Consider the following 54,793-nt stretch of genomic DNA (forward strand, 5'->3'; position numbering starts at 1 on the left):
TGCCTCTGGGGGCTGGGGAATCACAGCGGCTGCTGTGGCTGCAGAGACCGGTAACTTGTACCTGCTGCCTCCTGCATCGTGTTGGCTGCATTCGCAGCACCCAACTGACCACCCCAGGGTGCAAGCTTGTGTTTAGAGGTCCTGGACTGCCCAGACGACCAGCCCTCCCTCTTCCAAGGAAAGCGGAGCAAGACGTTGGCACCAGATCGGCTGCAGGAGTTGCCCAAAGGAGGAGGCCTGCCAGGCACCATCCCGCCCCTTCAGGGACTCCAGGTTTCTGAAGAATTTACTCCCGAGCCTCTTCTTCTCCTGAAGATGTAATTCCATAATTTTGGATGCACCAGGAGGGTGCAAATGGAGCCAGCCTTGGAGAGCCTCACCAGGGAGAGCTGCTGGAGGGCCGCCCCCCCAGGCCCCCAGGCCGTGAGGTCTCCCCTTGGGTTGACCTCTGGGGGCCCTGGCTCCCCGCTTCTCTTGCACAGGCAGCTCCTTCAGACCTCTCCCTGCCCCCACCGTGTGCTCAGGGCTCTGCTGTTTGTTGACTTTGGCTGGAGGAGTCAATGACCGATGGGGCTTGGCAGTGGGCGGGTGTGTGTGTGTGTGTGTGTGTGTGTGTGCACTGGAGGGGGGGCTGTTTGCCTTTCATTAGGAAACTCCTAACAGCCCACCAGGGATGACGCACGTCCCCAAAGGAGACTGGAGGGGGTGGGGGCGGAGTTCTCCCTTGGTAGCCTCAGCTGCTCCCAGACATCTCGGTGGCTGTCAGGGCCTGGCCTTGGACTGTGGGCAGCTGAGCGGGGGCGGGGGGGGCTCCACCCCACTGCTTCCAGGGCTCTTCAGGGCTGGGGTGATTCTGCTGTGGCCCCTTTAAGTCTGTGTGTCACTAACCCCTCTTGTATTTTTTAGCTCTACTTCTCCCCCCCCCCAATTTGCAGATGGTGTCTTGGCTGCCCCAGAAGGGAGAGGCCAAGAAGGCTTTGGTCAGAGAACATGGGGTTGGACTAGATCAGGCATCCCCAAACTCAGCCCTCCAGATGTTTTGGGACTACAATTCCCATCATCCCTGACCATTGGTCCTGATGGGAGTTGTGGTTCCTAAACATCTGGAGGACCAAGTTTGGGGATGCCTGGACTAGATGTTCCTTGGGGGTTCCTTCCAACTCTACCCAAAGTCTCTGCCACTCAGTATGAAGGATACACAGCTCAATTGACCAAGGGCCTGCCTTTGTATAAAGGCAATTTCCTATTATGCCCCTGCCCTTCACCCCAAGAGCTCCAGGCAGTGGGAGGTCCTGGGGAGCCTCTGCAACAGCCCCCCCCCCCGGCTTCTCCTCAAGGAAGAACCACACAGCCTCTCCAGAGGTGAACTGCGGCTTCCCTTTGCTCAGTGCCTGGCAGAAGCCAGAGAAAACCGGCCTGGCCCACGAGGGCCTATTTTTACTTCTAAAAGGTTGCGCATCGATCGCTTCCTGATGGCAGCAGCAAAATGTCTCCTAGGTCAGGATTTCTGCTGGAAGGAAATGGAGAGATGGGCCGGCCTTCAACCTGGGCTTGTGAGAACAAATCTTGAGGCGTCCTCAGCAGGCTAAAATTATCCTCATGGGCTCAGAGAAGGCAGAATTAAAAGCAGGAGGAGACCGGAAACTCTGCAATTGTTTGTCAGATTGTGAAAAAGGCAGGACTGAGGCGACAACATGTGTGTGAAACACTACAATATGCAGGTTTAAATTTAGAAGTGTACGGTGCAATTATTATTGTACAATCTTGACGTTTTCTAAGCATGTTTAGAAAGGCAGTGATGAAAGGATGGGAGGCTACAGAGGAAGGGGGAAATTCATGGGCCAGAGGGCTTTCGAAGGCTGGGAGCCACAGCGGCTGATGCTCTGTCTCCACAACTGGAAGCAGCGATGCGCCTCAATCCCTGTTGCTGGAAACTGTGGGAGGGGAAAGTGCTGCTCTTGGGCTGGGGTGCTGCTTGTGTGTTTCCTGTAATGAGCATCTCGTCAGCCTCAGGGAGAGCAGGAGGCTGGGCGAGATCCAGCAGGCTCCTCTGATGTTCTGAGGCATCTGGGATAGCATGAGACTCTTAATCTCAGGGTTGTGGATTCAAGCCCCACATTGGGCAAAGGATTCCTGCATTGCAGGCGGTGGGACTAGATGACCCTCACGGCCCCTCCCAACTCTACCCTTTTAGCTGGCCTTGGCTCACACCTCACAGAACAACATCTGGCCTACTGGATCAAACCCAAGTGCCCCCCCCCAGGCCAGCAGCACTCACCCTGTTTGCCCAGTGGCTGGTCAGGGGCTTCAAGGAAGCCAACCAGCCCTTCCTGCTGTTGTCCCTCAGCAACTAGTATCTACAGGCAGGCTGCCTCTGCAAAAGGAGGTTCATGGCTGAGCTCACAGTCTCCTTCAGAAGCACAGATGGTGCATCTACCGTCTCCTAACTATATCCGAGGTGACCCTTCCTGAATCCCAAAAAGGTTTTCGACCTTCTAGGGGGACAGTGGACATGATTCTCACCGCTCAACAGCTTCAAGAAAAATGCAGAGAGCCCAACCAAGCCCTGTATACAGCTTTTATTGACCTAAGGCCTTTGACACTTAAAATCTTAATGCACTGTGGACTGTCCTTCTGAAAATTGGCTGCCCAGATAAATTTGTGAATATCCTTTGGCTCCTTCCTGATAATGTGACAGCAACAATCACAGATAACAATGGCTCTCAAAGTGAACCATTCACAGTGAGATCAGACGTTAAACAGACTGTGTTATCGTCTCAACTCTATTTATTATTTTGATCGCCATGATTATACACTTTGTCAAAGGGAAACTCCCCACCAGAGTAGAAATCATATATCGAACAGATGGAAAGCTCTTTAATCTGCACAGGCTGGAAGCAAAGAGTAAGGTTACCGTAACTTCCGTCACAGAGCCTCAGTATGCTGATGACAACGTAGTGTGCGCACGCTCAGATGACCTCCAAACCATCCTAAATATCTTCACAGAAGCTTACAGAAAGCATGGCCTATCACTCAACATCCAAAAAACCAAAGTGCTGCACCAAGTACAAAATAACCCCTTTGTAGCACCACAAATCCAACTCAATGATGTAACGTTGGAAAATGCCAATCATTTCTCCTACATGGGCAGTTATCTTTCCACAAGAGCCAGCATTGATGCCAAAATCCAGCATAGCCTGAGCTCTGCGAGTGTGGCTTTCTCCCGATTGATGTGCAGAGTGTTTGAGTGTTTGTGGACATTTGCATGGAAACCAAAATGCTTGTTTACAAAACTATTGTACTACTAACCTTACCGGATGCTTGTGAAATGTGGACCGCTTATAAACGCCATCTCCAACCCCTCGAAAGATTCCATCAGTGGTGTATCTGAAAATTTTTACACATGACTTGGGAAGACAGGTGAACTAATATCAATGTACTGGAAGAAGCAAAGATCACCAGTGTCGAAGCAATGATTCTTCAACATCAACTTCATTGGACTGGTCATGTTGTGTGGATGCCTGATTGTCGTCTTCCAAAGCAACTACTCTGTTCCAAACTTAAAAATGGAAAGCGTAATGCTGGTGGTCAACAAAAGAGGTTTAAAGGTGCTCTCAAGGTAAATATTTAAAAATGTAGTATAAACACCAACAATTGGGAAACACTGGCCTGCGAGTGCTCCAGTTGGAGAACAGCCTTGACCAAAGGTGTCCTGGGCTTTGAAGACACTCGAACTCAGGACGCAAGGGAGAAACGTGCTAAGAGGAAGGCGTGTTTGGCAAACCTTCACCGGGATCAACTCCTGCCTGGAAACCAATGTCCCCACTGTGGAAGGACGCGTGGATCCAGAACTGGCCTCCACAGTCACTGACAGACACAACAATAAGACCGTGCTCATGGAAGACAATCTTACTCGGCTACGAGGGATTGCCAAAGAAGATAGATTATAAATACTGTATTGATTTGTTAATCATATAATCTGTCTTTTGCTTTAATTGTGATGTTTAGTTTATGTTTTAGTTTTCCCTTTGTTTTATAGATTGCTAAGAGCGTGTTCATGGAAGACCATCTTACTTGGCTAGGAGGAGTCGCCAGAGAAGACGACAGCTAAAGAGGCCGGCGGCCCGACTCTGACCCACGCAGCTTTGAGCCGTGCTCCGGGGCAACCCTGAGTTGGAGGCGGAGGCGAATTATTATTAATAAAGGCAGGAAAGGGGGCTCTACGGGCTCCCCCCGCCCGGTTTGCATTCGCCCCCCTTGCAAGGCAGAGCAAAGCGGACCCGGCTCGCAGCGCCACCTGGCGCCCGCTTGGCGCGCCGCCCGCCCGCCTTCCCGGTGGGAACAAGCGGGGCATTCTCTGGCCGGGCTGCTCCCTTCCCGGACCCCCGACGAGACCCCGCCCGGCCCGCCGCGCGCCCGTGCCAGGCAGGGCCCAGGCCTGGGCACCACCAGCTAAAATTAGGCGGCGGGTGAGGCCAGGCGAGGGGAAGAGAGCCAGCCTTGTCCCTCCGGGGCCCCGACGGCTCCGCGCGCCTGCAGAGTGGGGGGGGGGCTGGCGGGGCTAAAGGAAGAGGGACCGAGGCGCGACTCTTGCCCTGCAGAGCGCGGACCCTCCAGACCTCCCGGCCAAAGGGAAGAAGCCAAAGGGAAGAGCGCTTGGTGCCGCGCGTCGACCTGCGGAACTCCTTGCCACCAGCTTAGGGGGTGTCTCTCGCTTCAAGAGCAGAAGGGGGGCACCTTCCTCGGTCTGCGGGCCACACCCGCCTCTGAGCAACTATCCGCAGGTGGGGGGTAAAGACCAAAGCGGGAGGAGAAAACAACAACAACAACAACAATTATTATTATTATTATTATTTATACCCCGCCCATCTGGCTGAGTTTCCTTAGCCACTCTGTGCCGCTCCCAATCTAGTGTTAAATCAATACAGCATTAAACATTCAAAACTTCCCTAAACAGGGCTGCCTTCAGATGTCTTTTAAAGATAAGATAGCTGCTTATTTCCTTGACATCTGGTGGGAGGGCGTTCCACAGGGCAGGCGCCACCACCGAGAAGGCCCTCTGTCTGGTTCCCTGTAACTTGGCTTCTCGCAGGGAGGGAACTGCCAGAAGGCCCTCGGCGCTGGACCTCAGTGTCTGGGCAGAACGATGGGGGTGGAGACGCTCCTTCAGGTATACAGGACCGAGGCCGTTTAGGGCTTTAAAGATCAGCACTAACACTTTGAATTGTGCTCGGAAACGTACTGGGAGCCAATGCAGATCTCTCAGGACTGGTGTTATGTGGTCCCGGTGGCCACTCCCAGTCCCCAGCCTGGCTGCCGCATTCTGGATTAATTGCAGTTTCTGGGTCACCTTCAAAGGCAGCCCCACGTAGGGCGCATGGGTTCTGAAGACACTCGAACTCAGGACACGAAGGAGAAACATGCTAAGAGGAAGGCACGCTTGGCAAACCCTCAGCGAGGAATGGGGGGGGGGGTCAGGAAATGGGCGTCGTGGCAAAGTCAGGCTGTTCAAGGGACTGCGCAGGAGCCCCGCTTCGCCTTCCCCCCTCGATGGATTCCGGGCACCTCGGAGCAAACAGGGGCCCATCGGCCTGCATGAAAAAGTTCTTTGGAGCAAGTTTCTAAACTGCTTTTAGTTGTGTTTTCTACAGGATTCGTCGCTGCTGCTGTGTCTGCGCCCTGCCCCCCCCGATTCAGCCAGTCACCCCTAAACTCCGACCCCCCTCCCTATCTTGTGGCTCCCCCACCGAGGGGAGATTTGGGACCCCACCCAGTGGGGTCAAGGCAGCGGAGGCCGTGGCCAGATACTGGGTGCATGTCTCCCTCAGGCCTCCTTTGCTTTTTGGGGGGCACCTGGTGATCCCCCAAAACAGAAATGCTGGGCCAGTTGGGCCTCTGGGCTGATCAAGAAAGACACAGCACATTTCATGGCACTGTAGAGTTGGAAAAGGCACCCCCTCCCTATTTTCTGGTAATTGAAGCAACTCTGGGGGCACCTGGTCCATTTGTTCCATAGGCTGCATCTTGGGCCACATCCTGTGCTGGTCCTGCGCAGAGCAGACCCATCGGGACTACTAGACATGGTAAAATGATGTCTATTCATTTCAGTGCATCTCCTCTGAGTAAAAGTTATCTGGACCCAACACCTTGGCTTTCCTTTCTGTGCTCCAAGGCTGAAATGTTTTGGTTCTTAAGAATACTCTGCCCCGGTGGCTCTTAAGTATAGCGGGCAATGGAGATGTTTTTAATATTGTTACAATGTTTAATTCATAGTGGCGGCTAAGTTTTAAAATCTAATTTTTAAATATACCGGTATATTAACCTGTTTGTAAGTTTGAACTATAGCACCTGCTCTGTTTGGGGCAATGAACAAACTGGAAAAATAATCCTTTGTTTATGATCAGATTAGGACAATGGCTTCCTGTCCCACTACCATTAACAAAGCAAAATGTGAGGTTTTATTGCTATTATTCATTTGACTTTCCCAACCACCTTTAAGGCAAAACTGCCTCTCAAAGCATTTTCCAAGCATACACAATGGAAATCCATAAAATCCAGTAATAAAATCAATGAATGTCTAAAATATCCATTTCCATCCAGGGTACTCAGACCAGAGCACCTTTCAAGGAAAAAATAAGCCATTTAGCTTATAAACTATGTCCAGCTGACAGATCTTGGCCCTCAAAGGCCATGACAAAAAAGCAAGGTTTTAAGAACCTTAAAATAAAACTCTCATTTATCTATTTATAATCTATCTATCTATCTCTCCATATATCTATTTATCTATCTATCATGGTGGTGTACAATGTATTAGGATAAAATGCCACAAAATAAACACTTAGGTTTTGGAGATGAGCCAGGGAGGCTCAGGACACTGTGGATGCTCCCCCCCCCCCCCGGACTGGGAAAGACCTTTCTTTGCCCAAGACCCTGCAGGGTGCCCCCCCCCAAGTCAGTGTAGGACGCAGATACTGAGCTGATGGCTCCTTTCACTCCCACCCACCTTCTAACACCATGTTGAGCCTGGGGAAGGAGGAGCAGGACTCCCTGGGCAAGCAGTGGTGTAGCGTAGGTTGCCAGCGCTCGGGGCCATGCAAAGCAGGGAGGGAGGGAGGGAAACTGTCAGAGTGCGCATGCGCATTCAATTTTGCACCCAGGGCAACCACCCCTGAACCCCACTATGCCACTGCAGGCAAGGCAGGTCTCCTCACCCCTGGTTAGACACACATGACGGATGGTGGCCTCGCCTTCTGGTCATGAAGCTGGCCTGAAGCAGCCTCTGCTGCCCTCCATCCACCCAAAGGGGTCCTTTGCCTCACGGACCTTTCTTGAGCCGGTGGCTGTGAGCAAAGAGTTGTGTTTGTATGTACACAGCCAGGTGGGGCGCGGGTGGCGCTGTGGGTTAAACCACAGAGCCTAGGGCTTGCAGATCAGAAGGTCGGTGGTTCAAATCCCCGCAATGACGGGGTGAGCTCCCGTTGCCCGATAACTGCTCCTGCCAACCTAGTAGTTCAAAAGCACATCAAAGTGCAAGTAGATAAATAGGTACCACTCCGGCGGGAAGGTAAACGGGGTCACCGTGCGCTGCTCTGGCTCGCCAGAAGCGGCTTAGTCCTGCTGGCCACATGACCCGGAAGTCGGTCACGACTGGACCTAATGGTCAGGGGTCCCTTTACCTTTACGTTTTACACAGCCAGGTGGCAACACACCTGTGAGTGGGACAGGGAGAGGGACCTACTCTGGTAACTGCAGGACAACAGCAGCTGAATGACTTGCTGTTCAGGATGGAGAAGTCCCTCAAATCTGCAGGCAAGGGTCTGGGGGCAACTGTGGCTGACAAATAACTGACAGCACATCTAGGGTCCCCTGGGCATTCCCACAGCACAGACCCAGACTGGCACCCTCCCCAGAAGGGAGTGACAGCTCTAGAAGGGCAAAAGGACCCACCCACTTGGGCCATCCCAGCCTGACTTGTTCCACAATGTTTGCAGAAAGTCTGCCCCCAGGTGGGGCTGATGCCTGGCTTTGTGCTCCTGATCTGACGCCTGCCCCCTTGGGTGCTGTGGCTCCTCAGGGAGGCCCAAGGCCGCCTCTCTGCTCGCCCTACTGACGGGGAGCTCACCTGATCTGAATTTCACTTGGTGGGCAAGCAGTGCCCCCAGCTGGCCAAAGGCAGAACGACACCTTTGCCCCACAGATGTGCCGTGTGGAGAGAGAAGCTCCAGGAGCAGAAAACCTTAATGGGGATGAGCCAAGACGATTCAGACCCACTTGGGACCATCTAATCCGGCTTCCCAGGGTGGTCACTCCGATGCCTGCAAAAGCCCAGAAGCAGGGCAAAAGTCCCCTGTGGCAAAGGCCTCCGGGAACTGGCATTCAGGATAGACTGCGCCTGCGCCTGGAGGTTTGTCGTGAGCTAACAGCCATCGGCAGCCTTCCTTCTCCTCCTCCTCCATGGAGATGTCCAGTCCCCTTTGCAAAGCCGTCTCGGTTCCTGGCCGTCACCCCCCCCCCCCGCCCGTCAGTTTCGCTGGCTAAGCCCCCTCCCCAGGCCATCTTTACAAGAGAGAAATGCAGGGGTCTCCTTTCTCCAAGTGGCAGGTCCCACTCCGTCGGTCTTTGCAATGGCAGCAGCTTTCCCTGCCTGCCCTGAATCCTTTCGGCCCCCCTCTTCTGTTTCTTTCCCAGCCCCACACTTTCCTTTTCAGATGTGGGGACCAGACCAGGACACCTTCGAGAAGGAATCAGACTTTGTGGTCCTGGGCTCTGTGTCTGGGCCGCTGCCACTCAGATGAGGGGGCCTATTTTCCTGTCTGCTCATTGGGGGGAATTGCAGGGGAAACCTCCATGGTGTGTTGGGAGGGGGGATGGCACATCTCCTGGCCAAGGGGCTTCTTGTGGCCCCCTGGGGACGGGATGAGATTGCCAAGGGGAGCCTGTAGGGGCAGGTGGGCAGCCGCAGGCAGACCACTCAAGGGGGTAAAAGGAAATATTTGCATGCCTGGAGAGGGGCAAGGAAAAGGCTGCTACTCGAGAGTAAGGTCCTTGGGGAGTCCAGGGAAGGTGGATGAGTTTTATTATTTTGCTCTTTTGCTTTGATATTTGAAGCCATGGGAGGGAGAGGAGAAAGACATCTTTTGCCTCCCGGCTGAGATGGAAGAACAAGCCTGGCTCACGGTAGCAGCATCTCCCTTGAACGTGTTATAAGAATTTAAGGTCTCAAACACATAAATTAAATGTTCATAAATGTACAAGGCAAACTCGTACATAAGTATGTAAACCACGTGTCTGAAATAGTACAGGAGAGCAATCCTGAAGCCATTTGGACTCTCCCAAATGGACCTCAAATATTTCTCTGCAAGGAGGTAGGAAATGGGAAAAGCTTACACCTCACTGTAAATACAGCCTGGCAAGTATCTGTTACACTGAGCACACTCTCAATATGCCTAAGAGGTTCAGGAAGTATTTACCACCTCGAAGGAATGGCCAGGCTACCCAGAAAATGCAACCAAGTGAGGCATTATCAGGTATCCTGGCAGACAGAAGAGAAGCAACACTCAAATTTCTGCTGGAGACTGCCTCCTTCTGTGATGTATGGATGATGTTTTGGGGGTGGTCTTGAGCGGGTGGCGCTGTGGGTTAAACCACAGAGCCTAGGACTTGCTGGTCGGTGGTTCGAATCCCCGTGACAGAGTGAGCTCCCGTTGTTCGGTCCCAGCTCCTGCCAACCTAGCAGTTCGAAAGCACGTCAAAGTGCAAGTATATCAATAGGTACCGCTCCGGCGGGAAGGTAAACGGTGTTTCCGTGCGCTGCTCTGATTCGCCAGAATAATATTTTTTTAATAATAATTAAAAGCAGCTTGGTCCTGCTGGCCACATGACCCGGAAGCTGTACGCCGGCTCCCTCGGCCAGTAAAGCGAGATGAGCGCCGCAACCCCAGAGTCGTTTACCTTGAGCTACAGGGGAGGCAATTTCAAAAATCTATATAAAGGCTTGCACACCAATGTTCTGGGTTCCTCCTCACTCCTACGTGTGGGGCGTGAAAGACCCTGTTGCAAGAGTTTAATAAAGATCAGGCTTACTAGCTGCTTTGCTTCTCAATATTCTCTGGTTGGCCTCTGTTATTTTCTCCTACCGATAGGGAACCCACTTAAGGACTCTATACTGGCTCTTGGGTACTCCATGATGGGAAAAGGAGCAGGTTTTCCTTAAACAATTGCAAGAGGGGATCTTTCCTATCCAGCATGCAATTCTTGCAATAAACGTTGCTTTCTGGTTCCCTAAGCTCAGAGACTCCGTGGGATCAGATCGGGGCAAAGGGTGCTCCTGAGGCATGGAAAAGTGTTAAGTCCCATTGCTGGGGGTTGGACTGAGGACCCTCCCAACTCCACAGCTCCATCATTATCTGATTCTGCACCCTTCTCTGGGGGGAAGAGCAGGAGCTGTGAGCCAGATGAAGCCCCAGCTGCCCTAGGGAGAAGGACCCGTCCCTAAAAGGGGGAAAAGCAGGAGCCCCCAGGACCCACACGAAGCAAAGACCACGCCGACCGGGTCCCAGGGCTGCTGTTGCGTTTATTCCAGGGTGGCTCCCTTGTGGCCCAGCTGAGGGGCTGGGGGCTCAGCCGGGGGGCCAGCCCATCTGACGCCCGCCCAGAACGTGGAGGTGGAGGTGGTAGACGGACTGGGCCCCCTGCTTCCCGTCGTTGATCACTGGAAGAGAAGAAAGGGCGGAAGAATGATTGGGGGGCTCTGATGCTGCAGGGAGAGCGCAGGGGAGAAGGGCCCCAGGGCCCCAAGGCAAGGGCCCCAGCCCAGGAGGAGGTAGAGGGGCCCACAATCTGGTTCCAGAGGGGCGACTGAGGGGGCAGGATAGCCAGGCCCTCTCTCTGCGCCTGGTCTACCTCGCAGGGCTGCTGTGCAGAGGACAGCATGCAGTGGCCGCCCAGGTGAAAGGAGGGTTGTTCCAGGGGGGTGGTGCCCCCCTCAAGAGGCATTCAGAGGGATTCCAGCCAGCCTCCAGGGCGGACCAAACCCCCTCGCTAGCCCAGGGCAGAGGGGCAGGATTACGCGGGGTGGGGGGCAGGGGCTTGGTGTTCTGGGCTGCTACTCACCCACCCGGTAGCCGTTCTCCAGGCCCTCAGCCTTCGCTGTCTTGCTGGCCACCAGCAGCAGGTGGCCCAGGAGCTGGGGACAGGGGAGGGGAAGGGGTCAAGGGGTGGCTCAGACCCCACAGGGCCAGGCAGGACCCCCACTCACCCTCTGCGTTGCAGGCAGATTCTTATTCTGATTATTTATTGATTTTTATTATATATATATATTTATACACACACACACACACACACACACACAGTGGTACCTTGGGCTAAGAACTTAATTCGTTCTGGAGGTCCGTTCTTAACCTGAAACTGTTCTTAATCTGAAGCACCACTTTAGCTAATGGGGCCTCCAGCTGCTGCCACACGATTTCTGTTCTCATCCTGAAGCAAAGTTCTTAACCCGAGGTACTATTTCTGGGTTAGCGGAGTCTGTAACCTGAAGCGTATGTAACCCGAGGTACTACTGTATATGCTTTGTTGGTTTTAAAAGAAAAAACATAGCACAACAAAGAAAAACACATCAAATACAGTGGTACCTCGGGTAAATAGAGTCCTCAAATAAGGAACGAAAGGGCTTTGGGTGCATTGGAGCGTTGATAATGTGCCCTTGGCAGGGCCAGAGTTAGGTTTGCTGAATATATGCTTGCTATATGGCAATTTATGGACCTAATGGGTATGCAAAGCCATAACAAAATATTTATTTTATCAAAATAATTGTTGAACTGAAACACAACTATATTAATAGTGAAATATAGAAATGAGCAAAGCAGTGACATTTTAGGGAGCAGGCTAGCAGGCGGGGGCCATAACTTACATCACAGGAGCCTGCACAACACAAAACACTGTTGCTGGATGTAGGTTTTATTTTATTTGTTTTTTTATCTTATATTTTGGAAATGGACATCCAGTTTTTTGCCCTTTAAATTTTTTGGGGGCCCCCAAGAGAGAGGGGCCCTAAGCTAGAGATTGTTTAGCTTATACGTAAATCCAGCACTGGCCCTTGGCGCCCGTGACGTTTGGCAGGAGCGTAAGGAAATAAATTGCAACGGCAGGTCCCTGCCCCAAGGAAATTACATGTGAAGTTTCCACAAATGGGAAAGAAAGGGCACAAGTGAGAGAAAAAGCACCTCACCCGGAACGCTTTTTACCGCTCCCTCTGGAATATGGCCATAATGGAGACTGTTACAAGTAATTTGAGATTCTACTGAGGACTAGAACCCTCAGGCTCCTTTTGGATGACCTGGAATTCCTCCTTAATGAAACCATCATTTCCAAGACAGATGCCCTCTCACTTCTATGCCATGGTTGAGGGTTTCTGGTCCCCCCCCCAATCTCTGAACCCCAGTTCCCTATTGATCCTCTCCCCCCTCCCCCCTTTGACCCACTCCCACCCCCCTCGGGGCGGAACCGGGGTGCCCTCAGTCTTGCCCTCGCTCACCTGGGCATCACTCTCTGCCACGCAGCTGATGCGGGGGATGGGGAGCCGGGGGATCACCAGGAAGTGCACCGGAGCCTGGGGGGCCACGTCTCGGAAGGCCACGCACTGCGGAGAAGGGAGGGGCAGAGTCAGGAGCCCCGTGGGGGGGGGAGGGAGGGGTGCCCACAACCCTCAAGCGCCTGGTGCCAGGCCTCCTTTGCCTGACCCCAGAGGGGCAGAGAAAGGTGCCCTGACATTAATGTATTTTTAATCTTTTGTTGGAAGCCACCCAGAGTGGCTGGGGAAACCCAGTCAGATGGGCTGGGTATAAATATATTATTAGTATTATTAGTATTAGTATAATAATTTATTATTTATATCCCACCCATCTGGCTGGGTACTAATTAGTATTAGTATTAGTATTTTTTGAATGTTCAGAGTGCGAAGCTGGGCAACTTGGAAAAAATGGTTCCACCAAACTGCTGGACTATGCTGAAATGGCAAAAGTGACCGGGAAACTCAAGATTCAAGAAGATAAAGACTTTAAAAAAGAATGGGCAAAAATTCATAACTTATTTAGGAGACCATTGTAAACAAATAAAACATGAGCTGGGCTTTAAAAATAACTTGTAAAAAGGTATCTACTAGAAACTTTACAAGTCTTCTTAAGTCAGTCCTGCTGGTGTTGTTAATTGCTTGCAATTGTCCTTCAAATATTGTATGAATTTACTCCACTCTTTTTGGAATGTTTTTACATACCATATTTTTCGCCCTATAGGACGCACTTTTTCCCCTCCAAAAATGAAGGGGAAATGTGTGTGCGTCCTATGGAGCGAATAAAGGCTTTCGCTGAAGCCTGGAGAGCGAGAGGGGTCAGTGCGCACCGACCCCTCTCGCTCTCCAGGCTTCAGGAAGACATCCGCAAGCCGGGGGAGCCTGGTGAGAGTGCCCGCCGTGCTCGCAAGGCTTGCGGGCAGCAATCCGCAGCCCCAAGCACGGGGCGCCCTCCGGAGCACGCCCCGTGCTTCGGGCAGATGTCCGCAAGCCTTGCGCGCCCGGCAGGAGGTCCCGCCGGGCGCGCAAGGCTTGCGGGCGGCAGCCTGTTCTGGGGGCTGGGGACGGGGGAAGCTCGGGCTTCCCCCGCCCCAGCCCCGCGGCTGGTGGGGGGGAAATAATGTTTTTTTAATTTCCCCCCAAAAAAACTAGGTGCGTCCTATGGGCCAGTGCGCCCTATAGGACGAAAAATACGGTAGTTATTTTAAACTATGGGAATTGATATGGACGAAATATAAACAGGAAAAAGTACAAATGCTATGATATAGAAAAGAATTAGGGTAACCATGAGGTGGGAGGGAGGGAGGTCGACAGCTCATTTGAGCAAATACGAATGTGAAAAAATAAGAAGGTATTTAATTAATACAAAATGGAAATTTAATAAATATTATATTAAAAATAAAATAACTTGTAAAGAAACGAAAGACATGGATCATTTAGAGAGATAAGAACTGCAGAGAATGTACTGATATGTAGTCTTAGAAAATGTATTTTAAGAACCCAGGCAGGGGACGGGGGAAGTCACGAGATTCAGAGAATCTCTTATATGGATATGGTAAAAGGTTTTTTTCCTTTTCATTATTTTAAAGTGGTTCTTGTAAAAACCAATTAAAAATATTTCAGAGAGAGAGAGAGAGAGAGAGAGAGAGAGAGAGAGAGAGAGAGAGAAAGAGGAAAAAATGGTTCTGGCACACCAGCCTGGCACAATCCCATATCCTGCCCCCCCCCCCGTACCCACCTGGTCGTCCTTGTAGATGATGTCGGCAGGGATGGAGCCATCCAGGATCTTGCTGAAGACGGTGGGGCCAGACCCCTCGGCCGCTCGCTGGGCCTTCTCCACCTCCCCACCGGGGGGCCCTTGGGTGGCCACAAACGCCCTCGGCTGCAGGCAGAAAGGGGGGCATCAGCTGCCATGGGCAATGGCCTTGCCAGTCTCCGGAGGGTGGGCAGCGCCAAGCCTTCCTGCTAAGGGCTATGAAGGCTGGAGGGGGGAGCCCTCTGAGCCCCTCCCAATCTGGCAGAGGGGGAGCACCCCACATTCTCAGTCTAGCCTCCCCCCCCCCACTCTGCACAGCACAGGATGGATCAAAATGATTTTTTTAAAATGGATTTTTAAAATTTAAATTGGATTTTTAAAATAAAATGCTTTTGAAGGAAAAATCTTTCCAAAGATTTTCTATTTAAATTACATTATAGTCCAAAGGCTATTCATCAGGAAATAAGGATTTGTTTTAAGTTTTTCATGTGTGCTGAAACTCAGTCTAAGGTTGTTGTTGTGTTTTTTTAAAAAAAATGCTGAACCACATCAGTTAACAAACATGGATAAATCTGCTATAATGTTATTGTTTTAGTTAAATAAATTGTTATTAAGGGAATTATTATTTTTGTCCTTCCGATAAAGTACAGCAGAAAAACTGTTCAAATCTAAACAGTTAACTTATTAAACCTCACAATAATTTCATAATTCTCTGTCTTTGTATTTCTAATAGTACAAACAAAACGGTAATTTTGGATATAACTGGAAAAACTACTCTGAAATTTTATTATTCAAAAAATGAAACCTTCATCGGGTTGTAAATATTAAGATTATACCAGCAAGAAGGAGTCTTTCTGTAAAAAAATGATGGAAATCAAGTCTTACCGACTAGTGATTTAAACCAAGTCAAGGATTTAAACCAAGTTACCGACTAGTGATTTAAATCGTGATTTAAACCGATTTGATTTAAATCATATCCACTCTGTCACAGTAGTTTTGTTGCCTTTTCTGAGCCTTTCCCAGCTCTAGGAGGTCCTTTGGGGGGGGGGACACCTGCTTTGCATGCAGAAGGGCCTGGGCTCACTCCCTGAAGACGCTCCTTCCAGACAGGGGCTGGATGAGACCCCCCTGCCAGAACCCTGCAGCCCAAACTGCTTTTCCACGTGGGGCAGCGGTGGCCTAGTGGTTAGAGCGCCGGACCAGGGTGCAAATCCCCCCATGGCCAGGAGGCTGACGGGGCGACTTTTTTTGGGGGGGCAGGTGCTTCCTTTCAGCCTAGCCCACCTCGCAGCATAGCTGTCAACTTTTCCCTTTTCTTGCGAGGAGTCCTATTCGGAATAAGGGAATTTCCCTTAAAAACAAGGGGAAAGAATGTAAGTTTTTTTTTATGCAACAGCAGCAGCAAGAATATTATTGGCACAAAAATGGAAGCAAGAAGAATTACTGACAAAAGAATAATGGAGGATGAAATTAATGGACTATGCAGAGCTAGATAAACTAACAGGAAGGATTCGAAATCTGCAGGACCAGAAATTCACAGAAGACTGGCGTAAATTTACAGACTGTTTGAAAAGTAACTGTGATGATCAGACCACGTTTGTAGGTTTGCAAGAAGTTTTGTGAGGAGAATTATTGGAAGTATTGCAAAAATGGATAAAGGGGAGGATGATGAGTTAAGGGAATTAAAGGCAATATGAACTTAAGAAATGCGTAAGAAGTGGTGAAAACGGTGGATCATCAGAGGTGCTGATGGAAGTCCAAAAAAAAAGATTGTATAGGTGATGAAATATTGTGGTTTGTACTATAATTTATATATTCAATTTAATACAAAATATTTAAAAAATAAAATAAAAAAGGGGAAAGTTGACAGCTCTGCCTGGCAGGGTTGCTGTGCGGACGAGAGGGGCGGGCTGGGAGCGAGCCCACCTCGCAGGACTCTTGTGAAGATGAACTGGGGAGGAAGAGGAAGAGGAAGAGGAAGAGGAAGAGGAAGAGGAAGAGGAGGAGGAAGAGGAAGAGGAAGAGGAAGAGGACCACCCAGGTCGCCTTGCACTCCTTGCAGGAGAGAGACGCAACAAATGAGCCTCGCGCGCCCCCGCTTCCCCGTGCGCGCGCCCGTCCGCGCCCCCTCCCGTCCGCCGCTGGAGGCGCTGCAGCCGCCCAGGTCTCCCTCGGGGGGGGGGGCGGAGAGAGAGAGAGAGAGAGAGAGAGAGAGAGAGAGAGAGAGAGAGAGAGAGAGAGAGAGAGTTAGAGACGCTTCCCGTCGAGAGTGAAAGGCAGACCACCCACGTCGCCCCCCAAGTGAGAGGGTCTCTCTCCCCGCCCCCCGGGTCTGGAGCAGCGGGGACCCCCGGCTGCCGGGACGGGGCGACCTTCGTGCCCCCCCCCGCCCGGGAGGAAAGGCCCAGGGGGCGCGGCGGGGGGAGGAGAGAGAGCCCCGACGGGGCGGGAGGAGGACCCAGGCGTCCGGCGCCCCCGTACCTGCTGCAGCCGACCAAGCAGCCCTCGTCGGAGCGCCCCCCGCGCCAGCGCCGCCGCCGCCGCCATGCCCGCTCTGCTGCCGCCGAGCCCCGCCCCTCGGACGCCTGGGTCCTCCCGCCCCGTCCTTAACCCTTCGCTGGCCCGAGACCTCTGCAGGAGGCGCAGAGTTCACCTGCGGGACTCCCTGCACAGGAGGCAGTCAGGGCAGAGCCGGATTGAGGCCCTCAGCTCCTGAAGCTAATGGGGCCCTTTCTGTGTCCAGCTGACCTTTGTCAACAACAAATTGTCTCTGTTTTTTGTGTTGAATAGATGCCATATGGTCATTTCTGGACCTAAAGTCATTTGCACATGCAGAATGGAGGCAGCCTATATATAGAAAGGAGCAAACTGGTGATATTTTGGGGATCAGGCTAGCAGGTGGGGCCCTTGACTTACATCACAGGAGCCTACACAACACAAAAGACTGCTGCTGTATGTCGGTTTTACTTGGTTTTTATCTTATATTTTGGAAATGTACATCCAGGTGTTATTTCCTTTTATTTTGGGGGTGGCCCCAAGAGAGTGGGGCCCTAAGCTAGAGCTTGTTAGGCTTATACGTAAATCTGGCACTGGAGGCACTGAGGGCCCTGGATGGCTTTTCGTGGAGGAGCTGGCTCTCGAGGGCTACCAGCCACTGCGGCTCTGCTGCCTCAGATAATAATAATAATAATAATAATAATAATAATAATAATAATAATAATAATAATTTATTTATACTTAGCAGTCATTTTCTCTCTCTGTTCTCTGTAAGATTTCAGAGTCAGTCTGCCTCAGTTGTGAGGAGTATGTAATCTCAGTCAAACTGTTTGGAACCATGTTGTTTATGAAGTTTATTTTAACTCAGTCAAGCTCTTTTATTCTTTCAAACTCTGCATTATTAACTCTGCGCGTCAATACCCAACCCATCTGGCAGGGTTTCCCCAGCCACTCTGGGAGGCTCCCAACAGAATATTCTTATTATTCATAATAAAGCAATAAAATATCAAACACTAAAAACTTCCCGTTTCTTTCAGAGGCAGAAATGCTTCCGAATTCCAGTTGCCGGAAACCTCAGGAGGGGAGAGGGTTGTTCCTGTTCTCTAATCCTCCTTGCAGGGCTCCCCCCTTGGGGCAACTGGCTGGCCAGAGCGAGAAGAGGAGGCTGGACTTATTGCCCCCCCGCGGTCCTGATCCAGCAAGCAGGCTCTTCCTACGTTCAGGAACCTCCAGCCCCAGAAGCAGTCTATCTGCAGATGAGGGCCACTGGGAAGGAGAGGGAAGGTGGGTCCCCTGGGGCCGGATCCGGCAGCTCTCCTTATGCGCTATCATTACACAGCCCAAGCCATGGGGAGGGGGGGTTGGTGGGGAAGAAATGAAGGTGGAAGCCGCCCCACCAAAACCCCCAGCCCTGGAAAGACCTGCTTTGAAGGGGGTGTCAAATCCTTTGCAGCACTCTGGGGCCCCCTAAGTGGACCAGCCCTCCCCCCCGGCCCCCATAAATGAAAGGTTTTTTTAAGGGGCAGAGCCAGGTGGAGGCAGCAGCCCTGTGAAGCAGAGAGCTGTACAGTTGGAAGGGACCCTGCGGGTCATCTAGTCCAACCCAGGCTGGAAAGGGCAGAGGAATTATTTATAATAATAAATAATAAAACTTTATTTATATCCTGCCCTCCCTGGCCAAAGCCGAGCTCAGAGCAGCTAACAACTGTAAAATAATACAACATTAAAAAATCATTTCATTATGAAATCAGTTGTATGCAACCAGGGCAGCAAGGACTTGGTTGGCCCAAAAATGGAAGCAACAGGAATTGCCAACGAAAGAGGAGTGGCAGACGAAGATGATGGAATGTGCAGAACTGGCGACGCTGACAGGAAAAATCTGAAACCAGCATGAGTTTGGGTGTAATCCTTGACGCCTCCCTTTCCATGGAGGCACAGGTTACAGCAACAGCCAAGGCGACATTTTTCCACCTTCGCCGCATCAAGCAGTTGGTCCCTTACCTTTCCCACCCCGACCTGGCCACAGTGATCCATGCGATGGTCATCTCCAGGCTTGACTACTGTAATTCGCTCTACGCGGGGCTGCCCTTGATGCTGTCCCAGAAACTCCAGTGGGTGCAGAATGCTGCAGCGAGGCTCCTCACGGGGTCTCTGCCATGGGAGCATATTCACCCAGTGCTTTTCCAGCTGCACTGGCTCCCGGTGGAGTACAGGGTCAGATTTAAGGTGCTGCTTTTGACCTTTCAAGCCCTTCACGGCCTAGGACCCTTGGACCTAGGGGACCGCCTCTCTTGGTATGCCCCATGGAGAGCCTCAAGGTCCATAAATAGCAACACCCTAGAGGTCCCGGGCCCTAAGGCTGTTAGATTAGCTTCAACCAGAGCCAGGGCCTTTTCAACTCTGGCTCCGGCCTGGTGGAACGCTCTGCCTCATGAGACCAGGGCCCTGCAGGATCTGATTTCTTTCCGCAGGGCCTGTAAGACAGAGTTGTTCCGCCTGGAATTTGGCTTGAAGCCAATTTGATTCCCTCCCTCCCTCTCTTTCTTTTTTTCTTTTCCTTCTCCTCCTGCGATGAGGCTACATTTTAATATTTTAATGTTCCATTATTTTAATGTTGTATTTTATTTTTGTTTTTAAGTTGTAATCATTCATCTTGTTTTATTATTGCTTGTAAGCCGCTCTGAGCCCGGCCTTGGCTGGGGAGGGCGGGGTATAAATAAAAAATTATTATTATTATTATGATCAAACTTTCCAAAAAAGCAGTTGCAAAGAATTAACAACACCAGCAGGACTGACTGAAGACTTGCAATGTTGATGATTCATACCTTTTTATATTTATTTGAAAACGTGATACTTGAAATGGATGAAATGTAAACAGGGAGAGGTACAAATGTGATGATATAGTGAAGAATTAAGCCAGGCTTCCTCAGCCTCAGCCCTCCAGATGTTTTGAGACTACAATTCCCATCATCCCTGACCACTGGTCCTGCTAGTGAGGGATCATGGGAGTTGTAGGCCAAAAACACCTGGAGGGCCAAGGTTGAGGAAGGCTGAATTAAGGCAGGAGGGGAGTTGACCAGCTCATATGAGCAAAAAATAATGTGAAAAATAAGGATATATTTACATATTATAAAATGGAAACTCAATAAAATATTATATACCATATATACTCAAGTATAACCAACTTTTTCAGCACATTTTTAATGCTGAAAAAGTCCCCCCTTGGCTTATACTCGAGTGAGGGTCCTTCAGGCTGCTCCTTCCTCCGCTGCTGCCACCAGCCTCTGCTGTGGTGAACCGGCTTATACTTGAGTCAATAGGTTTCCCCAGTTTTTTGTGGTAAAATTAGGTGCCTCGGCTTATATTTGGGTCGGCTTATACTTGAGTATATACGGTATATAAAAAAGGAAAGGGCAGAGGAGGCAGGTTGTGGGCCCAGCCCACTGGGGTGGGGAGACAGGAGGACCCTGCTGTGTGTGTGGCGGAAGCCCTACCCCACCCCAGGATGAGACTCCCGTGAGGAGGCGGGAAGCCACGGTGAGGTTTCTGTGTGTTGCACTGTGCAGTTGCTTGGAGTCACAAGACTCTGTTTTGCATTCCAGGGATTCCAGGCTGTTGGAAGTCTCACGGAAGACGGATGTGATGTTACTGTTTCCTGTTCCTTTGCTGTTCAGTTGGTTCTCTGCTTTCACAGAGAGAGCATGTATATTTCTTTTCTGTCTGCGTAGTTAGGAATAAATCTCTTTGCAATGTAGCTCATATTGTCTCGGCTCCTTCCCTGCGTGCTGGATACTCTGCATAATAGGGGGACGTGCTTGGAGCCTCATCAAAGGCTCAGGTCGTTAATCATCGTCGGAGGAGATTCCGAAGGCCTTGACCGGAGGAGGAGGAGCTCGGTCGTGGCGCAAGTCCGACAGCCACGAGGCCCAGCTGGGCAGAAAGTCAGCTTATTCCACTGACGGGGAGGAGCGGGGCTCAGAAGCCCATGCGGGGTCTCTTGCGGGGTCCCTGGGAGCCCTGGGAGGAGGGGAGGGGGCGCTGGCTCCCGCGGCTGGAGGCCTGGCTGGCCGGCAGCTCGGCCGGGGGCTCGTCAGGCTCGTCAAAGATGGCCAGGTAGTTGCGGAGGGTCTGGCGGCGCTCCTTGGGGATCCCGCGGGTGGAGAGGGTCTGGGACGAGAGCAGTTGCGAGGACGAGGGGGAGCCCTGGGAAGCGTCACGGGGGCCTTGGGAGTCGGGCGGGGGGCCCTGGGAAGCAGTTGGGGAGCAGGGAACGGAGACGCGAGACTCGGGTGCCAGGCTGGGGGCTTTCATGGTGGCAGAGGCCAGAGAGTAGAGGCTTTCTGAGTCAGTGGGGGCTTCGCTGGGGGTCTGGCTGCTGGCTGCCCACCAGGAGGAGTCGCTGGCGTCCGATTGGTAGCTGGTGGTGGAGGTGAAGCTCCCCGAGAGGCTGGGGGTTCCCCGCGCCCTCTTGCGCCTCCGCCGCTGCTCCCGCAGCACCCGCTGCTTCTGCGCCTTGGTGGCGCCCAGCTTCTCCTGCCACCAGTCGGCCCAGCCGCCGGCCCAGGAGGCGGCCAGGCGCTGGCCCAGCTCCCCCGGGGGGCCCTCCTGCTCCAGCCCTGGGGGCGAGGGGGCCCTGCCAGCCGGCTCCCGGGGGCACACGGCCCGCTTCTCCCGCATGGCCTGGCGCAGGCGCTGCCGGGCCTCCCCGTAGGAGGGGGCCTGATTCCCGGCCGGCTCCCGCAGCTCCCGGCAAGCGAAGAGGCGGCTCTGGCTGAGGATGGCCGGCAGCCGCGCCCGGCCCTGGGCTGCCTCGGGGAGACGCTTCCAGGCCTTCCGGAAGGCCCTGATCCAGCGCTGGTAAGCGGAGGGGGCAGCCACAGGGGGGGCGAGGGGTGCTGCGGGCGTGGCAGGCGGTGGAGGGGAGCCTTCGCAGGATCTGGCTCCTTCGTCAGGGCCTCGGGGGGCATCCTCCTCTTCCTCCTCCTGCGGGGCTTCGGGGGCCGGCTGTGGCCCCTCAGAGGCTCCTTCTTCCTCCTCGTCCTCCTCCTGGTGGAGCAAGGGCTGGTAGAAGAGATCGCCGGCCTCAGAGAGCTGGAAGACCAGCAGGGTCTGACTCTGGCCCTGCTGCCCCAGGGCGGCTGCGATGCCTGGGGGTGGAAGAGAACCGTCAGTGGGGGGCCGCACTGGGCGGAGGAAAGAGAGTGCAGCCAGAGAGTCCGGCCCCTCATTTCAAGGGGTCGGAAGAGCCCAGAAGTCACATATTCAGTCGCCAGATTTTGCGCTGCCATGATAGATATTTGATGAAGAATGGTCTATGCTACAATTCAATCCTAAACTGAAGGCCCATATTGTGGGATCCGCACTTCTGAAGCCCACCCCATACAGCTGTGTTGATCTTTTAATTTTCTTATAAATTTGTACTCACCTATTATCTATGCTTAAATAAGTTTTCTATGTATATGTTTAAATCTACGTTTGGTTGTTGCTCCCTTTTATTTCATAATTATTCGCTTAGATTCATACTGTTACTCTATTTATTTAGATGTTTTGCTTATGCTGGTCTATGACTGTAATAACACAATAAAGTCAAAGGGGTCAGGGCTGCGGAGCATCTTCTCTCACAAAAGAAGAGACAAAGAGTTTGGATTTGATATCCTGCTTTATCGCTACCCGAAGGAGTCTCCAAGCGGCCCTCAATCTCCTTTCCCTGTGAGGTGAGTGAGGCTGAGGGACTTCAGAGAAGTGTGACTGGCCCAAGGTCACCCAGCAGCTGCAGGTGGAGGAGCGGAGACGCGAACCCGGTTCCCCAGATTACGAGACTACCGCTCTTAACCACTACACCACACAAATGCATGTGTCCACACCACTCATAGAATCACAGCATCTTAAGACTGGGAAGGGTCCCCCAAGGGTCATCTAGTCCAACCCCCGGCAATGCAGGGATCTCAACCAAATCACCCCTGGCCTATGGGCATCTAGCTCTGCTTAAAGACCTCCAGGGAAGGAGAGTCCAGCATCCTTGGTGGGAGACAAACATTGCAAGCAATTAACAGCACTAGCAGGCTGGTAAGAAGACTTGTAATGTTCATGGTATGTGCCCTCTTCCTATTACTTAAAACCAGAGAACAGAAGGAGTAAGGGAGAAGGGAAAACTAATAAATGCTCGGATGTAAAGATATGAATTGGGAAACCATGAAGCGGGAGGGAGGGAAGTCGATGCTCAGATGAGCAATTTATAAAGTGGATGTCAAAAGTAGGTTTAAATGGGGAAAAATGGAAAAGCAATAAAAATGTTTTTTAAACAAACAAATAAACAGCTCCTACATTTCGAGAGCTAAATTACCCTAGTCCGACATTTCAAAGCCAAATGGTAGATTGCTAATTAAAAGTTATTCCCTGAGCTATACAGTGTTTTTTGGTTTCCCTAAGCCCTGCAAGCTTTTGACCCTGCTGGGGCCACCTCTCTCTTCTTGCTTGTGGACACCCTGAAAAGAATTCTCATCAGCTAATGAGACAGGATTCCCCCTTGCAAAAGCCACACTGGTTCTGCTTCAAGCAAGGCTTGTTCTTCCACATTCTTGCTAATTCTCTCCTCTTGGTCCCTGTCCCCCCCCCCCCCGCTTTCTGATGGATCAATGAAGTCCGCTCCTTTGGGTCGGATTTTGAAGGGTCTGCACACCTGCCCTTGCTCACCACTTGGGGGAGGGCGTGTGTCTAAGCTGCTTCCAGTCTGGCTCAAGCCCCCCCCCCCACGTACCTGCAGTGGGCAGGGCGAGACGCTGGCGCAGAGCCTCCTGCCGGATGGGCACTTGCACAGGGAAGTGGGGCAGGCTCTCGAGGATGGAAGGGACCTTCCGTGGGGGCCCCCAGAGCTGGCAAGGGGTGTCGGCGCCGCCTGCGGAAAGAGGTGGGTCAGTCCCCCAGCCCACAACCGCGTCCCCCAGCGCAGCCAGCCACCCCCAAGTATTCACACCACCAGAAAAGCTCTGGAGCAGCAAGATCAGGCCAAAGGGGGGGCACCCAATCCTGCATCACTGAAGTTGGGGGGCACCAGCAGACCTTGCCAGAGGGGGTTCTATAGTTTCGGTGCTGCGTGGCATCCTACTTGGGGGCGTAAGAGCATAAAGGCCTGGCCGCTGGATCAACTGGGATCCAGAAGCATTACTGACCACAGGAGCATCGCCAGGACACCCTGGCCAGTAACCGCCTCCCCTTGCCCCAAATTTTGTCTCCTCCTCTTTTAAAGCCGTCACCATCCTTCTGCTTCTTTCAACATCCCACTTCCTGGCAGGAGAGGCTTTTGGGCATCTCTGTTGTGCTAGCCGCCACAACCCCAAGGTCTCTGGTCAGTCGCCACCCGCTCAGACCCCAGTAAGTGCCTATGCCAATGGGGGGGGTACTCTGATCCACTCCCTGCACCCCCCAGCACCTGTCTCGCCCCCCCACCTGTGTACTGCAGCAGCAAGAGTTCTTGGTCGTGGTGGGAGCCGAGGAGGAGCTTGTGGCTGCGCTGCGGAGCGACGGCCGGGCTGAGGAGGCCGTAGATGGGCGGCCGCTGCATCATGTGCTCCCAGCTGAGGGCGGGCACCAGGGGGAAGCGTTCGTCCAGCACGTAGACCGAGAACTGCGGAAGGAGAGAGCAACTCTCACAGCACAGAGACTCCTTGAACTGGAGAGCTGGAAGGGACCCGAGGGTTTGAGGCTGAATCCTGACAAGACACAAGTGCCATTTTGGGGGGACAGGAGGCGGGGGGGGGTGTGGAGGACTCCCTGGTCCTGAATGAGGTAACTGTGCCCCTGAAGGACCAGGTGCGCAGCCTGGGAGTCATTCTGGACTCACAGCTCTCCATGGAGGTCAATTCTGTGTCCAGGGCAGCTGTCTACCAGCCTCATATGGTACGCAGGCTGAGACCTTACATGCCCGCAAACTGTCTGGCAAGAGTGGTGCATGCTCTGGTTATCTCCCGCTTGGACTACTGCCATGCGCTCTATGTGGGGCTCCCTTTGAAGGTGACCCGGAAACTACAACTAATCCAGAATGCGGCAGCTAGACTGGGGACTGGGAGCGGCCTCCAAGACCATATAACACCGGTCTTGAAAGACCTATACTGGCTCCCAGTACGTTTCCAAGTCAAATTCAAAGTGTAGGTGCTGACCTTTAAAGCCCTAATTGGCCTCAGCCCTGTATACCTGAATGAGCATCTCCACCCCCATCATTCTGCCCAGACACGGAGGTCCAGCTCTGAGAGCCTTCTGGCAGTTCCCTCCCTGCGAGAAGTGAGGTTACGGGGAACCAGGCAGAGGGCCTTCTCGGTGGTGGCACCCACCCTGTGGAACACCCTCCCACCAGGTGTCAAAGAGAAAAACAACTACCAGACTTTCAGAAGACATCTGAAGGCAGCCCTGTTTAGGGAAGCTTTTAATGTTTGATACATTACTGTATTTTAATATTTTGTTGGAAGCTCCCCAGAGTGGCTGGGGAAACCCAGCCAGATGGGCAGGGTATAAATAATAAATTATTATTACAGTATTTTTGTATTATTATTATTATTATTATTATTATTATTATTATCCTTCCAATAAAGTACAGCAAAAGGTTGTCCAAATATAAAGTTAACTTATTAATCCTCACAATAATTTCATAATTATCGGTCTATGTATTTCTAATAGTACAACCAAATCAGTAATTTTTGATATAACTGTAAAAACTACTCTGAAATTTTATTATTCCAAAAATGAAACCTTCTTCTGGTTGTAAATATTAAGATTATACCAGCAAAAAGGAGTCTTTTTGTAAAAAAATGATTTAAATCAAGTCTTACCAAGTAGTGAGTTAAACCAAATCTTACTGACTAGTGATTTAAATTGTGATTTAAATCAATTTGTTTTAAATCAAATCCACCCTGTTTGCCCCCATGATTTCCCCCTCAGGCATGATTTCCACACAAGTTCATGAACACCCCCCCCAGCTTGGGAAGTCTCCAGAGGACCCCTGTGCCCGTCTCTGGAGGATGAGGAAAGCCCTGGCACTCACCTGCGTGGCAACGAGGTGCTGGTAGGGCTCAGCCTGGCCCAGGTACTTGGAGAGGACCACGCGCTCCCCCCGCTGGCAGTCGGCCTCGCCCCCCACCTTGAAGAGCTCCACGCGATGTTGAGAGGGCACCTGGGGGAAACCGAGAGGAGCAGCCTGAGCCCCGGAGAGCAGGGTCCCCTGGCGCCACCCCTGGAGGCTCCTCTCGTCCCCCGAACCCGCCTTGGGTGGGGCAGCAGCAGGAAGTGCGGAGCCCCCTTGCAGCATCTCCTCTGCCCACCCCCACCCCGGACCACCTCCCCATCCCAGAGTCTCACCCTCTGGTCAATCCCCACCAGGCCGGTACGGTCGGCAAAGCTGAGCACCCGCGGGTGGGCAGTAAACTCGCTCCATCGCCAAGGGGAAGGGTCCCGGAAGAAGAGAGTCTCGCTGTCCTGGTGCAGCCGCTGGAGCCTGGCAAGAAGGAGAGGGCATGGAGGACTGGCGCTTGGCACAGCTCTTCTAGCGGGGGGCAGAGTCTGGCTCACCTGCACTCCATGCCAGCCTCAGGGTGCCAGCCCAACACAGCTCTGGGGGATATTCAGAGCCTGCTGGATCCGGCCAGTCCAGCAACCCGTTCTCAGAGGGGCCAGCTAGATGTTTGTGAGAAACCCACCAACAGGATCCTCTTTTAAAGCCATCCCGGCTGGTGGCCATCTCTGCCTCCTGTGGCAGGGAGTTTCACAGTCTAACGATGGGCTGCACGAATCCCGAATTTTATCGCTCTATAAGACGCACCTTTCCCCTCCTAAAAAGTAAGGGGAAATGTGTGTGCATCTTATGGAGCGAATGCAGGCTGCACGGCTATCCCAGAGGCCAGAACAGCGAGAGGGACAGCTGTGTAGCACTCCCTCTCACTGTTCTAGCTTCTGGCTTAGCCCCTCTGTCCCTTCCCCCACCTCCCGGAAAAGCCCCCAAGAGCCGTGCTCCCTTTAAAAAGCCGCACGGAGCATGTGTGACGGGCTGCCGTTCTCCCTCCTCGGGGAAAAGCCTGCAAGCGCCGCACACACGCTCTGCGTGGCTCTTTAAAGCGAGCGCTGAGCAGAGCCTGGGATGTATACAGGCTCTGCTCAGCACTCCCTTTAAAGAATATTTTTTTCTTGCATTCCCCCTCTAAAAACTAGGTGCATCTTATGGTCAGGTGCGTCTTATGGCACGGTAACTTCCTTTTATCCCTCCTGAATCTTCCAGGAAGGGGCAGGAGAAGGGGCTGGCTTCTGGGACTGGGCCCAGGGTGGCTGCTGGCATGGGCCTCACCCTGTTGCAGTGGGGGAAGGTCTCCCTTTCGAACGCCTCTGTGTTTGCAGATCAGAAGGGCACAACTGCATCCACCGGGGCATCTCATTACAGAGCCGGGTTCTTACAATACTCAAACCTGAAGCCCCAAATACGAAGGCTGAGTCGCGGACGAGTCTAGCACTTGACTCTCTTTCACTGGAGGTTTTTCAACAGGGGTCAAATGGCCAGCTGCCAGGACTTCTTTAGCTGAGATTCCTGCGTTGTGTGTGTGGGGGGCTGGACTAGATGACCCCTGGGGAACCTTCCAACTCCACAATTTTTTAAAAAACAGCCCTTTGTTTATTGGGAGAGAAAGTCACCCAAGGAATTTCAGCATGCTCTGTTTTGCCTGTTTCGAGGGGGCAGAAATCGGAAGAAAGCTTTTCCAAAGTAGCTTCTCATTCCCTTCCCTTTCCTCACTCCAAAATGTAATCCTCAGGGGCTTTTGAACTCTCCCTTTGCCCCCCTCCCCTCCAGAGACAGGGCCAAGCATGTCTTCTCCCCCCCCCCATCTTCACCTGCATACAAGACAAGGGGGGCCCTTATTAGCCCCCCCCCCCAGTGCTCACCCTGTCTCCACATTCCAGGCATAGAGGGCTCCGCTGTGGGTGCAGAAGGAGAGCTCGCCAGGCAGGTGGGGGCTGCAAGGGAGACAGGAGAGGCATCATGAGCAGCGGGGAAGCAGAGACCCCCCCTCCCCAGACTTAGCTCCAGCCCCAGGCCTGCCCCACTGCAGCCTCTCAAGCCCCGTTCCATCTTCAAGTAGCAAGATTTATACCCCACTAGACTTGCTTGCAATAAAACTGCTAAGGAATATTAGAAGCATCAATTAAGATCAGTTAACCACGAGTAATAAAGAACATTTAAGGGATGGTTAGCATTAGCAATACACATAAAAAGGGGTTCTGCGGCCATCGGGGGGGGGGGCTGGCTGGGACGCAGCACAGCAGGGCCTTCTCTGTGGTGGCACCCAGACACCCCTCCCCAGGAGATTCTCTGTGGGCTGGCAATACTTCTCTCTTTTCTTTCCAACAGTTTGATCTTTTAATGAATTTCACAACGTGGCGCTTCTTTGTTTAGATAAAAGGATGATGAATCCAGTGTTCTGGGCATGCAGAGGGCCAGGGGGGTGGTTGGGGGGGGCACACAGAACAGTCTCATGGCCCCGGGAAAGCTGAAGAGACCCCTTTGATGAGAAGTGTGGGGGTCAGGTGGGATTGCTATGAGGAATTATGAGAAATGGAGCACGCCATTGTGTCAGCCATGAAAGCATTGCTTTGACTGGGTTTGAGTCATTGACAATAATTTCTGATTAAATCCCCAAAGCCTCTGCATCTCTGCCCATCTTCTCTACTGTTCATTTTCTCTGCCTGACAGGCACGTATCAGCATTCTGACTGGTTGCTTCACTGGGCATCCTGGGCCATAAAGACAGAAGGTAGCTTTGATGTAGTTTGTTAATGTTTAGGTAGATTTTAAGGGCCAGGAAGAGAGTTCACAAGGAGATGGCAAATACTACCTGTCCTTCCTTTCCTGTTTACTGCTGTTTATGACCTCTGGGATTTGCTAAACGCATTCCTCCTTGATTCCTATTTTATTTACTCTGAACTACTGTATTTTTCGCCCTATAGGACGCACTTTTCCCCCTCCAAAAATGAAGGGGAAATCTGGGTGCGTCCTATGGGGCGAATGCAGGCTTTCGCTGAAGCGTGGAGAGTGAGAGGGGTCGGTGCGCACCGACCCCTCTCGCTCTCCAGGCTTCAGGAAGACATCCACAGCCTAGGCAACCCTGCGGGAGATCCTGCAGGGATGTCTAGGCTGCGAATAGCAGCCTGCCGCCTGGCGGGCGGGGCGCCCTGAAGCAGAGCGGCCCGCACGCCGGACAGACATCCGCAGTGTGGGGAGCCCTGCAGGAGTTCCCCACAGGGCTCCCCACGCTGCGGATAGCAGCCCGCCGCCCGGCGGGCGAGGCGCCCTGAAGCAGAGCGCCCCACACGCCGGACAGACACCCGCAGCGTGGGGAGCCCTGCAGGAGTTCCCCGCAGGGCTCCCCATGCTGCGGATAGCAGCCTGCCGCCCGGCGGGCGGGGCGCCCTGAAGCAGAGCGCCCCTCGCGCCGGGCAGACATCGGCCAGCCCCACAAGCTCAGGGGACAGCAGGGAGGCGCAGCGCCGCCATCCGCTGTTCCTTGATTTGGTTAGTTTTCCCCGACCTGCTTTTGGGGGGGAAATAAAGGAAAAAAATTTTTCCTTTATTTCCCCCCCAAAAAACTAGGTTCATCCTATGGGACGGAGCGTCCTCTGGGACGAAAAATACGGTATGTATGCATAGTTAAACCACAGAGCCTAGGACTTGCCGATCAGAAGGTCGGCAGTTCGAATCCCCGCGACGGGGTGAGCTCCCGTTGCTGGGTCCCTGCTCCTGCCAACCTAGCAGTTCGAAAGCACACCAGCACAAGTAGATAAATAGGTATCACTCTGGCGGGAAGGTAAACGGCATTTCCGTGTGCTGCTCTGGTTCGCCAGAAGCGGCTTAGTCCTGCTGGGCACATGACTTGGAAGCTGTACACCGGCTCCCTCGGGCAGTAAAGCGAGATGAGCGCTGCAACCCCAGAGTCGGCCACGACTGGACCTAATGGTCAGGGGTCCCTTTACCTCTACCTATGTATGCATGCTCAAGTAGGAAATAGTTTCTTTGCAGTTGCAAGGATTTCTCTGATCTGACTTTGTCCCACGTGGGGATGTTTTTGAAATGCTCAGAGGACATCTGATTGGTTCTTACAAGCGCTGTGCTAAAAGTTCTTTTGTTAATAAAGGGGCCTGGGCCCGGGTGTGACGGATTATTATTCGCATCTCCTCCCAGAGTCTTGCTGGCCAAGCCTTGTGTGTATTTTATTAATCAGGGTCCAATCCTTCCTTGCCTTCGGAACGCAACAAGAGGGGCCAGAGAGTCGAGGAGGCTGAACCCAAACATGACTCTGCCTCCACATCACAAGAGCAGGTTTAAAATAAAATAAAATGGTGAGACAAGCCCCCCTTGCTTCCCTCTTACCTGACTGCGATGGAGGAGCAGGGGGTCTCTGTGCCAACCACCTGGAGCAGGGTGGGGGCTCCTCCCGGCTTCATCTTCCATGCGCCGCAGTGGTAATCTGAGCGCACCCCAACAAAGTCTGCGCATGGGGGGTGCAGAGCAGAGAGACCAGGCTTAGCACCCTCGGAATAATACTGGGGGAGAAAGGGCAGCGGTTTCCGGCAGACGCCTCACTCACCAATGCCGTCCACCTGGGCGGCTGCCACCTGCTGGACCCGGCCATTGAGCTCAAACTGGGCAGGGCGGCCGCGGGTTCGAGGCCTCAGGGAGCCGCTGGCGGTGGGCTTCAGAGCCACGTCTTGGAAGCCTGATGAAGGAGCAGCTAAGGAAGGGGTACGGGGGGGGGGTCTTGAGGGAGAGGAAGGAGAGGTCTGGCAGGGGGAGGGACATGGCAGACAGGTGGGGCGGGGAGAGACCACCCAGAAAACCCACATGCAAGATTCACGGAAGAGCATAGGGTCATGTTCAAGGTGCTGGTCCTTTAAAGCCCTTTGTGGCTTAGGGCCCTCGTATTTAAAGGACTGCCTCTCCTGGTCTGCCCCACAGAGGACCTTAAGGTCCATGAATAACCATAGTTTAGAGGTCCCGGGCCCTAAGGAAGTCAGACTATCCTACACCAGGGTCTTCTCAGTGATGGCTCCGACCTGGTGGAATGCTTTGTCCCAGGAGACTAGGGCCTTGCAGGATTTAACTTCCTTCCACAGGGCCTGTAAGACAGAGCTATTCTGCCTGGCCTTTAATTTGAATTCAGCCTGATCTTTTATTTCCCTTCTCTTCCCTCCCTCTCCCCTTTTATGAAGATCACCCACTCTGAGACCCCACAGCTAATTCTACCCTGGCCTCCTCGCTGGCCCAAGTAGGACCAATGCAGCCAGCTAGCCCTGGGGATTATCTAATTGATTTTTGAATTTTATTGTTATTCATGTCTTTATACCATATTTTATGCTGCTTTTATAATTAAGTGTTTTAAATTTGTTGTTAGCCGCCCTGAGCCCGGTTTTTGAACTGGGAAGGATGCGGTATAAATAAAAGTGTATTATTATTTATTGTTATACGAAAGGTCAGAGCCCCAGAGCACTCCCTCGCCAGCTGGCTGCAACCAAGCGCCTCTTGCCCACGGAAAAGGATACAGAGCTGGTTCATGGCCTCCCCAGAGGGGTACACCAGGCAGCCCCTGGACGACGGCCCCCCGCTGCCCTCTCTGGGCAGCCAGGCCAAGGCCCCCCCGGTTGGGGTCTCGTCGAAGGAAAGGCGCCTCCACTGCTCCGCCAGGTCCTCGTGCAGCCAGTCGGCCATCAGCTCCAGGGGCAGCTCAAAGAGCCAGTCCCGGCACAGGCGCATGATGCTCTTGCCCCCAAAGAAGCTGCAGCTGTGGGGTGGGATAGGAATTTGGAGGTCTTAGATATATGTTCAATGTTCATAAGTGTGCCAGAGGTCAGCACAGGAAGACCGACCTGGAACCATTTTTGATTCACAAACTGTCCCAAACTGACCAAATGTTTTCTCTGCAAGGTCAAAGGAAAATGGAAAAGTCTCCCCATTGTCTTTTCCTTCACAAATCCTGTCTTAAGGGCACATTTAAGATATGAATAGGGTGTGAGCCTGTGACTGGCTCAGGAACTAAGTATTTATCATTACAAAAGACTGGCCAGGCTCCCCAGGAAATCCAATCAAGTAACCTGCCAGAAAGGAGATAAACAAGGACAGGAGAAAAACAAGACTCAAATTTCTGTTTTAGACCGCCTTTTCTGTGATGCATGTATGATGTTTCTGGGGGTGGTCTTGATCTAAAAAGTTAAAGGTAAAGGGACCCCTGACCATTAGGTCCAGTCATGGCTGACTCTGGGGTTGTGGCGCTCATCTCGCTTTACTGGCCGAGGGAGCCAGCGTACAGCTTCCAGGTCATGTGGCCAGCATGACTAAGCCGCTTCTGGCGAACCAGAGCAGCGCATGGAAATGCTGTTTACCTTCCCGCCGGAGTGGTACCTATTTATCTACTTGCACTTTGGCATGCTTTCGAACTGCTAGGTTGGCAGGAGCAGGGACCGAACAACGGGAGCTCACCCCGTCACGGGGATTCAAACCGCCGACCTTCTGATCGGCAAGCCCTAGGCTCTGTGGTTTAACCCACAGCGCCAGCCCCAAGACCCGTCTGCCCCGCTTTTGCCCCCCACTCTGACCAAGGCGAGTCACTCACCTCACGGCATCAGGGGCATCGATGTGCTTCAGCAGGTGGCTCACCCGGCAGACGTTGCGCCGCTTTTTCCTCTGCAGGGGATGGAAGTAGCCAAGAGGGTCAGACGAATCCCCAAGAAAGAGTCTCACTCTCCCCCCCCCTTCAGGCTAGCCTACCTGGCAGGGTTGTGCGGAGAGTTTGAGGACGCACAGCAGAACTTGCTGCTGCTCCTCCTGATGGAGGAGAAGAGACGGGGCAGCCAGGAGGGAACGGAAGAGAAGAGGGAAACCAAGCATGCCTCAAGTCACGACGACACTGCAGTCTAGTGGTTAGAGTGTCAGACTGAGAGACCAGGGTTCAAATCCCCCATTTGGACATGAAGCTAAGGAACCTTAGGCCAGTCAGCACCTCTTGGCCCAGGCCAACCCAGCTCACTGGGTTATTGTTGGGAGGATTAAAAGAGGAGGGGGAAATCAATAATAATAATAATAATAATAATAATAATAATAATAATAATAATATTTTATTTATATCCCGCCCTCCCCAGCCAAAGCCGGGCTCAGAATGGCTAACAACAGTAAAATAATACAGCATCTAAAATCAATTCATTCTAAAATCAGTTCAAATAAAATTAATGGCAACCATTGGGCTAGAGTTCTGTGAGGATCACCATGTATGAAAAGGTGGGCTATCAATGAAACAAACAAACAAACAAACTCCCCGCCTGAAGGAGGCTCCTGCCTCCACCAGCATCCCTTTGCTCTGCCCCACACCAGAGGGGCAGGACCCAACGCTCTGGGCAGTGACAAGGGAGGGCCACTCACCTGGACTGGCACATCTCCCAGGTGGAAGTTGTCCTGGAGGAGCTGCCCCATGGCGCCAAAGGCCACGTCCGGATAGTCCACAAAGAAGGCGCCCAGCTGCGGGAGCAGAGAGGGGACAGGCTGGGCCTTTGCCCGGGGTCTCATCCCCCACAGATGCCCTCCAACACCCCCCCTCTGGTGGCCCCCTCTTGACTACCTGATCTGGGAAGCCCAGGGCAGCCTGAGCGCCAGAGTTGGTGGCTTCCGAGGAGCGCAGCATCAGTCCCTGCAGAAGGATGTCTTGGGGAGTCACGGGGGGCACCCTGCATCCTGGGAGAGAAGGAGAGTCTGTCTGCCACTGGCACAGCAGGCACCTCTTGGGCACAGGCTGAGAGCCCTGCCTTTGATCCCCAGTGTCTCCAGGCAGAGGCTTCCGCCTGACACCCCAGAAAGCAAATGGCCAGTTCACCGGAGCCTGGCTAAACTGTGGAACTCCCTCCCACCGCAGGCAGAGATGACCACAACCTGGAGGGCTTGAAAAGAGGACTGGATAAATTCCTAGAGGGGGAGAGGCCCTAGGCGGCCCCAATGGCTCTGCTCTCCCTCCACAGAGGCAGCAAAGCTCCCCAGTACAAGTTGCTGGAAACCCACCGGAGGGGAGAGTTGTGCCTGTGTTCTGCCCCCTGGTTCCCCTGGGCATCAGCTTGGCCTCTGGGAGAACAGGGTCCCAGAACAGGACGGCCGCTTTGGCCTCATCCAGCAGCCAGGGTCTTCTGATGCTCTTTGGGAGCCTCCAGGCCTAGAGGCAGTCGATCTCAGTTCTTTGGGGCATTGCCCGCTGTGCCAACAGGATGCTGGGCTAGATGGGGCTATTCTGACATTTTGATCAGCGGCATCTATTGGCGCCAACTCTGAGGGGCCAGGGGGTTTTGCCCACCCCCAATAAAACATGCCCACCCAGTTGATGGGCGTTGCCATTCAAATGATGTGCGTGCACCGTGTCATGCGATCTATGCACCTGCCCACCCCCCTTATATGATTCAGGTTGGCACCCCTGGCAGCAGCCCCACGGGGTGGCGGGTTCTCCTGCTGGAGGGCACGCTCACCAGCGTTGGGCAGCATCAGGGGCAGCGGGGCGGCTTCGCTGGGCGCCCATCTCTCCCCGATGCCCTTCGGGAGGCGGCGGGGGGCGAAGCGTGGCGGGTCCTGCGGGGCAAAGCGAGGGGGGTCCCCCCTGCCCACCCCTGGCAGCAGCCTCCCCCTCCCCTGTCCGGGCGCCGCGGGGTCGGGCAGCACCTGCCCGTAGCAGCCCCACCCGGCCACCAGCGGGCTGGCCCGGGAGGCGCTGCGCCGGCGGCTGGGCGGCCCCGCCTGGAAGTAGCCCGGGAAGAGGGCGCGCGGGAAGGCGGCCGCCGCCGCCGCCATCGGGGATCGAACTCGCGGCGCCGGAGGAGGAGGCGGAGGGAGCCGAAGAGCCGAGCGCGCTCGCAGACCACGTGGCGCGCCAGGCGGAAGGAGCGGCCACGGAGGCGGCGGCGCCGAGAGGGGCGGGCGGGAGGGCCGCCGGCTCCCCCTAGCGGCCGGAGGGCGCCGCCGGGAAACCGAGGCGATTTGTATATTTCTTATAGATGCGTTGCAAATTTCGTTCTGCTTGTCCATCCGTCCATTCGCAATCCGTTCATTAGTTGCGTGCGGATTGCTTAGAGAGGGAGACAAGCAAATCTGGAAATGCAGGCGGGGGAATCTCAGCTGACCCCCATGTTTTGCTGGGCCCATTTCACAGCAATGTCCAGTGCTATTTTCCAGAAGAAGAGGCGCCGAAACTCACTGTGAACACCTTCCTCATTCTCTTGGAATGGCCAGGGGCCCGCCTGGGAGGGGGCAGAACTGAGTCCCCACAAGTTCCAGCTGAAAGAGCCCTGTGCCCAAGGCATGCCCCGTGCAAAGAGCAGGGCCATCGCCCTCCACCCTGCCAGGAAGGGGGCAGCGGGCACACAGCCAGGTGGGCTCCCTTGGCAGCTGGGTGCTCTTTTCTGCCCCTCCAAGTTCCAGACATCTCTGGCCACAAGCAAAGCACAAGTGACCGAGAGGGGTGGGCTGCTTGGAAAGGGCAAGCGGAAGTTTGGCCCTTCAGCCCAGAAAGGGGCCCATCCCACAGGGGGTCTCGTCATCAGAGCCATGGCTAGGTGATCTTGCACCTCCTAGCCAATATTTTTATTTCTAGACATATTTTTAGCTGATTTTGCCCCCCTCCCTCGCCTGGCGGGGGCCTTCCTCACCCCCCCCCAGCAACGGCCCTGCTCACCATCCAGCAGAGGCTAAGCAGGCAGGGCCTCATCCTTCCCCTGCTGCCACCCTCCTCCCGTCCTTCTTGCTCAAGAGTCCTGCCATTCTGCTGTTTAGGGTATCCGGTTTCATTTACACTGCTCTACAACCTGAGCGCAGGCTGGAGGGGCTCACAGCATCAACCCCCAAACAGTCGCGGCTTTGGATACCCAGCACAGAGCAAGCGGGTCTCTGGGTCTCCTGCTTCCAGCTCAGCTCTCCTTCCGACTCTCTGGCCATTGTGCTCCTAAAGGTCAAGGGACCCCTGACCATTAGGTCCAGTCGCAGACGACTCTGGGGTTGCGGCGCTCATCTCGCTTTATTGGCGGAGGGAGCCGGTGTACAGCTTCCGGGTCATGTGGCCAGCATGACTAAGCCGCTTCTGGCGAACCAGAGCAGCGCACGGAAACGCCGTTTACCTTCCCGCCGGAGTGGTACCTATTTATCTACTTGCACTTTGACGTGCTTTCAAACTGCTAGGTGGGCAGGAGCAGGGACGGAGCAACGGGAGCTTACCTTGTCGCGGGGATTTGAACTGCTGACCTTCTGATCGGCAGACCCAAGAGCCTCTGTGGGTTAACCCACAGCACCACCCGCATCCGTAGCAGCTAGTGAGAAAGGTGGAGGAAAGGCCCACCCAGTGCTTTTTTTCTGCAGCGCACAGTACTGGCATCTCCTCCCCCCCCCAACACTCAGCCAAATGGGGAGCTGTGTCATGGGGAAAGCCTTGCTGGGCCCAGGCCACTGCCCCCCCCCCGGGACTGGCCAGAGCACACGTCCCACTCCTTGGGGAATGGTCAGTGTGGTCAGTGATGTCCTTCCCCTGCTAAGCACTAAGTTCTGCGGCTGGCTGAGTGTGCCCTGGTCACCTCGCTGGCAGCGCTCACAACGGTTGGGGCAGGGCGGGGGCAGGAGCCGCTGGAGGCACCCAAGTCCCCAATGGCAGTGGGGCAGGAGCCCCGGTAATACGAAGACGGGCAGGAGGGAAGCCATCCGACTTTGAGGAATCTCAAAATGGGAAGGGACCCCCAGGGTCATCGAGTGCCGTCCCCTGCAAGGCAAATGGGGAGGCTGGGACCAGGGCCAGAACAAGCCCTTCCTGTAACAACCTCAGCTTTTTTCTGGAAAAAATGGCACTGGGCCCACCCATTGGCCTGGAGGGTGGCACCCCCTGGCTCATTCTTTGGGGCCCTGCCCTAGCCCACCTGCCAGCTGACCCCTCTCAAAGGCTGCCACGGAAGCCCCAGCTGGTATCTGGTTCAGGAAAAGCTGCCCATTCTCCCTGCGAGGCATCTACTTCAGGAGCCTCATTGTATGAAGGAAGTCCTTCACACAGGACATCATTAATCTGTGGAACTCCCACCCGCAGGAGGCCATGATGACCAGCAACTTGGAAACTGGGGGAACTGATGGAGTGAAGGGCTATTGAAGGCTGCTAGTCACAATGGCTGTGCTCTGTGGCTGGAGGCGGCCTTGCTTCTGAATCCCAGTTTCTGGAAGCCACAGGAGAGTTGCAGCTGAGCTCAGTCTGCTTGAGGGTTTCCTCTTGTGGCATCTGGCTGTGAGAAGAGGACGCTTTGGCCAAGCTCTTCTCATGTTCCTATGGAACCTCCAGGGCCAGCGACAGTCTATCCAGATCCCTAGCTTCTTTGGAGTATTTGGCCCCTGTGAGAACAGGACTAGATGATCCAGCCAGCTAGCCTGGCGTTCTTGCATGGAGGAATCCCATCCTGACCCCTCTCCTGCCCCAGAGCCCCCTCTGGCCCTGGATTCCCCGCAGAGCCCTCCCCCCACCCCCAGGGGCCCGGAAGAGACGCCCAGACGCGGCCGGCTAGAGCAGCCTCTCTTTATTGCCTCTCGCTGTGGGGGGTCCCGTCCGCCGGCCACCCTCAGGCCTTCTTGTGGTCCTTCTCCACTATCCTCCGGGGCCCTGAGGGGGGAAGAGGCAGAGCGCGTGAGCCAGAGGGGGCAGGCAGGGCCGGGAAGGCCTGGCCCTGCAGGGCTCGGTAGGCAGAGCTGTCCTCGGAACGCCCCGTCAGGACGGCATCGCGCAGTTCGGGCATCTCGGCAAAAGGCAGATAGGCTTCTCCTGGGGGAGAGAGAGGCAGCTGTGGGACGGAGCCCAGTAGGGGGGGCAGGAGGAAGGGCCCCCGGAAGCCAGGAGGGCACAGCACCCAAAGGCTGGCTCTCCAGGAAGGATCGGGGAGGCTGTGAAACCAGAATATTGTGTGGAAAAACGCCCAGCTGGTTGTAGAATCTGAATTTGGACATGAGGAGAACTGCAGGGATGAAGATGAGGGAGACCTCTGGCCTGGATCATGGATGCTACTTTGTCCATAGAATTGGGATCCCAAAGGGTCATCCAGCCCAGCCCCCTGCAAGGCAATAATCCCAGCTAACATGCAGAGTTCAGAGGCTCCATGGCAAGGCTGGCAGCTGTTTTGTGAAAAGTTAGGGTGACCTCCATAATCTCAGAAGGCAAATTCAGAGCACACAGGTCGGGCCTGGCTTATTGGAGTAATGTATCCAAGGAAAGAGAGCGGCAGAGTGTGTTAATCTATGCCATGGGTAGGCAAACTAAGTCTCGGGGGCCGGATCTGGCCCAATCACCTTCTAAATCTGGCCCACGGACGGTCCGGGAATCAGCGTGTTTTTATATCAGTAGAATGTGTCCTTTTATTTAAAATGCATCTCTGAGTTATTTGTGGGGCATAGGAATTCATTCTTCTTTTTTCAAAATATAGTCCGGCCCCCGACAAAGTCTGAGAGACAGTGGACCGGCCCCCTGCTGAAAAAGTCTACTGACCCCTGATCTTTGACTTTGCAACCTCAAGGCCAGGCTACTGCAATGCACTCTATGTGGGGCTGCTCTCGGAGCTTCACGAGCTTCTGCTGGAGCAGAGCCCCATGGAATTGGGGTGGAAGGACGGGAAACTGGCTAGCTTCAGTTGTGGGCAGCTGAGGGATAGGCAGGGGGAAATGTGGCCCCCACAGTGCCCCCTCCCTCCCTCCCTCCTTGCTCCTCTCCTGCCCGTACCGCACGGCCGGCCCCCCTTGCGCCGCGTCTCCTCCGACTCAAAGAAAGTCTCGTGCTCCTCCCAGCGCCGGTCGCAGGCAGCGCACAAGAAGTTGGAGGTGAAAGCCAGGCAGGAGCAGCCTAGAGGACGGAAAGAGAGCGAGGCATCAGTGCTTGGGGGTGGGGGTGCCAGTCTGGGGTGTGGGGGCATCTCTGGCACAGGGAGAGGGTCCCACACAGCCCTGAATATCACGTTAAGCAGCTTCAAGCAAGGCAGGAACCAACCAACCTTGCAGGGCTGTTGTGAAGAAAGTGGGTTAAGAGGCCCACTTGGGCCAGCCATTTCCAGGCACGGGAGGATCTGGTAATAGAGAGAGGGCTGTATTGTGTGAACTGGCCCTCCTTGGGTCCCATACCCTCCAACATTTCTCCGATGAAAATGGGGACATCCTAAGGAAAAGTGGGACATTCCGGGATCAAATCAGAAACCGGGACGGCTTCTCTAAGTCAGGGATGTTCCTGGAAAATAGGGAGACTTGGAGGGTCTGGAGTCCTGTCGGGTGGGGGCAGGACACCATGTGAGGCCGGGCTGCATGACCCTCTCAGCTCTCCTGGGGCTCATGGGAAGACCCCAAAGAGGCCCCCTGGGGGGGTTATTTCAAGGGTTTATAAACTGTGTCCCCCACAGCAGGAACAAGGGCTGTTCAGAGTGCAGGGCAACAAGGGATTTCTGTTAAACCAGAGGGCTCACACTAAGCTTTTGCCCCACACTTTCTAGGCACACGTCTACAATTTAAAGCGCTGTGTCTGAGTGCCCGTTTCTTTTTGCCCCAGCCATTTCTCTGTGAAAACTGCTCTTTAAATCTGAATGGGAACAAATGGACATTCCGGTTCTGATTCTCCTGAAATCCTGTTTCTTACAGGAGCAGCCAAGAGACCCTCAAGGATATGGGCTTAGGCACAGAGAGAAATGAAGATTCACTGGTGTGGGGCAACCCACTTGCCCCACCTCACAAAATGGCTCATCCCACCCACTAACTGAATCACAGAACTGTAGAATTGGAAGAGACCCCCAGGGTCATCTAGTCCAACCCACTGCAGTGGGCATGCCTTCATGCCTGGCACCCTCTCCCCTTCCTTGCACCCCAGGGACACGAGTGGGGAGGGGGACCCCACCCCACCCACCTCGGGCACCGCAGCCCCGGGCTCCATTGGGCGTGTGCTCCTCGTGGGTATGCTTGCAGCGGCATTTGGCCCGCCAGGCCGCTGGGTCGAAGCCGGTTCTCCTCCGCAGCCAGAATTCGCCCACCTCCTCTGGGCGGGAGGGGATGAACATGAAGGCTTGGCATTTGCACCCCTGCAGGGTGCAGGACACGGTCGCCCGCCTGTCTGGAGAAAGGAGCGGCAGTGAGCTGGTCAGGAGGGGCTGCGGGGACTGAAGGAGCCCAAGGAGGGGCTGGGGAAGTCCTGGGGGGGAATTGAAAGCAAAGGCAGGAGCCGCTCAGAGACGAGTTGTGGCAAGAGACAGATGTCCCACCCTGTGGAGCTGAACGTGCCCCATATCTCCCGTGCCATCACTTTGCAAGATTTGCCACAGCAGAGCCTGCCATGGGCGTGCCCTAGGTGTGCCAGCTTTTATCTACACTGTAGATGAAAAGCAGCACAGTTGCATAGCTGTCAAATTTTCCCTTTTCTTGCAAGGAATCCTATTTGGAATAAGGGATTTTCCCTTTCAAAAGGGAAACATTGACAGCTATGCACAGTTGTGAGTTTGGGGGTGGGGTCAGTCTACATGGCGTCCCCAGTCCCTTCTCATTCTGGGAAGGGGGTGGGGGGGTGGGCTGCCCTGGGTGTCACCACTGAGGGGGGTGACAAAATGCCGGGCGGCACTCACCACAGAGCCTGCAGCACACCCAAGCCACCACTCCGCACTGCACAAATGGTCCGCCCGCTGCCTCCCCCCCCCAGTTGTAGGGCAGCTGAGTGGGAGGGGTAGGCAAACTCCGGAGGCCCCACAGTGCGCCCCACCCCTATGGGGGGCTTGCCCCACCCCAGGCGCCTGAACAGCTTCCTCCGCCGCTGATTCTGGGGATCCAAGAATTGAAAACTCCTGGAGGATTCCATGACTGAACGAGCCATGGAGCGTTTCTTTGTGAGATGATGGCTGCATTCGCCACCTGAGTGCCATCATTAGCATTGGGCACATTGACGGAGGGCACATCAAGCAGGACCTGCCATGAGAGCTAAGTGGAACCTCCATGGACAGAAGCAGGAGACCTGCACATCAAGGGCTGTGGACAAACCAGTAAGGGAGGGGGCTGCCACCTCTGCTGCAGCGCTCAGAATTGCCCTTGGTTCCGATGCCCACAATCCCCTCTGTCCTCTCTCAGACAGGACCAATGATTTGACTGCCAACTCCTTACCTCCCCCCCCATACTTACCTACATAGACCTGGTGCTGCTTCAGCAGATGCCCACAGAAACACTTGGACTCGTCGCCCACGCGGAAACAGTCCCACAGGTACTCGGGGCAGCGCCAGCCGATATAGAGGCCTGTGGGAGAGGCGGCTTTTCAGGCAGACGGGAGGCAGGGGAGCTGAGCCCCCCCACTGCCTGGGCCAAACTGGCACAGGTGAGGAGCTTCCCCCCCGACTCCTTCCCTGATATCTGGGCTCTGGGCCTGGCCGCTCCAGACCACCAGGCGCTGCCTCTACCAGGCTGAGCCTAACCCCTGTGGGAAGGACTGTAGCAGCTGAAGGGTAAACTACAATTGCTCTCTGAATGTGCTTTAAAGGCATAAGTGCAGAAAAGGCCCCATCTCCTACTGCATCCTTCCTCTAGGGAGCCCAAACCCCTCCCTGGCATAATCCTGACCCCGTGGGAGAGGGCAAGGGCTGCTGGTGCCACCATTCGGGCTGCCAAGCAGCTTCTGGGCCGGGAGACAGAGGGGCATCGCATGCCAAGCTGTGCCCTTCCTTCTACACTCAAACAGACTTTGGGCGTGGGGGTGCTGCTTGCCCGAGGAAGCTTTGAGGGGAAGGTCTGTAGCTCAGGGCCAGAGCACAGCTTATGGGGTCTGCGTCTGCCCCCTCCGCCTCACTGGATTTGGGGTGGGAGGCTGGGGAAAGCCCCCCTCTCTCTGCCCAAGACTCCGGAGAGCCACAGCGGATCGTGCTGTGCCAGGTGGGCCAACAGACGGGACCAGGATCCAGCCGCTTCCCCTGTTCATAGCCCCACTGCTGCGAATGGGGATTACCTCCTCGGCCAGTATGGTTTGGGGGTGGCAGAAACACTGTGGGGGAGGGCCTGACATCTCCTCATGGGGGCTGCCCCTGCTGGCACAGCGTAGCTGGCATCTACAGTCCTCTCGTGTCTTACCTGGGGAGAGAGGAAAGAGGGTTCTTCAGCCCCCAAATGCTGGGCTTCCAGTACACCCAGTGGCAGAAATGGTCCCGCCAGAAACCCCCGGAAGCGGAGTTTGGGGAGGCCGTCTGTTGTCCTAGCTCACCCTTGAGCAGCAAGAGGGACTCAGAGTCAGGACGAAGGGGATCTTGTGGGAATCGCCCACAGGTGGGCATTTAGCCTTTGCTCAAGGAACTCCTGTGAGGGGAAAGCCCACTGGCTCCACTGGCAAACGGTTGCCTCATTTGCCCTCGCAGGCAGCAAAGAACCAGCCACAGCAGCCCCTTCTGGCTGTGAGATCCTGTCAGGCCTTGGGAGAAGCAGGAAGAGGAGGAGGAGGAGGAGGAGGAGGAGGAGGAGGAGGAGGAGGAGGAGGAGGAGAAGAAGAAGAAGAAGAAGAAGAAGAAGAAGAAGAAGAAGAAGAAGAAGAAGAAGAAGAAGAAGAAGAGGAAGACTCTCCTGTCCCCCACCCCTCATTTTCTCTTCTCCAGGCTCAGCGCACCCAGTTCCTCTGACCTGTCCGCACAGGACTAGCTCTCCATTCCCCTGGAGCCTCCACCTCTGAAGCTGTTCCAGAACCGCCCAGAGGACTTCAGGTGAGGCCTGACTAGCTCAGAATAAAATGGAACTAATTCTTCTCCTGATCTGGAGATTTACGGTTCTATGAATGCAGCCTGAGACTGCACTAGCCTTTTTTGCAGCTGTGTCCCGCTGCTGCCTCATAAAGGCCAAAGGTAAAGGACCCCTGGATGGTTAAGTCCAGTCAAAAGTGACTCTGGGGTTGCAGCGCTCCTCTTGCTTTTCAGGCCAAGGGAGCCGGTGTTTGTCCACAGACAGTTTTCTGGGTCGTGAGGCCAGTGGGACTAAACTGCTTCTGACACCATGACGGAAGCCAGAGTGCATGGAAATGCTGTTTACCTTCCCACCGGAGCGGTACCTATTTATCTACTTGCATTGGTGTGCTTTTGAATTCCTAGGTTGGCAGGAGCTGATATGGAGGGACGTGAGCTCTTCCTGTCGTGGGGATTCGAACCGCTGACCTTCTGACTGGCAAGCCCAAGAGGCTCAGTAGTTTAGACCCCAGCGCCACCCGTGTCCCAGCCTGCTCCCTCATGTTCAGTTTGCAATTGGCATTGATGCCAAGATGCTTTCCACATGTGCTGCTGCCAAGGCAGGGGGTCCCCTCCTGCACGCGGGCCTTGGGTTTTGTTTGCCTAAAAGCGGAACTTTGCACATGTGCCTGTGCATACTCACGCACACGTTACAGGTTGGAGCATCTGCCTGGCCTGCAGGCTCCGCCCACCTGTCTCGATGGACTTCAGGGCTGCCTCCTTCTCCAGGTGGAAGAGCTCCTTGACGTTCTTGCCAAAGTTCTCCCGGTGCATCGCTTTGGCCACCGATATCAGCTCTGCCTTCTCAGCTGGCACCACAGGCCTCGCTGTGTAGTCTGGCAAGAGAGACGGGATCCGGCCCAGCAGGATTAGGAGAGGAACGGCTTCCCAGGGACTGGTAGCTATATACTCATAAACTCGTAAGCCCAGTCCAACAAGAGTTGGTGCTTCGTGATCTGCTCAGTTCACTTCAGCGCAGAAAGGCTAAATAGGAATGATTTAAATCAGTGCTTCCCAAACTTTTTGGGGGCCCTGCTGCTTTGGTTCCACAAACTCACTCCTGGAGGGGCTCACAGCATCAACCCCAAACAGTTGCGGCTTTGAATACCCAGCACACAGCAAGCAGGTCTCTGGGTCTCCTGCTTCCAGCTCAGCTCTCCATCCAACTCTCTGGCTATTGTGCTCCTAAAGGTAAAGGTACCCCCTGACCATTAGGTCCAGTCACGGACGACTCTGGGGTTGCGGCGCTCATCTCGCTTTACTGGCCGAGGGAGCCGGCGTACAGCTTCCGGGTCACGTGACCAGCATGACTAAGCCGCTTCTGGCGAACCAGAGCTGCACATGAAAACGCCGTTTACCTTCCCGCCGGAGTGGTACCTATTTATCTACTTGCACTTTGACATGCTTTGGAACTGCTAGGTGGGCAGGAGCTGGGACCAAGCAACGGGAGCTCACCCTGTCACGGGGATTTGAACTGACAGCCTTCTAATCGGCAAGTCCTAGGCTCTGTGGTTTAACCCACAGCGCCACCTGCGTCCTTTAAGGAAGATGGTAACACAGTAGAATTCTGGCAGTAAGAACTGTTCAGCAGTGGATTGGTCTCGCTGAGGAGGTGGTGGACTCCCTTTCCTTGGAGGTTTTTAAGCGCTAAGCAGAGGCTGGGTGACCATCTGTCATGTATGATTCAACTGAGATTTCTTCATTGCAGGGGATTGGACTAGATGCCCTTTGGGGAGCCCTTCCCCTTCTCCAGTTCTATGATGCTGTGACTCCCTGTCCTGCAGAGCTTCCAGGTGCCACATGTTGCTCCCCTAGAACCCTCACCCCCTCCTCCTGGGCACAGCCAACCCAAAGTCCTCCCCAAGAAGCCCCCTCCCCTGTGGGTCAGATCCCGCATCACCTACTCAGAGCTCCCTTCTTGACCATGGCGCCCTTCTTCTTGGCCTTCTTCTCCAGGCTCCTCTGGGGAAGGATGCTGCTGAGCTCCGCCGTGGTCTCCTCCGTGTCCTCCACCTCCTCCAGGGGTTGCAGCTGGTTGTCCTTCTGCATCCTCCAGGAAACGGGCGACGAGGAAGGTGAGGAGGCCAAGGAAGAAGAGGGCTCAGAGCTCTCCAGAGGCTGGGAAGAAGACCCGTCGTTGCTGGGGCTCTGCTCTTGCGGGACCAGCGACTCGGAGGTCTCCCACTCCGAAGGCGGGAGGGACGTCTCCTTGCCACCATCTTCCCCTTCCAGGGATGTGGACACGGGCAAGATGGTTTCCTCGTCTTCGTCATCTAAGGAAGTGGAAGCAGGCAGGATGATCTCCTCTTCCACCTCCAGGGCGGTGGAGGAGGTCCTCTGACCCCGCTGCTCTTGCTCTTCCTCCGAGGGCCCCATGGGCACGTCTTCAATGGGCTCCTCTTCCATGCTGGCTGTTCTGGGAGGCAAACAGGGCCAGTGAGAGCAGTGCAGGGGCTGGGCTGGCCTGGATTCCCAGGGAAGGGAAGGGGGTGGCATTGTGCGTCACTAGGCAACGGGTGCTGGAGACCAAACAGGAAGGAAGGAGCAGCAGCTGGAGACTGGCCAGAAAAGGCAGGGAGAAGACAGAATCAACCCAGGCATCTCACGCCCAGAGGGACACAGCCTGGACGTGTGAGCCCAGGGAGGGGAGACTTTGCCTGGAGCCCAACCCTTGGCCACTTAGCTGGGCCTCCTCGGCTCTGACTGGAAGCCTCTCTCATGGCAGCAGGAGGCTCAGTGGTCTTTCCCAGCCTCAGTACGGAAGGCCGTTTTAGCTGGAGGTGCTGAGGTCCAACCCTGGGACCTTCTGCATACACAGCAGGATCAGAACATAAGAAGAGCCTGCAGGATCAGGCCAGTAGCCCCTTCCAGCCCAGCACCTTGTTCTTTCAGTGGCTGCCCAATGGGAAGCTTGCAAGCAGCGCTCTCCTCCTGAGGTTTCCAGGAGAACTGCTGTCTCCAACTGCATGGAGCAGTGGTCTTCAACCAGCGTGACGTGGCCCCCTGGGGTGCCCTGAATGGTGGTCAGGGCTGCCGTGGGCAACACTGGCCTCTGGCCTCCTTCCCTCCCTCCCTCCTTTGATGCCTTCTTGCGTCTCTGCCTCCCCAAGTCTTGCACAGCTGTTTATTGCAGCAGCCCTGGCTCTAAGCCCCACAGGCGAATGGTGGCTCGGGGAGGCCCCTCTCTTTGGGGCAGGAGGGCAGCTCAGAGACATGGGGCGGCAGCAGCGGCTGCCCAGAGGACTCCCAAGGAGAGGGGAGAGGAGAGGAGGCTGAGGGAACACTCCACAAAGGAGGGAGCTCAAAAAGGGGTGAGGGACTGCCAGCTCTGCAGGCAAGGGGGGACCTAACTGGGCTCCTGAGCCCCACAGGGGAGCCGCAGGAAAAAATGTAGTTGGTCAAGGGAGCTGTGGACTCAGAAAGGTTGAAAACCTCTGAGTAGAGCATTGCCCTCCTGGCTAGTAGCCATTGATACCCCCCTGTCCTCTATGGTTTTGCCTAATCCTCCTGCAAAGACATCCAAGTTCGTGGTCATCGCTGGAGGGAGTTCCATAGTTCAACACAGGATGCACTCTGCCACTGAACTCTTCTTATTTCATTTATTTAATCTATTTTATTTATACCCCACCTTTCCTCAAGGTGGTGGACATGGTTCTCCTCATCTCTCTTTTATCCACAGCAACCCTGCGAGGTAGGACAGGCTGAGACTGAGTGCCTGGCTCAAGGTTACCCAGGGAGCTACATGGCGGAGTGAGGATTTGAATCTTGCTCTCCCAGGTCCTGGTCAAGCACTAACCACTACACCACACTGCCTATTGTGATTATGAATATTATTTACCCACAATTCACCCTAAGGCCCCAAGTCTGAGACACAATATTAAAACGACCTAAATTTGTGGAAATGAGCTGGGTCCTAAAAATACACAACAAGTGGCAGAGGGCAGGGTCAGGAGGTGTGTCTTATAATGAAGGTCCCAGACACACCTCTCTGGGGAGGGAGTTACAGATTAGGAGCCACCACAGAGAAGGCCCCTCCTGGGCCACACCCACCCAGAGCCTCTGAAGAGCCCTCTCTGCACTATGGAGGGTCTGTAGCGAAGGAAGCCGACCTCATGGGGACTGAGTCATGCTAAACCCTGCTAAACAGAAAGGGCCACCCCAAAGATGATCCCGTGCCAGGGGGGTGGGCACAGGGTGCGTCAAGACAGGCTGGTCATTCTGTAGTGGGGGAGCTGGGTTGGTGGGGAGCAGGACTGCCGCTTGGTGGCCAGACTTTGCAGCTCCCCTACCTCGGCTGGGCTTCTCACAGGGCAGGCCAGACCAGGCCAGCTGTAGCCAGGGAACCCTCATCCCATTGGCCGCAGGGTGGGAGGGAGGGAGCATTGCCATGGTGACAGAAGCTTGTTTATTGCCACAGCAGCCAGCTGGGTTCCAAGGGTGCCTGCGCCAGAGCAAGGGGGGTGCCGGGGGTGCCCCTCTCTCGGTGGGTGCTGATGCTCTGCTGGGTGCAGGCCCACCCACGCCGCCTCTTCCTTGCTGGGACATGTGTGGGATCTGGGCTTCCTCACCGTCTCAACCATTGAGGGGTTGCGCATGAACTCCCTGCATCTGAGCATTGGGCATGAGAGTCCTCAGATGACTCTGTGTCTGCCCAGGAAGGTCTGCAGTCGGAGAAGGGAAATGCACTCTGCCAAGTGAAGAAACTTGCTAGCCCAAGTTAGGAAGGATATCATCAATATATCCTCTCCTGCCACCCTCAACATTCCCACAAAGGGTTATGGGCCCCAGCGTAGCGTATTTTTGAAGGATTGCAAAGGATTGAGATCCTAAGCTGAGGAGTATTTTTCTGAGTGTACTTCCTGGTAAGTGCATGGATGTAAACCTGTTTGTAACTTTAAGCCTTAAGCCTGCCTTCAGGGATTCACACTGTCCTCTGCCTGATTGTAGGTAAAACTAGTTTTTGTTACTTATGAATAAGACTGTGGTGTCTTTGTTCTTTCAGGAGGGATTCAAAGGGCCCTTACCAGGAATATTAGAACATATCTCAATATGCACAAGCCAGACTGAATTGCTTATTGTCTTAAGAAACTCAGTCAAGTTTGCAACAAGTTTTCTGCTGTGTAAAGGGGAATCCACTCTGCTAAGTGAAGAGGCTTGCTAGTGCAAGTTAGGAAGGATAATCAATATATCCTCTCCTGCCACCCTCAACATTCCCACATTCAGATCCTTAGGCTTTTTTCGGTTGTAGAAAGGTGGCATAAAGCATGAGGGTGGGCGCAGCACAGACTCAGGAACAGAACGGAGAAGACAGAAGCACATCAGCAGCCTCCACCAGCCGTCTTAAAGCACAGCTTATTGCAGATTTATAGATCAGTTTCTTTGCAGAGTGCCCCAGGGTGCTAGAAGATTTCCTATTCAACACACTTCTAGATGTGGGGGTGAAATCATATCACAAATGGGCTACACCGTCTGATTTTCCTGGTGCACATTTGGCACTTTTTAAATTGAATTTTAATTTATGCCTGCCTTGCAGGGGCTGGACTAGATGACCCTCTGGGTCCCTTCCAACTCTACAATTCTATGGTTCCAATATTTAAATGATTAAAGTAGGAACACACCTTTCCACAATGTACAAGAATAAAGAAATAAAGACGATACAGTGGGATAAAAATGAATTTAAACATGCACATTGAAAATGCAAATTTGGATTGTTTCATTCCCCATCCCTGGGGAAAAGCATTAGTAGTAGTAGTATTGGTGTTGCAAGGTAGTAACCTTTTTAAAAAGATTTGTTTCATCAATAAATATCAGGCTACTGTCCTCAGGGTCTTGTGCCATTCTCACTTAAAGCTGAAACGTCACAGAGAATTCCAAATAGTCATCTTTTTCTCAGGGGTCTTTTGAACATTGTCATCATCATTTGTATATAGAATAAATGTTTGCCAAACAGTCGGAAGTGAATATTCTTTGTTCACCCTCTAGTACAGCTTAGTTTTTGAGTTCATCTTTCAGCTATGGACCAGATTTGACTGCACCATAAATCCACTTTTACTTTTAGCAAGGCTTTGGCATTGCAAAGGGCCCTGGACTTGCATGATCGAAGCAAACTTAAAAACAGGGCAGTGTAAAAATGCCCCCCGGGTGCTCTGAGGAAAAGTGTGATGAATTATGGGACTGGCAGCCATCCATCCTTGTAAGGTGAGGGGCCTGCAGCGTTCTTCTCCGTGGTTTAGATTGCATCACGTTACAGTTCCTCTTGGGGCTGGAGATGCCAAGGCCAGATTGCCAGGACCTGCTCTAAGGCCTCCCCCCCCCCTGCCAGCCTAGAGTGGGTCAGTCATGCCCAAGTCCCAGCCCCCCCCCATGCCTTTCTTGCTCTGAAGATGCAGGGACAGCCCAGCGTCCGCAGCACCAGGAGTGCTTACTCTCAGGCTCAGACTGCATATGCTGATGACACGAGATTGTTCAGGGTTGCTCAAACAAAAAGAGGTTGCGAAGAGCTCCAAAAGGACCTCTGCAAACTGAGTGAATGGGAAAGGGAAAATGCAGTTCTATGTACAGTCAAACCTTGGTTCCTGAACAGCTTAGTTGCCAAACAAATCGGCTCCCGAACACCACAAACCCGGAAGTAAATGTTCCGGTTTGCGAACGTTTTTTGGAAGTTGAATGTCTGACGTAGCTTCTGCTTGAGTGCAGGAAGCTCCTGCAGCCAATCCGAAGCCGCGGCTTGGTTTTTGAATGGTTTCAGAAGTCGAACAGACTCCTGGAATGGATTAAGTTTGAGAACCAGGGTACCACTGTAGTATGCACGCTACATATTACATATGTACATATTACATACGCATTACATAATGCATGCTGGAGAGAAAACCTTAATTTCATGTCCACCCTCCTGGGCTCTGAACTGCAAGTGATGGACCAGGAGGGAGACCTTGGCATCCTAGTAGAGTTGATGAAGATGTCAGTCCAGTGTGCATTAGCCATGAAAAAGGCAAATTCCATGCGAGGGAATATTAGGGAAGGAACTGAAAATAAAAGAGCCAATATCATAATGCCATTATACAAATTTATGGTGCAGCCACATTTGCAGTACTGTGTACAGTTCTGGTTGCCTCAACTCAAAAAGGATGTTGTAGAGTTGGAAAGGGTTCAGAAAAGGGCAACCGAAATATTCAAGAGGATGGCGAGACTCCCCTATGGAGAAAGGTTGAAGCATTTGGGACTTTTTAGTTTAGATAAAAGGTGAGTAACAGGGGTGATATGATAGGAGTTTATAAAATTATTCACGGCATCAAGCCTCTGTCTATAATCTGAGAATTCTTGGAGAACAGGTGATGTCCCTGCAGACTGGAGCAGGGCAAATATTGTCCCCATCTTCAAGAAAGGGGAAGATAGAAGACCCAGGTAACTACAGACTGGTCAGCTTGATGTTGATGTCAGGGAAGAGTGGGAATTTGCAGTCAAAATAACAAATGCATGTTTGCTAAATAAGGCTATGAAGGAGTTAAGACTCACAGAATTCATGATTACTAGAGTAGGCACTGTGTGACTCCCCTTCCCCTGAGGGAGGGGGAGGGTGTAATCCTTTCGACTTTCTCCTGCCTCACAACTCATTCCCTTTGCCAAAATACTTCTGAGACAGATGGATGTCTGCCTGGTCTTGGCTCCAGCAGAGACTCCATTCTTGAACTAAACTATGCATTTTGTAATCTATAAGTAGAATTTGCCTGCCTTGCTTCTGTTACTGACTGCTGGAATTGAGTGCAATACTTTATGCGAATAAATACTATTTTAATGTTTAATTTACTGTCTGTTGTGTAATTCTTTTATTAAGAAGGAACATGGAAAAATAAAGCCTGTTGCCACAGCCTGAATAAATAAAAATAAGGTTACACAGCCTGGTCCCAAATATTCCACTTTAATGCTGGAAGGGATGGTGTTTTAAACTCTGCTAACTAAGTGTATGACTTCTAAATGCAAAACTGATTACTTTAAACTGATAGGAGAGGCTCAGAACTTACAGGGTTAAGAGTTCTGAGTGATGACGCCTCACATTCTTCGAGGCGTGGCAAAAGAACACTGACGCAAGTGGGAGTGTTCTGTATCTCTGAGAGAGAGAGAAACGCAGTCTGCGTGTTTGCTCCGTTGAGCAAGCAAGATGGGTGAACTGTCTCCAGGCAGGAGATTTATAACTGTTGTGTTTTGCTAAGGAATAAAGACTTTAAAGATAAGGAGACTGCTAAGTGTCAGCCTGAGTTACTGCCACCGCACGAAGAACGTTCAAGCTTCTGTTCCGCTGTGTTTTACGCTCTGCTGCGTCAAAGGTCCCGGGGGGAAGACCAGAGCTGCGCATGGGGAAGTGTGCCGGACCCCCCTGGACGTATTTGACCCGAATAGGTTATGGGGGTCAGCAATAAAGATAAGCAACGTTCGTGCGTGTGAGGAGGCTGCAGCCAAAGGCCAGCTGATGAGACGCTGGGAAAGAGAAACTGCAGGCAAAGAGGCTGAGCAGCAGCCAAAGGCCAGCTAAGGAGTAGCTGGAGCCAGCTGGGAGGAGCTGTGATCTGCCGGACCGGGAGGTACCTGTAAGTAAGCTGGGCCCCCGGGGAGAGATGGCAGACAGCCAGGAGTCGTCAATCCCTGTTGATAAGGTGGACGGGAGCAAGCCCTGGGCCGGGAGAAGGCAGGCACTGAAGAAAGTAGTGGGAGCCAGGCCAGAGGGGGCTGAAAATTGCTCTGAGGAAGCACCAAGCCCAGAGGGGGCTGGAGGCCCAGAGGGGGCTGGGACTGTGTTGGAGGGCTGCCGGAATGCCCCTACATATGAGCTGCATGCTGGAAAGCTGCTGGAAGCTGGGAAGAGGAAAGCAGTGGCTAGCTGTTCCTCTGGAGGCTGTGCACCAAAGTTTGGGGGTGCAGGCCAGAAAGGCCATTCCAAGGGTCTTGAGAGTGCCCAGGCTGTTTGGCAGGAGCTGGAGGGGGTTTGCAGAGAAACCACAGCAGAAGCCAAAAGCCATTTTCCCAACGGCAGAAAAGCCTCAAGGAGGAGGGCTGCTGGAAAGGTTGGGGGGGCACTGACGTCCAAAGGCAAGTTTGAAAAGTTTTCCATTCGTTGCTGTTTTGTTTGCGGTTCTCCGGAGCACCTGCGCCGAAGCTGTCCACAGCGAGACAAAGGGCAGGAAAGTCCCAAGGACGTTTCCCATGGGAACCAGCCCGGGAGAAGAGGCCAGCGTGGAAAGTCCCAGGGTCGGCCGGAAGGGGAGGAGAGCGTTTATCAGCTGACTGCTTCGATGGCTATTGTGGAAAACACCACCTGCAACGAGAGCTCCAAGGTCGGGGGCAGCAGGAAGTCAGTTGCTAAGGCAACAAAGAAGGACAACTCCGGAGGGGGGAGAGTCCTACGTTGGGTTGTTGACTCGGCTGCGAATGCCCATTTGGTAACAGCGCCACCTGATGGACAAATGTGGAACTGCAAGGCTGTTTCAACTGAGAAAACAGTTAGATTTGCTACAGGTTCACAGGGACGTGTAACCCATGTTTCTAACATGTTTGTCTCTTTCTTACAGGCTGAATTGAAGGTTTAAGTTCTCCCTGAGATAAAACATTGCCTGCTATCTGTACCATGTCTTTTACAGGAGGGATATTCTGTGAGTTTTGAAAACAATGTTTGCATAATTTCCAGAGGTGGGAGGCAGCTCGTAAGTGTTGGAAAAGATCAGAACAACCTCTTTGTTCTGGAATCACCTCTCGAGGGTGAGGGGAATGCTGGGAAAGCCACTGACCACACTCATGTGTCGTGTGCTTGCGTGTGGCACAAGAGAATGTCACATGGGTCCTGTGAGGACGTCCAGATGTTATCAGAGTGCACCAAAGGTTGCAAGGTAAAAGAATGTGGTAAACCTTTGAATTGCAAGGCTTGCAGAAAAGCCAGAAACAAGGGATTTAATGATCCCAGGGTAGAGAGAGTAACCACAAAGCCTTTTGAGCTTGTGCACGCAGACCTGTTTGGGCCTATGCCTCAGCCAAGTCTGGGCAAGGCCAAGTGGCTGATGGTGCTGACAGATGATTATACTAGGAACGCATGGGCTTTCACGCTGAAAGCTAAGGAGGAGGCAACGCAACTGATCAAAGATTGGGTTGCAGAGGTGGAACTGAGGTTCTCCACCAAGGTGCAAGGGTTCAAATGTGACCGAGGTTCAGAGGTCACTGGGTCTGCTCTAAAGGGTTTCTTTCGCCAGAGGGGGATACGTCACAAGGTGACTTCTCCTCAGGAGAGTGGCGTGGCAGAGCTGAGGAGTAAAGCCCTGGTTCGAGCATCCGAAATTCTACTGGATGACTCTGGTTTGCCTCACAGTTTTTGGGGGGAGGCGGTAAAAACGGCCAATTTCTCGATGAACAGGTGCTACAATGCAGTGGTAGGTGACACCCCATATTTCTTGCTCAACGGACAGAAGCCACAGGTGCATTTCTTCCGTTCGTTTGGTTGCAGGGCCATGGTGCCTGTACCAAAGTGGTTGCAGCAAGAGGGTGGTCCAAAGTACCAGGAAATGATCTTCTGTGGATATGAGCCTGCGACAAAAGGGTGGAGATTTGCGTACCCAGAAGGTGATCAGACCAAGCTTCTGGTCAGTAAACAGGCTGAGTTCTTTGAGCAGGATGGTTGGGCAAGGCGCAAAGTGCGCTCTGACACTGTCTCAGATTGTCTGTACGACTCTGAGGAGGAAGGAGAGCCAGAGCCTGAACCTGCTGGTGGAGACCAGGACCCTGAACAGAGTAGGGCGTCTCCACAGGTTGTTAAAGGAGTGTCCAAGAGTGAGCCCTCATCTCCTGTGCGCATAATGGAGAAAGCTCACAGACGTGCCAAGTCAGAGGGGGAGTCTTCTGATGAGGAAGACGCACACGCTGGCCCCAGTGGGTCGGGAGGAGCACCCCAGTTTGTGCCCAGGCGGTCTTCGCGGGCTACAAAGGGAATTCCACCTGAGAGGTTTCAGGTCACAAATGCGTGGGTTGGTTTCGCACAGTGCGAACCTGAGGTTCGTGAGGTTCAACAGGTGCCTAACAACGATGCCAGGAAGGGGCGGAAGGCAATGGGGAAGGTGTTGAACACTCAGAAGTCCTCTCAGAACGTGATTCGAGAGGGGGTGATAGGAGAGGCTCAGAACTTACAGGGTTAAGAGTTCTGAGTGATGACGCCTCACATTCTTCGAGGCGTGGCAAAAGAACACTGACGCAAGTGGGAGTGTTCTGTATCTCTGAGAGAGAGAGAAACGCAGTCTGCGTGTTTGCTCCGTTGAGCAAGCAAGATGGGTGAACTGTCTCCAGGCAGGAGATTTATAACTGTTGTGTTTTGCTAAGGAATAAAGACTTTAAAGATAAGGAGACTGCTAAGTGTCAGCCTGAGTTACTGCCACCGCACGAAGAACGTTCAAGCTTCTGTTCCGCTGTGTTTTACGCTCTGCTGCGTCAAAGGTCCCGGGGGGAAGACCAGAGCTGCGCATGAGGAAGTGTGCCGGACCCCCCTGGACGTAATTGACCCGAATAATGCTCACAAAAGTGAGTAATATGGAGGATAAATTGTAAAATATATCCTTTATTGCCTATAAAATCCATTCAATAGAAACATCTTAGAACAGATCATTCAACAGTCAGCCTGTGAGCACTTAGAGAAGGACGGTGTGGTTACTATGAGTTTCTCAAAAACATGTCAAAAGAATCTATTTTTTTGATAGTTACAAGTTTGGTGGATCAGGGGAATGCTGTGCATGTAGTGTATCTTAGGCTTTTGACAAAGTTCCCCATGATATTCTTGCAGAGAAGCCAGTAAAATGTGGGTTGAACGAGCTGTTAGGTGGATTTGAGGCTGGTTGACTGACTGAAACCCAAGTGCTCATTAATGGTTCCTCGTCACCCTGGGGAAAAGTGACAAGGGGAGGAGTGCCGCAGGGTTGTGTCCTGGGCCTGTTGCTGTTCAACATCTTTATAAACGACTTGGATGAAGGAACTGAGGGGATGCTCATCCAGTTTACAGATGACACCAAACTGGGAGGACAACTTAAGAGGTTGTGGACTCTCTTTCATTGGTGGTTTTTAAGCAGAGGCTGGATGGGCATCTGTCAGGGATGCTTTAGTTGAGATTCCTGCATTGCAGGGGGTGGACTAGATGAACCTTGGGGTCCCTTCCAACTCTGCAATTCTGTGATTCTATGG

At 53.4% G+C, this 54,793-nt stretch overlaps 3 protein-coding genes across 12 annotated transcripts; all 3 read right to left on the minus strand.

The window, feature by feature from the left end:
• Positions 1-10,558: 10,558 nt before the first annotated feature.
• On the minus strand, positions 10,559-16,895 carry HINT2 (histidine triad nucleotide binding protein 2). Its single transcript, XM_053408957.1, has 5 exons — positions 16,806-16,895; positions 14,307-14,450; positions 12,536-12,640; positions 11,113-11,185; positions 10,559-10,711 (listed from the first exon to the last, which is right to left on the minus strand). The coding sequence occupies exons 1-5, from the start codon at positions 16,869-16,871 to the stop codon at positions 10,620-10,622; spliced, it is 480 nt and encodes a 159-aa protein (XP_053264932.1). The 5' UTR covers positions 16,872-16,895; the 3' UTR covers positions 10,559-10,619.
• Positions 16,896-20,316: 3,421 nt separating this feature from the next.
• On the minus strand, positions 20,317-34,486 carry LOC128423597 (TATA box-binding protein-associated factor RNA polymerase I subunit C-like). 4 transcript variants are annotated; one of them, XM_053408936.1, is made up of 14 exons: positions 34,343-34,486; positions 33,454-33,566; positions 33,258-33,353; positions 32,610-32,666; positions 32,455-32,525; positions 31,388-31,626; positions 30,436-30,564; positions 30,219-30,336; positions 27,738-27,809; positions 26,169-26,304; positions 25,855-25,983; positions 24,267-24,444; positions 23,578-23,715; positions 20,317-21,967 (listed from the first exon to the last, which is right to left on the minus strand). In XM_053408936.1, the coding sequence occupies exons 1-14, from the start codon at positions 34,356-34,358 to the stop codon at positions 20,796-20,798; spliced, it is 2,664 nt and encodes an 887-aa protein (XP_053264911.1). In that variant the 5' UTR covers positions 34,359-34,486; the 3' UTR covers positions 20,317-20,795. The 4 variants fall into 4 exon arrangements, with proteins under 4 accessions (XP_053264911.1, XP_053264914.1, XP_053264913.1 ...); XM_053408938.1 differs by lacking the exon at positions 34,343-34,486 and adding an exon at positions 34,255-34,274 and having other exon boundaries at positions 20,318-21,967; XM_053408939.1 differs by lacking the exon at positions 27,738-27,809.
• A 2,907-nt stretch (positions 34,487-37,393) lies between these two features.
• Positions 37,394-46,938, minus strand: FAM221B (family with sequence similarity 221 member B). 7 transcript variants are annotated; one of them, XM_053408947.1, is made up of 7 exons: positions 46,879-46,938; positions 44,494-45,005; positions 43,282-43,425; positions 41,019-41,129; positions 39,763-39,966; positions 38,599-38,718; positions 37,394-37,650 (listed from the first exon to the last, which is right to left on the minus strand). In XM_053408947.1, exons 2-7 carry the CDS (start codon positions 44,993-44,995, stop codon positions 37,451-37,453), a joined length of 1,281 nt encoding a protein of 426 aa, XP_053264922.1. In that variant the 5' UTR covers positions 44,996-45,005; positions 46,879-46,938; the 3' UTR covers positions 37,394-37,450. The 7 variants fall into 7 exon arrangements, with proteins under 7 accessions (XP_053264922.1, XP_053264923.1, XP_053264920.1 ...); XM_053408948.1 differs by lacking the exon at positions 46,879-46,938 and adding an exon at positions 46,640-46,866 and having other exon boundaries at positions 44,494-45,000; XM_053408945.1 differs by lacking the exon at positions 46,879-46,938 and adding an exon at positions 46,640-46,866.
• Between the last annotated feature and the right edge of the window lie 7,855 nt (positions 46,939-54,793).

The sequence above is a fragment of the Podarcis raffonei genome, chromosome 11 (assembly GCF_027172205.1).
Source record: "Podarcis raffonei isolate rPodRaf1 chromosome 11, rPodRaf1.pri, whole genome shotgun sequence".
In the NCBI taxonomy this organism is placed as follows: Eukaryota; Metazoa; Chordata; class Lepidosauria; order Squamata; family Lacertidae; genus Podarcis; species Podarcis raffonei.

Coding starts and splice junctions, on each gene's coding strand:
- HINT2 (XM_053408957.1), bottom strand. CDS start 16,871: ATGGCGGCGGCGGCGGCGCTGGCGCGGGGGGCGCTCCGACGAGGGCTG. Junction 12,641..14,306: donor TCATCTACAAGGACGACCAG/GTGGGTACGGGG, acceptor CCTTCTCCGCAG/TGCGTGGCCTTCCGAGACGT. Junction 11,186..12,535: donor TGGCAGAGAGTGATGCCCAG/GTGAGCGAGGGC, acceptor CCCTGTCCCCAG/CTCCTGGGCCACCTGCTGCT.
- LOC128423597 (XM_053408936.1), bottom strand. Junction 32,526..32,609: donor TCTCCGCACAACCCTGCCAG/GTAGGCTAGCCT, acceptor CATCCCCTGCAG/AGGAAAAAGCGGCGCAACGT. Junction 23,716..24,266: donor CTTGCTGCTGCAGTACACAG/GTGGGGGGGCGA, acceptor CTCTTTCCGCAG/GCGGCGCCGACACCCCTTGC.
- FAM221B (XM_053408947.1), bottom strand. CDS start 44,995: ATGGAAGAGGAGCCCATTGAAGACGTGCCCATGGGGCCCTCGGAGGAA. Junction 41,130..43,281: donor CCTGAAGTCCATCGAGACAG/GTGGGCGGAGCC, acceptor CCTCTCCCACAG/GCCTCTATATCGGCTGGCGC. Junction 38,719..39,762: donor CCGGGGCTGCGGTGCCCGAG/GTGGGTGGGGTG, acceptor TCCGTCCTCTAG/GCTGCTCCTGCCTGGCTTTC.